The sequence below is a fragment of the Condylura cristata genome, unplaced genomic scaffold (assembly GCF_000260355.1).
Source record: "Condylura cristata isolate star-nosed mole 26May11 unplaced genomic scaffold, ConCri1.0 scaffold00003, whole genome shotgun sequence".
Classification (NCBI taxonomy): Eukaryota; Metazoa; Chordata; class Mammalia; order Eulipotyphla; family Talpidae; genus Condylura; species Condylura cristata.
Window position 1 is genome coordinate 21,955,290 of NW_004567104.1, and position 61,755 is coordinate 22,017,044.

At 40.2% G+C, this 61,755-nt stretch overlaps 3 protein-coding genes across 4 annotated transcripts in view; 1 reads left to right on the plus strand and 2 right to left on the minus strand.

Moving 5' to 3' along the window:
- The window catches only part of CRYGS (crystallin, gamma S), a 39,597-nt gene extending 20,468 nt beyond the window's left edge, over positions 1 to 19,129 (minus strand). The window contains 5 exon segments of the mRNA XM_012730301.1: positions 17,529 to 17,582; positions 17,585 to 17,644; positions 17,882 to 18,030; positions 18,032 to 18,090; positions 19,013 to 19,129. Of these exon segments, the coding sequence (XP_012585755.1) occupies positions 17,529 to 17,582; positions 17,585 to 17,644; positions 17,882 to 18,030; positions 18,032 to 18,090; positions 19,013 to 19,129 (439 nt within the window).
- A 5,582-nt stretch (positions 19,130 to 24,711) lies between these two features.
- Positions 24,712 to 41,738, minus strand: TBCCD1 (TBCC domain containing 1). Of its 2 annotated transcripts, XM_004675071.2 has the most exons (8): positions 41,678 to 41,738; positions 39,058 to 39,436; positions 36,502 to 36,657; positions 33,744 to 34,110; positions 31,767 to 31,953; positions 31,119 to 31,616; positions 27,610 to 27,759; positions 24,712 to 25,138 (listed from the first exon to the last, which is right to left on the minus strand). In XM_004675071.2, the coding sequence occupies exons 2-7, from the start codon at positions 39,391 to 39,393 to the stop codon at positions 27,630 to 27,632; spliced, it is 1,674 nt and encodes a 557-aa protein (XP_004675128.1). In that variant the 5' UTR covers positions 39,394 to 39,436; positions 41,678 to 41,738; the 3' UTR covers positions 24,712 to 25,138; positions 27,610 to 27,629. The 2 variants fall into 2 exon arrangements, with proteins under 2 accessions (XP_004675128.1, XP_012585095.1); XM_012729641.1 differs by lacking the exon at positions 27,610 to 27,759.
- Positions 41,739 to 45,569: 3,831 nt separating this feature from the next.
- Positions 45,570 to 60,491, plus strand: DNAJB11 (DnaJ (Hsp40) homolog, subfamily B, member 11). Its single transcript, XM_004675072.2, has 10 exons — positions 45,570 to 45,859; positions 48,248 to 48,404; positions 51,140 to 51,237; positions 52,753 to 52,885; positions 56,501 to 56,643; positions 57,300 to 57,382; positions 57,982 to 58,039; positions 59,009 to 59,120; positions 59,531 to 59,690; positions 60,398 to 60,491. The coding sequence occupies exons 1-10, from the start codon at positions 45,792 to 45,794 to the stop codon at positions 60,460 to 60,462; spliced, it is 1,077 nt and encodes a 358-aa protein (XP_004675129.1). The 5' UTR covers positions 45,570 to 45,791; the 3' UTR covers positions 60,463 to 60,491.
- Positions 60,492 to 61,755: the final 1,264 nt, after the last annotated feature.

Sequence of the window (61,755 nt, forward strand, 5' to 3'; positions counted from 1 at the left end):
CCCTTCGCCCACTCGCCACTGCAGGCCTCCTTCCGTCCGCCCCTGCACGATGAGCAGTTAATGTACACCAAGCTGCCACCTCCCAGAAGCTCAGAGAACTCCATCTGTTCTCAGGCGCGTTCCAGTGCGAAGGACTACCCACCACCCACCGCCAGTAGCGGACAGGGCCACCCCAAGACAGTCTCTTTTGTGCTGCACAGAGGGGTCTTCACTCTAGCCGAGAGAAGCTTGGCTGCAGGTTGCAAGAGATGAGAACAGCATCCATCTGGGTAAAGGTCTGGGCAAAGGGCACCACACTGTAGGAACTTTTGAGACTGAAGTTTCACCCTTAGACACCTTCTCCTGGAGACATGTGTGTACTGAGGACGCCAGAGGCTGGCCTCGGGTTCAAGAAAATGTCATCCAGCCTTAATGGGGGTTCTTGGCCTTTATCAAACACCCCTTAATCGCTATGGCTCACTGCTTCCTGAACTGGCTGCTGCAGAATCCTTCTCCCAGCCAATGCTCTGAGTAGCCCTGAATCAAGTTGGCACTATTGTTATAACCACATTTGTAAGGAAAGTGGTAAGATAGTGTTTCTGAATACATGCTGCTTGGATTTGAATTCTGGAGCTGTCACATACGGAGTGTGTGACTTTAGATGAATTATTAATTTGTCTGAACATCAGCTTGCTCTTCTGTTATGTGGGGATAATCCCTATTTACCAGGGAGGATGTATAAGGGTTGGGTGGCATCAACCATAAAATGCACCTACAGACTTTGGGTTCAGTAAGTACAAGTTATCAGTTTTAGCTGAATGTGAGCCCAGATACTTCTTCCAGGTGCTCCAAAATGACTTCCTGTAAATGTTGAGTTTATCTGGCTTGACCCTTCACATGGACCTCAGGAGTGCTGGGTTCCAGATACCAGCAAAGTCAGGCTTGAAGAAAGTATTAATTGTTCTAAAGTATTAATACTATTAAGTGGTGTTTGATAAAACCAAGCACCCCCCATCCAGGCTGGATGAAGTTTTCTTGAACCCGACTGGCCTCTGGAGTCCTCGGCACCCACATATCTCCAGGAGATGTCTCAGCAGGGACCTTCGTCCTCAAACACTACTGAACACAACTAAAGTCCTCAGCTCCAGAGTCTTCTCCTTCCAGGTAAATTATCTCATCTCACAACATTAGGACGTATGGGAGAAAACAAATGAAATATTTAGAAGATATTAAATGGTACCCCCTCCAACACATTCCAAAGGAAGTGGGGGTATCTTCAGAGCTTCTTGAAACAGGGGGCCATATATTTCACCTTCATCCATAAAATGCTACTTAGTCCTTGCTCCAATCAAATACTGGAGGGAAGGACTTTTGCCAAGCAGATATAAATCTACAAAGTATAGAAACAAAATGTGAATATCTAGTTGACCACTTTTTCCTAAGAGTGGAATAATTTAGAAGGTGGATGAGCATTTTTTCCTGCTCTGATAATAAGGTAGGGAAAGATAACACAGTAGCTGTTGGAAACATCCCTCGCTTGGCAAACAACATGCGGCTTTGCTCTGCCCAGTTATGGAAATCATCCTGCAATGGCTAAACAGCGTGTGTGTGTGTGTGTGTGCGCGACACATCAGAATACCAGCCACAAGTGTACAAACTGAGGATGACATCCCATGGAAAGGACCTCAGAGTTCATAGCCTCCTGTCACATCCTTCAGGCTACTGGCTTAGTGAACTCAGAGGAAAGGTAAATTCACTGACTGGTCACTAAGTATTGCTGCGTGCACAGTTTGCGGCTTCTTGGCAGTTGGGACCAGGTCTGTGCAAATTCACTCCCCCGGCCCCAGAGCAGCTTTGAGAGGCCACTAAAGACACTCTTCCCATTAAGCTTCCACGCCAGAGCCCATGGGGCTTGGGTCTCTGGGAAAGCAAGGCATCAAACAAACTACATACATCTTCTTTTCTTTTGTTGCACTTCACTTAAGAACGACTTGCTGACTTGCGCTGAGTAGATGTGCTGGAGGAGATGCAGGTCTGTTCCTGTTTGTTGCTCTGCATATGGTCGACCGACCCTTCCTTAGCTCTCTGGAACATTTTTCTACCAGGTGGCCCGTCTGATGGGAGTCCTCCCTCATGGCCAGGCGGGTTTCCCTGCAAGCTCCTTTGGAAGTGGCTGGTCCTCCTTTGCCATGACAGACTATGCTATGTGCCAGGGGACCTCACTGCTTCCTGGGAAGGCTTGCATGGCTTCCAGGAGGTTCCAGGGCTGAGGCAATTCTCTGTGGGGACTCCTAGACTGACTCTTCATTGACCACTGTCTGGCTTTCCATCCTTGTCTCCCTTTTGGCATTCCCTTCATCCTATCTCCTCCTCTACCATGCCATGTTCCTACATGTAGACTGACAAAGAGACAAAAAAGGTCTGAGGGAGAGAGTGGCTTGACAGTCAGACAGACACAGAAAGAAGTAAAGACAAGAGGTGGAGAGGACTCTGCTGTCTGGTTGCCTTTGGTCTCCAGATCCTGATTCCAGGATTTCCAGAATGCAACTATAATCCTGTGATACTCTTTTTACTTAAATTAGCTACTTTGCTTTCTATTTGTTGTCCACCCCACCAAAGAGTTCCAACAAATCTTCCAAGCCACCCAGCCTACCCCTAAAACCTGGTTTCGGTGTGCCCAGCCCCTCTGAAGCCCTCCACAGCAGGGTGAGCCAACTCCTCTCTGTTCACATGGCCTGTTGTATACAGTCATGCACCAATCTATATGTGGAAATATCTAAGCAGGTCATTTACCCATTTTCTTTTCCCATACCCTAGAATACAAACTGAATCTTTCTTTTGACTAGTGAATAGGTATAGGCCACTTTTCCCTCAGCTCTACAGTGGAATGCAAAAAAAAAAAAAAGTCTATATGAATGAAAGTTAATACCTTTCACACCTATCAAAAAATAACCTATCAAAGGTTTTAGAATATTAGGGGGGATCTGGTGCACAAGGGGTTAATGTGAAACACAATGAAGCTATCCACACAGCAGCATGAGTTCGATCCCCAGCCAGGGAGCTGACCCACATGACACAGCAGACCACTCCTGTCTCATGGGCTGCACCCCTCAGTCAATCTGCCTGTTCTGTTCCCCACTCTGTCTCTGGTGAATCCTGTCACTCCTCGTACCTCTGACCTTTACCCCAGTTCTTGTATCCATAAATAAATAAATCTTTGGAATATTGGGGGAATCTGTGTCATTTTCCAAGATCTGGAATCATATGTGGTACAGTATGGTAAGTCTTCAGTTAATGTTGGGTGAATGAATGAATTGAAGAAATAATAAGTTGTCAGCATCACAAAACATAAACAAATTGTATAAAACTTTCTAAGAGAGTTCTGGAATGTAGTATATACTCATGTGAATTCTGTGATGCATGCCTAAAATTTACATGTTATCATGCAAATTTATGTCAATAAAAGATAAAATAGGACAGCTCTGGAAATTTTTATGAAAATTTAAATTTTAAACAAGTCATTTTGTTACAGGGTAGCCCAGAGTGGACTGGGTTGCCTGTCTGTGGGACCTCACCCGCGTGTTCACAATTCAGTTATACTGCAGGTACACACAAAAGGGTCAATAACAGGTTTATTTAGAAACGGGAAAAGGAATAGGAAACAACCCAGGGAAAGAGAGCAGTACACAAAGTAACTGGAATACCTTACTGGCTAGGCTGACTGAACACACCGAGTCACGTGGTCCGGAGAGCCGTTTCTGGAACGAGAGAGCAAGAGATGCAACCGCACCCTATTTATCCCCCAAATGTCCCAGAATTCCTGCTAGCTCCGCCCTTGGGTCCTCACAGTTCTCTCCCTGGAACTGCTGGGAGTTGTAGTTTCCAATCACTGGAGAAGGGGGTAGAGTCCAGATGGTAGAGTTAAGACAGCTGGAGTAGGGGTTGGAGTCAACAAAACTGCAGAGTTCCTTTAGGACATCCTTCCCCTTAACAATTTGTCTCAAGAAATATTAGACTGTGGGGACACAGTCATGAAGAGTGACTGTAGAAGCCCATTAAACAGGATTTTAGATACTACTGCTACCTGGCGGGAGATCTTTTCCATTCCTTTCTCTTAGTAATAGACACCATCTTCCTGGATAAAAGTGTGAGCATGTGACACTGTCATAGATAGCAGGAGTCCTTCCCCAATTTGTGGTACAGTGTTCCCCACTAAATGTAAAGGGTCTGCTTGCTGGGGGAACAGATGGTGGCTGACGCCACTGACCCAAACATGCAGTGAGAGAGACAGATGGAGAGTCGGAGGTAACCTTGTACCTACAGCTGGTGCTTGGTCTTCCTCCTACTTGGGCAGTTGTCTGTGTCCTTCCCAGCTTTGAGATCAAGATATCGTCTCTCTTGTTTGAGCCAGTGTGCGTTGGAATCCGACACTGACAAAATGGAAAGCCTGACTAATGCAACATTCAGCCTCCTGCAGGAACCTGACCCGATTAATAGTTATCCCCCCAAAGACAGCTTTGTCAGCTGGCCCTTCTTTCCTGCCTGTAATTTATCAGGCATCTTTGGTGGGCTTCACCTTACTTCTGGTCCAAATTGATGTCTGTGGCCAGTTAAACCAAACAAAATAGCCTCTGGGCCAAGTTTAAATGTAGCCTTTATCAACCAATCAGAGGTAGGACTAAGTGAGAAAAGTTAAAGTACAGAAAAGCATGCATGATGAACAGTGACTGATACATTGAAGCAGAGGTTGACGGTGGTTCTGAAGGCATAAGTATATGTGTGAACCGGTGAGAATGATGTACCATTTCAATGTCAGATTTCTGAGGGCAGGAATTTGTGACTTGTTATCATTGCCTGTCCTCCACCAACCCAGATCAAGCAGTCAATAAGTATTTATTTATTCAGTAAGCAAATAGAACAGAATGAAAACACAAGAATATGGTTGTCTGCTGTTGATGGTGGTGAGGGGGAGCTGGGTGTCACGCTTAAAGAGGGAGAAGGATCCTGAACACCATTCTGCTTTACCCAAAGTTTTCTTATGTGTTCTACCTTAAAAAGGAAAAAGAATAAGAACAAGAAACAGGGCACCTCGGTCTAAAATGTGGCATGTAATTAAGTGTTGGTTACTTGACTATACTCCCTTACAGAGAACAACTGGCCAATGGCCTATCTGGGGTTAAAGCACAGCAGTGTGAAGCAATGGCAGCTATCAGTAGCCACTGCAGCACAAGTTCGATCACTGGCCAGGGAGCTAACCACTTGGTGCAGCAGACCTCTCCTGTCTTTCCTGCTGCTCCCCTCAGCAATGTATTTTAGTCAGTCTGCCTGTTCTGCTCCCCACTCTATCTCTGGTGAATCCTCTCACTGCCCCCCCACACCATACCTCTGACCTGTACCCCAGATCTTGTGTGCATAAATAAATAAATCTTTAAAAAAAAAAAAAAAAAGAACTGGCTAAATGAGGATTAACAGTCCCTGCCCCTCACTTTCCCACAAATGAAACGAGTCACCCCCTTTCTGTGACACCCCCACAGGCTGATCTGCTCCTATTTTGTGTAAATCAGAGCTAAGATCAGCAGGTAGGAAGCAAGGATTACTACCAGACTTGTCTCTAAAAACATACACTCTTTTCACTAAATCTGCTGCTCACCACATTTTATAATACTTGCGGTTTACAAAGTCACTCATGCAAACATTTAATCCTCACAGGCCTAAAATCTAGGAAATTATGTTAAATTCCCATTTGCTATGGGTTGAATGTTTGTATCCCTTCCTCCTTCAATGGATATGTTGAGGTAAATTCAATCCCCTAAATTAGGGCATTTGGAGGTAAGGCCTTTGCGGGGTGATTTAGTTATAAGGGTAGAGTCTTCAGGTCTGGATTTGAGATTTCCTCTCTATCTGAGGATACAATTGCAAATCACAAAGCAGGCTCTCAGCAGCAACCAGATCTACCAGCTCATTGATCTCAGATCTTCCAGTCTCCAGAACTTTGGTAAATAAACGATTGCTCGTTAAGTTGACTAGTCTGTGGTTACCTTTATGTAGCAGCTCAAGATGATACAGACACCATTTTACAGAAGGGAAAACTGAGGCTTGGAGGTGGGCACATCGAGGCTGCGTGGTGTAAGGGAGGGAACAGGTCTGGAAGCTTTGCCCTCCCCCTCGCCCTTCCCCCCCTTCAACTCTATGACCTTGGGCAAGCTTGTATCCTCTCTAGCCCATGGCTTTTCATTTGCAAGTTAGGGAGGTGTACTAGACGACATCAGGTTCCCAGCAACAGAGATAGTCTGTGATCCTAGGAAACCTCTTGATGTTTCTTGTGATGAGATTAGAATGGTAGTTGCAAAGGAAGAGCCAGCAGAAACTTCCATATGCAATTGCTGGGTATCTGTATTTGCTCTGTGCTGAAGTTCACACTTCTCACTCTCTACAGTTACAATGTCTTAATCATAATGACACTGCTTCTAAAGTGCCATGAACATTCCCAGGGGAGATGGAAATACCAATTTGCTAATAGTACTCCTAGGACTTTGCACCTCACTCTATCAACGCCTCTGATGATTTTTTTCTAGCATATTTACATTTATTAAAATATCAAGCTTTTTTTTTTGTTTGTTTTGTTTAGAAACAGGAGCTTCTAGGGCAGTATTTGTACAGAGAAAGAAAAAAACCTTCTGTCTACCAGAAATATGTCAGAAATATCCCGCATAGGAGCCAGCTGCCCTGAGCTGACTGACACATCTGAGGTCTCCATTCCACTGAAGCGCCCTGGAGAGGGGATCCCTTATGTGAGAGGGCATTGTCAACAGCAGTGCTTGGTCAATGATGAAGTTCAAGTGCAGCTGGAACCAGCATAGGTGGAGGCCCATGGTCTCTGGTCCAAAACTGGAGAGTAAAGCCTGTGGTATCTCCTATATCTAGGTGGTGTGTGGAGGAGAAGGAGAAAGGACTAGCCAGGTTTGAATCTGGGCTCAGTCACTTCTGGCTTTGTGATCATGATCCTTGACTCATCTCTCTGAGTGTTAGTTTCCTCACCTATAGCTTAGTGCTTCTGGTTGATGATTGCTACAAGGATTGCATGGACTTAAAGTGTCACAAAAAGGAAGAGGAAGTTGAAGTGCAGAAAGAGGAAGTATATTGCCAGGATCTTAACCTATGTCATCTAGCCCAGAGCCTGCATGATTAACCATCGAATTAGACTGGCTAAATCAAGAAAGTTCCTGTTCATTGCTACACGGCTTCTTTGAACATCACTTCCTAAGATGCTATGTCCCAGAGATTGTTCACAGACTATCCTTCAGAAAAGCCACCCTGCTCTAAGATCGATCCTTCAGGCTGGGGAGTCCAGAAACCAGCTTCTGTCAGAGCAATGAAGACAGGCCCATGGGAGTGGATAATTCACCGTGAGGAATACCAGAGGAAGCAGAGGTCTTGCGACCTGTGACCGGCAGCAGTCACAGTGCTTAGAAGCCAAATATTACAACCAGAAGTTTGTCTGAAAACAGGAGTGCAGAATGAAGGCTTAGAGCGCCTCAGGCTGCTGCATCCAGACACCTGGTGTGCCTCCCTTGGGATGGGGAAACCTGAAGGTACCGCCAGGGCTTCCTCTTTTGGGGCCAGTGTTTGGAATACTCCCACTCATCCAGAATTTGTCCCTGGGACTCCACTTTTCTTGCATTCTTTGGCTGGCTGAGGCCCTCTTGCTTATTAACATTTCTTCACATAAGTATCTTTATGTGAAGATTTAAGTACATCTTCAAGGATAGGGAGCCACTCTGTCTTCCTGGAATGCCTTTGAGGAGCTTTGCTGTGATTCATGGTAAGTTATGCTTAACTTAGCTTCTCGAGGGAAGTCTTTATTTTTTTTTTTTTTAAGATTTATTTATTTATGCAGACAGAACTGGGGTACAGGCCAGAGGGGCAGGGGTGGTGAGAGGATCCACCAGAGACAGAACAGGCTGACTGACGGAGTAAACTGCTGAGGGGAACAGCAGGCGGATCCGAAGAAGTCTGCCACACCGTGTGGGTCACCTCTGAGACAGGGATCGAACCATGCTGAAGTGGCTTTAGCTTCTTAGTGCTGTAACCCGCTGCGCCACCAGGGAGGGCCCGGAAATCTTTCTTTTAATTCCTAGCTCACCAGGACTGGCAGTGGCACAAAAGCCTTTACAAATAGTTGGTACACCGTAAATGTCCATGTAAAAATGCCTACCTTGGCAATATACAGACTTGACACAATTCTTGACCTCCAAGAGCTCATGGTCTAGAGGGAGAGACTCTGGATCGATGGCCATGATTTGAGATACTAAGGGCTGTGATGGAGCTGAGAGTGGACTGTTACCATGGAAGAGAGACTGTAGTCATATCAGAAGGGGAGGTATCAGCAAAGACCTGCCCCCCTCCAAGGATGAGAAGACTCACAGGCAAAAAATAGGAAGTTGTTACTGGCAGGAAACAGCAAGACACCTTTGAAGAATTTGAAGACACTCTGAGTGCAACAGATTGTAGGAGGGGGTGAGGGAGCTGGGGGGAGTGGAAGGAGATGAGATCTTCCTGCCAGCTAGAGACGCCCCTCTGCAGGCCTCAGCCCCTCTCTTCAGCTGGACCGGAGCACCTCCCCTAGGTGCTGTGGCTCAGTGCACACATTGCACAATGTCCCTGTGGTCCTGGCACCGTGTATGCATCACCAGGGACATATGTCACAGTCCAGGAAGTTTGGCTTTTGTTGCGAACACTAAGAACCTGCAAGATTAGATTAATTAGAAGTGTTTAAATCAAGGAAATGACACAGTCATGCCATATTTTAGAAAGAATGCGCTGAAAGAGCATTGAGGCTAATGGAGATGGATCGATGAGGGGTGAGGGAAGATTGGGGTTGGTGGGCGCATGGGGGAGGTGTGCAGAGGGAAGGCAGGGAGGTGGAGCAGAAGGAAGGCTCGGAGAGATCCCTGGAGAGCAGTCTGGGCAGGGTTTGTCTCCACATGGGTATGGGAGAAGGCAGCATTGTGAGGATGGGGTGATGGCTGGGTGAGGCTCAGGGGTATGTCTCCGGAGACGCAGATTTGGGGAGTCACACATACGGAGAGGAGTTGAATCCATTAGAGTCAAGTAGGCGGAAGACCCAAAACAACCCTATTCATTTAGAGAGAGAAAGAAATGTGCTTGGGAGTTGGGAGGAAGCTGAGCAAATGCTGGCTCTTCAGCCCTTTTCACCAAGTCGGAGAGGAGGTATCTGTACAGACCAGCTTTGTGGGGAGTTGGGGGTGGGGGAAGGGGGCTTGAGGGGAACAAGGAAGAAGCAGCTGCTGAGAGTGGGTGAGGGAGTTGATTAGGGACACAGGGAAGGACTGCCAAGCACGGGCTGTTTTCTCCTGGCCTGACAGCTGCTGTCACTCAGGGGACCAGATGGAATAATGAGGTAAGATTCTCTCGACACAGAAGCTGCACACTGGGGGCAGAGTAAGTACTTTCAGATAGGGAGTTAATCCCTCAGAGCAACTAGAAGCCACAACTATGGATGTAGTTACTTGTTTTGGGGAGTAGGGAAGGAACTCCCAGATGCTCTCCCTAGTCACGGCTGGGAATAGGCCCTTTCTGGTGTTTTCAGGCTGGGAACAAGAATACAAGTGGAGGGCCATCTACAGGTGCCTAAACTTCATGAGCTCTACATTAAGCTGCGCTCACAGGTGGCTGCATTCCCAGCTGGGCTTCCCATGCCCTCCCGGGCATCTCCCTGCTTCACGAGGCTAAAGTTTCCAGTGCCAGGGGATAAATATACTATCCAGGTGGACAGTAAAGGAAAAGATGTGAAAGGTTGTGCTGGGCGTTGAAACCTCTCAAAAGATCAGGACTGAGGAATACCAGAAAAAGCTGAAGAAGATAAAGCACCAATTCCATTTGCTAAAATGACTATCAAGGACTGGAATGAAGTATTCCCAGAAACCATGTTAAGCAAGAAATGCCCTTACTGGCCGCCTAAGCCCACTGAGAATTTATATACTACAATCTGGGAGAAAGCTCTGGTTCTCCTAGCTATGAATATTAAAATTAGTTTTATAGTAAATAAATAAATAAAGTTCTCCCCTGCATCCACCCTTGTCCCCCGGGAACCCTCGCCATGGCTCAGCCAGTACAGATGGGGAATGGCCTGTACTGCCTGCTGGGACCTGACTTCTGGGCCTATGTTGCGGACAGACACACCCAAGGCCCCCAGGAACCTGAGGACCAAGTTCTCCTTTTGCCAACTGAGGATAGGTGGGTAGTTCCAAGCATATCCCAAAGCTACATTGTCTGAATGGAGAAAAAGGAAAGAGCATAGTTAAGTTGTATACTCACTGTGGGTGATTTGAAGCAACTATAAACAAAGCAGAGCTTCTGAAAACAAGCCAGTCTCCAGCAACTCTAAATGGTTAAACAAAATGTGCTCCACCAGACCATAAAAAAAAAAATAATAATAATGTGACAAATATTTGCCCAGCATAGAAGTATCGCAACAGTTCTATGCTCAGTGAAAGGAGCCAGGCCAAAAGGCTACCTACTGCCTGATCCCTCCATGTGACATTCTGGAAAAGGCCAGCTATAGAGCAGGAGGCGGGTCAGTGGTTGTCAGAGCAGGGATTAAGTGAAGGGACAAAGGGTGTTTGATTGAGTGATGAAAATGTCCTCTATTGTGATTGTGTTAGTGGCTACTTAACTATATATGCTTGTGTAAACTCATCAAGCCAGTTTTAAAAGGGCGAATTTTATTATTTGTAAAGTATACCTTAATAAAAGTAAACCCCCATATAAATAAACAACTAAATCGGGGCCTACCTGGTGGCGCAACAGGTTAAAGCACCACACTGTGAAGCTAGCTGCAGCTGCTTCAGTGCAAATTCAATTTCCCGTTAGGGAGCTGACCCACATGGTGCGGCAGGCCTCTCCTGTTTTGCCCGCTGTTCCCCTCAGCAGTGTATTTCAGTAGATCTGCCTATTCTTCTCCCCACTCTGTCTCTGGTTAGTCCTCTCATTCCCTTCACCTCTGGCTTGTACCCCAATTCTGTGTGCATAAATAAATAAATCTTTAAAAAAATAAAATAAACAACTAAATCAATAAAGTTAATCAGTCATAAAGTAGACTTCCTTTTGCTGGTTTCCCCAGAGCATAAACTATAATTTTCTCCCCCTTTTGCACACTAACCCCTCATGCTCTTCAGCATTCAGATTCATATTTTTTGGCCTAGAGAGTCCATTTCAGCACCAGTGACCCTCTCCTGTAATTACCCTTCACTCAAGCATTTCTAGGTTATAACCAAACAGGAGGCCTGCTTCTCCTGCTCACAGAGTGCGCCCTAAGGCTCTCCCCTTTTGCCCTGTGTGCTGCGTCCTAGAGCACTAACCTAGTCAGGGTCACTGCGTTTACTGAGCTGGGGCAAACCACTCAGCATGTACTAGGAATTTGTGGCAGTCAGCACTACAGCCAGGCCCACCATTGTCAGGCCCAGGGTCCAGTGGACAGGCTGCTGTGGCCTGCTCAGTGAGGTGGGGTGTGAAAAATGGGAGAAAATCTCGGCCCACTCTGCTCCCAGAGGGCAAACTGTTGGCAGGATTTCCCCTAGAGTTAGTTCATTCCAGAACCACTCGCCCTGATGCCAAGTCCCTGTAAATGCTGACTCGCAAAGGGCTACATGGGTGCTAGAAAACTGGACTGAAGTGAAAGGAAATGAGGCCGAGACAAGCCCAAAGGGGCAGCATGAACCTGGCAGAGATATCTGAGAGAGATTCGCATCCCCTTCCTATGTAACTGGCCATTTGCCCCCATCCAGAACTCTCTGGCTCTCCTGCTGTGCCCCCCCTCCCCACCATCATCCCCCAGCTGCCTGCCAGGAGATCTCATACGGCCACTCAAAGACACCTAATGCATCGATTATTCAAGCAGGCAGTGGCTGGAATGACCACCAGCCTATGTGGTTCCCAGCCTTTCACCACTGCTATCTCCTCCTATGCTGCTATTGGTAGGGATTCGATATTTTGGAGATTTTAGAATAGCTACCCTATTGAGTACCTACTACTGGGGTCATTGACTGGGCTAAGCGATCCTAAGAGGTGCAGGGTTTCTTTTTGAAGTGATAAAAATATTTGATAATCAGCTGGTGATGGTTGCACATATCTGTGAATAAACCAAGAACCATTGACTTGTGCACTTTAAATAAGAGACTGAGTGGCATGTGGATTGTGAGTCATTTAAAGAGATAGCTCGTGCTATGCCTGGCAAGGCACTATGGTTCTGCTTTCTGAAGGCAGAGAAGCTGAGGTTGCACAGTGCAGTGGAAAGAGCACATGTTTTGGGACCAGGCACCTTGGACATGCTCCCCCACTGAAAATGGGCTTAGAGAACCATTCTATGCCCCAGTGTTACTGTATTTGGGGAAGCCCCAGCTCTTCTACTTCTGAAATGCCCTGGTGGTGAGGCTTGAGGCTCCTGTGCAGAGGTAGAGGCAGGAAGTGTCTGTGGCCAGAAGTCTGCTCGCCTTGAAATCATGGCCATAAGGAATCCTCCCTTCCTGGGGGTACTATGTCTGTTGGCCTAAGGACTGGAAGGAGAGCTTGGGGATTCACTTCCCTAAGTCCCTTGAGAGACCTCAAATAAGAGAGACCAAGCCAAATGAAGGTCAGAAAGCAAGAAGGGTTGGAGTGAACTCTAGGGTCTGCCCCGCGGATCTTGGAATTGAGTGGGATCGAGAGCCAGCATTAGGCATATTTGAGAAAGAAGGGAAGGCCAAGCTTCTATAAAAATGTGGCTCTTTTCAAGGCAGTGGGATGGGTTGGATGATTCTGCTGTGTTTCTTCCAAACTATGAAGCTTCTGCCAAAAATGCAGAAATGCTCTTCTGAAAACAACTGGGGGATAGAAAGAGGTATAAAAAAATTAAACAAGTAAAAATAAAACCAAACATCTTGGTGACAGCAGCACAAATGCTGAGAAATGGCTCTCACATGCTAACCACATGGGGTAAAATACAATTGATCTTCATCATTTGCAGATTCTGCATTTGCAAATCTGTGATTCACTAAAATTTATTTGTAATCCTCAAATCACTGCTTCCTGTGCTTTCTAGGTCATTCTTGCACATGTGAAGGCAGTGAAATGTGACTTCTCCTATACGCCTGTTCCCCGCCACGTCAGATGGAGCTCAGCCTTCCCCTGTGAGCGCTCATGAGGAAACATGCGCCCTCTCTGTAGGCCGCTTGGTGCTATGTCTTTGCATTGCTTTGCTTTGGGCTGCTGATTTCACTATATAAAATGATCCCCAAAGCAGTGCTGAGATGCTGTCTGGTGTTCATAAGTGCCAGGGACTGATGGATCTTACAGACACAGTTGGCCATGAGTTTGATGTTAATGAGTCAACAATATATATTAAATAAGATGGCTTTAAACAGAAACATACATTTGTAAAAAGTTCTTGTTGATCAGCTGACAAGAATGTGGTGATGGGCGGCTCACAGCAGCCAACCCCGACTTGCTCTCGGCGCTCTGGTTTAGCATTTCTGAGTCAGCTTCACACTCATAGACTCTGATTATAGCCAGGAACGAAGCCCAAATGCACCTGTAGTGCTTTTTGTACATGAGCTCATTTAATCCCCACAAAGTGCTAGCTTTTGCCTTGCAAATAAAGAAGTTGAGGTTACGCGTAGTAGCTTGTGACTGAGATTAACATGGAAGTGGCAGGCTTTGAGTCCATTTCTTCCTCAGGCCCCGGAGGGGAAGGACATGCTCTAACCTTTGAACTAAAGTGCCAGTTCTGAGGAGATGTTGCTGAGTCCTTCCACGAATGCTGGAAGCACTTGGAGGGCTGAGCTCAGCCAACAACACAGCAGAGAAAGGAAGGTTAAACACTTGAATGGACTTAACACCCAGGTGTGGTCTGCACTGCTCAGACTCCAGTTGAGACAGGTGGGAAGAGACACTCTATAGTCAACACGGAGGAGAGGCACCAGAATGGAAGATTCTATGCGCCAACCTTATCAAAAGAGGAACAATGGAAGAAATGGGAATGGTTCTGCTTTGAGGACAGCCTGGAGACTAACTCGAGGGCCCCTTATGTCTCTGAAGAGCTATCTGCAGGATAACTGTATGGAATGCAGATCTAGCTTAAATTAAAAGTTACAGGGAGTAAATTCAGACGCAATGTAGGGAACACTTTATAATAGAGTTCCAGAACTCTCCAAAAAACCCAGGTTGGAAAGAGATAGTCCACAGGCCGAATCAAGCTGCAGACACATTTTGTTCACTTGCAATGTCTGTTTAAACCCTGTACTTAAATGCCCACTCTGGGGTGTGCTACTGTGTCCACAGCCTCTCAGCTCCCTTTTACCCCACATTCATGGGTTGCCCTCCAAGTAGAGTTGACAGATTTAGTAACTAAAAATATAGGATACAGTTACATTTCAGACAAATGACAAATGATTTCTTAGCATTCTTAGAAGTAGGACCTGTACAATGCTTGGGATAAATTTATATTCTGTCCCTTATTTATGCTTGGGGCTTTCTAATATTGCTCTATATCTAATCTGGCACCCTACCCTACAGGCTTTATACTTGAGATCCTGATGTTATATTTTGAAGAAGTAGAATCCATAGTTGGGAAAGATTCAGTGGAATGCTCAGAATTTTGGAAACAGGGATAAATGTGTCAAAATGGGACCTTAGCTTAACTCCTTGAAACCCCATGTCAGAGTGATAAGACCATAAAATATTGAGGGAAATACCTTGAAAAAACACTCATGGTGCTATTCTGTTATGCTTGCATAGAAGAATGTTCCACCAGAACTGGGATTGATAGAGTGATAAGGGAATAGTGTTTTTGACCTCTAATATCAATTGCTAGTAAAATTTCGTTAGCCACTATTGATTAAATAACGGATGAGCCTGTGACTGAGGAGAATGGTGGTAATCTCGCTGTGAAATAGGGCATGAACTAGTAGGCATATAACATTCCCAAATGATAATCCTGCTTTATTTCTCAAAAGCCATCTTCTACTTCTCTGAGACTGTGGTTAGTCACCCTGACATTTGTTTCTCTATTCTGTTGCCAGAATTGCTTCTCTGCTTGTTTTGAACAGACTGTGACACTCACCAAGGACTGGAACGCGGCAGCATTTGATGTGAGAAGAGGCCAACTCGAACTCACTGTCGCCACTGCCGGGGTTTCCTCAGCAGAAAAGGTGGAGTAGGGTACCTGAGATCACTTCTAGAAATTGTGCCTCTAAAAATGCGTGTCAGTGGTGTCTTGTGATCAGATAGTTATTTATCATCCTTCTCTGAACTTGTGTGATGTAGAGTGCTCATGTTTGAGCATGTGTGAGCTAGCAAAAGAGGGTCCCACTCCCTCATTTTAGAGGTGAGAGAAGTTTCATCGTATGATAGCAAGGACTAGAATTTCTTGAGATCAGCAAATGGCCTCCCATTCCTTCTCCCAGGTTTATGGTCAACACTCCCCAATTTGCTCAGTTTTCTCAGAGTCCCTCACTTGAAACAGCAAATGGCAAACCTGGGGGAAATTAACAAAATACATAAAACTATTTGAGGTAGAAAATGTATAGAGGACAGTATACGCAGAGCATATCCATAGCAACTCTGGGCTGTCTACTTGGGAAGATTTCCTAGGTATTATGGGCTTTGTCATCTCTTTTATTTTTTAATTGAGTAGCATTGGTTTACAACCTTATAGATGATTTAGAGATCCAGGTTCACACCTCTTTATATGTATGTCACCATACCTTCCCCAAAAGCACCCATTATCCTCACCTGTCTATTGGATGTGCTCCCCACATCGCTCCCCAGTCCCACTCTCCCTCTCCAGAAGCCCCACTTCCACAGATTCACAGATTTTGCCTGTTCCTAGTTTTGTTTCTCCATGCTCTACAGATGAGTAGAGTCATCCAATATTTGTCTTTTTCCTTCTGACTTATTTCACTTAGCATAATCCTCTCCAGTTCCATCCATATTGCAAATAGCAACAGTTCATTTTCTTAAATAGCTGAGTAGTATTCCATTGTGTATATACACCACAAATTCCTAATCTGCTCATCTCTACTTGGGCACTTAGGTTGTCAGCTATTATAAATAGTGCTGCAATAAACATAGGAGTTCACCACCTCTCTCTCTCTCTCTCTTTTTTTTTTTTAAAGATTTATTTATTTATGCTTACAGAACTGGGGTATAGGCTAGAGGTGTGGAGGGTGAGAGGATTCACCAGAGACAGAGTGGGGAGCAGAACAGGCATACTGACTGAAATACACTGCTGAGGGGAGCAGCGGGCAGACCAGGAGAGATCTGCCTCCCCGTGTGGGTCAGCTCCCTAGCCGGGGATCGAACTAGTGCTGCAGTGGCTTAGGAGAGCTTCATAGTATAGTGCTTTAACCCATTGCACCACCAGGGAGAGCCCATCACCATCTCTTTTAAAGAGTGCAGCCAGCATGTCCCCCAGGCTCACTTGGCTGCTCACTCAGTTTTCTAAAGGATGTTGTTTTTCATCATGATCATACAGAAAAAACCTCTGGGGTTACTCAAAGTAAGGAAAATTCCATTTCAACTATGTAATGTAGGGGCAAATTGTTGACTATGTCCTTTTTAAAATAAAAACTGAATTTAAGGGTGGAGAAGTAACTAACACAGGATTCCCTGGATCTTGAACAAGGCACTTTGGGTGGCTTCTGGCTCTACTGTTTTCACTAGTCCTGTTTCCACTCATCTTCGCTTGCCAGGTATTCTGTCTCTTCAATCAGACCTTCAGGATCTATTGGCCTTTCCACCTTGTGAATTTCTCTATGTCTTGCACTTTCATTGTGCACACAGATCCCCCACCAATATGTGTTGAGTGAATTGAGTTGCAGATGAAGGGAAAAGAAATGCTGTGGACACAAAAGTATCCCAGATCAAATCCTCATTCCTCCATTCACCAGCTGGTGAGCTTGGACATGTTTTTTTTTTTTTTTTCCTATGCCCATTTCCTTATTTTAAATGTAGATAAACCACCTTTCCTACCAGCTTGTTATAAACACAAGATGGGATGATGAAGGCTCTCAGTAAATGGCAGCTATTATTATTGTACTGGTTGAATCAATACAAAACTTAAGCAACAAGAACCACTTTATGGCAATGAGATTTTTGAAACATTATGTCTGGCACAAAGAAACATAATGGTAATCTGAGGGAGTGAATAGGTTGGTGTCACTGCCGAGTGTGGTGGGTACTTCTTGACTATACTCTAGAAGTGCTTAAGGAGGGCCCTCCCTGGTGGCACAGCGGGTTAAAGCACTGCACTGAGAAGCTAAAGCCACTTCCACATGAGTTCAATCCCGCCCCCGAGGTGACCCACATGGCACAGCAGACCTCTCCTGACCCGTCCGCTGCTCCCCTCAGCAGTGTACTTCATTGATCTGCCTATTCTGCTCCCTTCTCTGTCTCTGGTGACCCTCTCACCACCCCTGCACCTCTGGTAGTTCTGTATGCATAAATAAATAAATCTTTTAAAAAAATTATCCAGACACCATCCAGCACCTTACAAGAATAGACCAAGGTCGAAGGGCAATCTTCACTGGTTTCATTCATCTGACCCCTTTCTCAAAGATCTGAGTCTTTTACTTCCCTCCACTAGACTGAAAAACACAGGAGGAAATAAACAGCAACCGTAACAGAAAATCAGCAGATCAAGAACTCAGAGGATAGGATGGACCACAAACCACCATCTTGAAAGTCAGATGATCTCAGCTTCATAAAAAGCTGAATTTTAATAGGAAAATTTTAATTCCTTAAAATATTCAAGAAATAAAGCACTTTGGAAAGAGGGAAGAGGATGAGAGTACACCCCCCACCCCCAACCTCCACCCCCCATCTGTAAGTAGCTCTGCAAGGCCAGGAGGTCAGAGGCCTTTCCAGTGTTGGTGCTCAGAGGATTCGCCCTGAGATAGGATGCACAACCCAGCAAAGCTCGGCCTTTCATACATCCCCAAGGAGCCACCGTCCACTCTAATGGAGTTGCAGTGATCCAGGGACATGTGGAAATCTGCAGCCACGGTCACAGTCATAGTGACAGCCTTGGAAACTTTTGTCTTCCTAGAAAGTAATCTAAATTATTGGGCAAAGAAATTGAAGAGTTGGAAGAATTTATTCATAGATAAGATAGAAATTAAGATCATGTTATCTACCTTACTAATCTCCCCTTTCCTCAGTTTTGAAGGGAAGTTATTTACTCCGTCTCACCTCACAACACTCACCTTCCCAGCTTTTGCTGTTAACAGGATGAGTATTTTCTGAAAACTTAAAATGAAGCAGAACAAGAGTACTTAAGCCAGCAGTTTTCAGACTCATTTCCTTGCTCCTACAGCTCACTGTACTTATCACATTATAAATTATCCACTACATGGCCATCTCGCCAAGCAGGCTCCTTACTACTAGACTTCTTCCAGCTACAAGGATGAAGTCTTACTTAAGGCAACCCTGTGCTCAGATTCGAAAAAGCTGCTACCAGTGACTGATGAAGGTAAGTAAAGTCCACCTGAAGAAATTCATGGTAGATGATGTGGAAGATGTATGGAGAAAAATAAAACAGTCCTCAGCTTTAGAAATCTTATTTTATTTATTTATTTTTTTTAAATGTATTTGTTTATGCTTACAGAACTGGGGTATAGGCCAGAGGTGTGGGGGCAGTAAGAGGATTCACCAGAGACAGAGTGGGGAGCAGAACAGGCAGATGGACGAAGTGCACTGCTGAGGGGAGCAGCGGGCGGGTCAGGAGAGGTCTGCTGTGCTATGTGGGTCACCTCCCTGGTGGGGGATCGAACTCGTGCTGAAGGGGCTGTGGCTGGCTTATAGGGCTGAGCTTTAACCTGTTGTGCCACCAGGGAGGACCTAGAAAGCTTACTTTAAATGAAAGCAGAGCATATACACATGAACATATATATTAGGCTCTGGATTGTCTTAGTGTCAACAGAGTGGTGGCAAAGTAGCAAATGACATGGCAAGAAAGCACTTTGCTTCAAATTCTTACCAAGTTTCTACCACCACCTTTGGAGTAAATCTCTGATGGTGCTAGAAAATGTGCAGCCCACATCTGGACTCTAGAACCACATCTCTGCAATCTGTCCTCCTTCTTTAGACAAGCCATGTCTCTGGACTCCAGCATCCCACTGTCAAATGAAAGCACTAGATAAGATTGGAAACCCTGGTTGTAAAATAAACCCAATTTTTCTGTTTGAAATGGGAGACAGGATTCTCAGGAAATAGCATTCAGGAACTCCTAGGGATTCATGAGGCAGTTTCTTAAAACAACCAGACCAAATGGAATGCAGAATTTATCCCTTCCCCAATCCAAGGTAGATTACAATTTAAACTGAAATTACAGGTATCGTGCAGTCCGATAGTTAGTTCTCTGGTGTTATGCTGCCACCTCGTGGTTATTTGTGTTACGGACCTAAAATGCGAAAATCATGTCAGCCATTTCAGTGAAAAGGCTCGGAACCCGCCGATCTCCAAAGGAACTGAGGATCTTCGATCGGAGGATTGAAGGATAAGCCATGATTTTTCAGAGGCAAAGAAAAAGGCCAAAACAGAGGAGTAAAAGAGCATCACTCATTACAGAGACAAGTAGTTCATTAGTCTTGGCGCACATTGACTATGAGGTTAACAATTAAGAAAGCAAGCCTGGAAAATGACTTGCAGCCATGTTAGAATGGCTTTGGTTTCATCTCATTTGGGACTTGAAACGTAGTGGTTTGTGCCTGGATGCAGCTGGCTGCTGTGGGTGAGGTGGGAGATGAGGACAGTCACAGAATGTGCAAGAAATACAGGATTTGGTGACTAAATGGGATGCAGGAAATGAGAGGGGAAAACCAAGAATTTTATGCAAATATGCATAAAACCTGATTCCTTTCTAACTTAAGTGATTCTCCCCACGGTAATACTAATGGGTTCCTCCCATTTTAATCTTGTTCCTTCCCATTTCTCTCAACTTTCGTATTCCCTGTTTGCTAAAAGCTTCCCTCCCGGCCTCAAATGATTTACTTCATCTTCTTTCTTCCCTTCCCCATTTATCTCTTCTGGATGCCTTTTCATTTTTGCACAGCGCAGATGTACTTACTACCTTCTTTTACAGATGAGGCAAACAGAATCACAGCTCCATTAGCCACTAGCTGTGACTGGAATAAGCCATTGTGCTTTTCTACACGCTGTTTCTTCACTCATAACATTGGATAACAACTTCCACTGCAGAGGATTATGCTGAGATTCAGTGGGGTAATATAATGGATTTAGTTTAATAACTGGCTCAAAATTTGTCAATAGACGTTTGCTACAGTTGTCGCAGATAAAGAAGTGAAACAATTTACCTAAGGTCACTAGCTAATTGTGAGTTAGGTGTGGGCAGGCCAGTGGATTTCAGTGCAAAACTCCTGGTTAATAACCTTTGGTTCATCTCATTTTACCATGCCTCCCTTTGCTGTCTTCCCACCTGCATAGCTGACTCTGGTCAACAAGCAGCAAGTACTGAATCAGAAACAGAAATCGAACTGATCTGGACCTGAAGTTTTCCCTAAAACCAGTGGCAAGACCTTTAGGAAAATCAAGGCGACTCTCAGAATGGATAGATTGTCAATGCAATTTACCTGTGGCCAATTATTCACCCAAAAGGGATGTGCTGCAGGAAGTTGTTTTACTTCATTGTTTCTCATATGTATTCTCCTCAGCATGTTTACCCAACACGGGTGTCTGAGCAGTGGAGAAGGGTGTTCTATAAGGCCACCTTGCACCACGCTCCCTGTAGACCAGGCAGCATCCCAAGATTAAAGCAAAGCACTAGTGTTGCCTTGCAACTATTACTGAGCACCACCACAAAACTCTACTGCCAATGGGGAGAACTTCCAAATCTCATTACCCATTTGTAGAAGGACTGTGAAGTCCCCTTTATGGTCAGTTGAGAAGTTTTGGACGCTTGGGAAAAACATTCTGTAGAGAAAACTAAAAATGTGGTAAAAATATTACAAAATTTCCTAGAAATTATTTCAAAATTCTTCTCATTGTCAGATTTTAGAAAAATAGCCTGTTAATGCCATAGAGCAAAAAGAAAACTGTCTACTCCAGAGTGCCAAAAAAAAAAAAAAACAAAAAAAAACCACACACACACACATAACAAACCTCAATAAATGTAAGGCTCTTGCTAAGTCCATTAACGCCTCTATTAAACTACTACCAAGACAGTGGAACAGGGAGAAGCAATGAATAAGAGAATAAGTTATTATCTCCTTTGGCCTAGTCAGCAAACGACACTTAATTAAGTGAACAACCCAACTACAAGTAATAAAAGTACATTACTACTACTCTGGCGGTCTTTGAAAACAGGACACATGCATGCTCCTCAGACCACATTCTTTTGTGGACTTGCATGGTACATGTTCAAAAACCTCAGAGGGTTAGAGATGCCATCTTGTCTGCCACCTTGCCGCCCCCCCCCCAAACCTTCTGAGTGATGAGTATGATTATTAGTTCTATTTGCCAGATTGGAAAAAAGAAAAATTAGGCACTAGCCAATTAGGAGCAAGTTAGCAGGTGCCTCCGGCATTGATGCAGTGGAAGAACTCAAGGCTGCCAGTGCAGCTTCTTGCTAAATGTGGGCAATCTGACTCTAAATAGATTTAAAGAAAACAATCTGTCAAGCCCCGGTTTCAGGAGTGTCTAGGGTGCCCGTGTGGGCTTTGAAACAGGCCAATGTCTCAAAGCGGGAAGGGAGACTGTTATGTTTTAAAACAATGGCGAAAAAAAATAAAGAGGCTGAAGAAACATGATGACCAAATCCAACACGTTTGGGTGTGTCCTACTTTAGGAGAAAGTGAGCCAGGAAGCAAGTTTTGCAGAGCTACTGATATATACAGGTGAATGCTGTTCTCTTAAAATGATACTTGTTAAATGCTTACATCTGCTATAAATTTCAGATGATTTAGCAGAAGGTGAGTGCAAGACAGAGACCAAATATGACGAAATGTTAACAACTGGAGAATTATTCATGTTCCTTAAGGGTGCTGGGTTTGAAAATTTTCAATATAAAACATTAGGGGGAAAAGTCAGGTACCAATGGCTTTGCTTCCACTGTTCATTTGATTCATAACTGTTGGACCAGATATTGATCGCTCAAATCAAATGAGAAAATTTTCCTAATTTAAGCAAAAGTTATTTGGGGAAAAGTAAGAGTAAAGGTAATTGCTTGAATGTAGGGGACATGTGGAATTCAGTTTCACTTTGATTGGTCCATTCACTGCGACTTCTTAGAATATAAATGGTTGAGGCTAAGTATCAAAAAACAGTTTTAAATTGAGTATGAAGTGCTTTCTGCACCACTTAATCCTTTTCACTGCAAGTCACTTTCCTGTGGAAATTAATAGAATATCAGTTGCCAGAAGGCAAAAACCACAGCAGCAGTTATTTACACTTTAGGTACCTGCATAGAATTCAACACAGCATCATACTGGAAGAAAAACCCTCAACAAACTGGTAATTCTAATAGAGTAGAAAAATCTAACAAGCATGTTTTAATCTTCTCTCCTCATTCTAAGCTTCTAACCACTCTCATACTCACCTTCAGACAAATAAGTGAATACTGTTCTCCATGTTTCATTAGGTGAAACAAACTGGGTGGGCCAAAACCAGGTTTAGACATTTTTTGTGCATAGATTGGTTTCCCTAGTGCTGAAACCCAGGAATGGCTACAGAGTTAGGCACAGAGATATTTATACTGAACTAGTCTCAAATCAAACATTTGCTTTTTCATGGAGTAGGTTCCAAAAGTTGAGTCAGTGATTTAGAGGCTGTTGGTTTCTACAAAAAAAAAAAAAAAAAAAAATGGGATTATGAAATAAAAGCTTCAGTTCCCCCTTTAATGCTTACCAAGCCTTGCTATAATAGACTTTGCTGACCAAAATACAGTCAGCTTTCAAAGTTAAAAACAAAAAACCTCCCTTTTACCTGGCCAGTTTGGCTTTTTGACGAGAGGCAACTTGACTTCTTTTTAACAAAGTTTGCAGAGAGGAGTCAAAAGAGCACCCTCTATTTTTTAAAAGTGACATGTTTCAAAGCAAGAGAACTCATAAACAGATCTTGTGTTGGAAAAGAATCCTAATGAAGGACATTGTTGGGAACAATTAGCAAAAATTTTAACATGGACGGGTGCTGGATAATATTATTATACCATCATTATATGTCCTGAGTTTATATGTTTCTACTATAACTGTATAAAAGAACATCTTTTTTTTTTTAAGGAAATACATGTGAAAATTTAGGAGAAAAGATTCAAGAAAACTACAATAAACTGAAATTGTTGAGCAAAAATACTATTACATAGTATTAAGTGGAAATCACTCACAGTTAGTGAATCTAAACAAAGTAGTAATTCTGGTTCTTACAACTGTTTGAAATTTTCCCAAAAAAACACACATGAATTCTGAACCACAAGATCAGAATGTAGCTGTAGAATGTAGCCTGAGACATTCTAAAGAAGCTACTGTGGGAGTCCTAAATTTGCAGAGTTAACTAAGCCCAAATTGCCACCCATGAGGTAGCATTTTTCTGACATGGTATCATATTGGAGTCTCTTTACAGAACAATATTTGGTATTAAAACACCTGTGGCTTGGCCCTCCCTGGTGGCGCAGCGGGTTAAATCACTGCACTAAGAAGCTGAAACCACTTCTGTATGAGTTCAATTCCCGCCTGCCCTGGAGGTGACCACATGGCGCCGCAGACCTCTCCTGACCCGCCCGCTGCTCCTCTCAGCAGTGTACTTCGTCGATCTGCCTGTTCTGCTCCCCGCTCTATCTCTGGTGAAGTCTTTCGCCACCCCCGAGTCTCTGGACTGTACCTCAGTTCTGTATGTACAAATAAATAAATCTTAAAAAAACAAAACAAAACAAAAAAAAGACACCTGTGGCTTTAGGAATGCGATTATAAACTCAAATAAATCACAAACCTATTATATCCATTTTAATTTTTCTGACCATGCATCTTGTCAAAAATCCAGTTTCCTCATCTTTCCACTAATACAGCTATCCAACAAATATTTTTATAGTTAAAATGCTCCCAAGATAGATTATGGTCATTTCAGAGAATGTCAAATGTACCTTGCTATTAAGACTCTAAGAAATAAAAGTAGTATGTTAATGCTTAGTTTTCTGAATTTTGCCAGATTTCAAAAAGTATGATTAATACCCTTAATTTTGTCAACCAATTGCAATTTCCAATTTACTCTTGACTTAATTACTCCAGAGTTCCTTCATTTTCTACTTTCTTGAATTTCGTCTTGAAACAAAAACTTCAATTAAAATTTACACACATTCTGAGGGATTTCACTTTAGGTGGAATCTTTTTTTGATATAATTACTAACTAAATAGTGAGCATATGAAAGAACATTTATCAATAATCAGACTCATTTTTAATAATTTGATAATTATTTTCCTTTATCTTGAATAACATAGCTTTCCCAATGAAATATAAACTTTATATTGATAGAATTTCAGACTGACACTGGAAGACTTTTAAAAGTAAACCTTTATTTTTATTAAAAGGAAAAAATTACATTTGAAAAATTTATTTATTGAAAATATGAAACAAAATAAAAGTTAAATATCTTATACAATTTCATTGTTTCAGACTTTAAGGTCTAAAATATCTTTGTATAAAAGTATTTCTTCTATATTTATATGCCAATGAATTATACTTTTCTTTCAACTATTTTTAAGGGAGTAGCTTTTTCCTTTTAAATACTTATAAGAACTATAAAACTCTTATTTAAACTCTAGAAAGCATGAAACCTTCTTAAATGAATTAAAACATGAACTTTACTTGTAAATCTACATTCACTTTAATATTAACATATATACAGAGACTGCCTTCATCAAGTTTCTCTATTTAGCATCACAAAGATGAGTCTTCTGATAGCCTATAAATAACATGTTTACATGACAAATGTTTAGCTAAAAGTAAACCTAAATAGTAATAAATTAGTATGGAGTTAAAGTCAAAAAAAGGTCTCAAAATAAAAAGGACAAATCCCAAAGTCTCTTAAGTAGCAACATCTTCCAAATTTAGTTTTAGGTGTGTGCTATCTTCCTTTCATCGTCTGGTTTCCAGGACCCTAAGCCAACAAAAGAAAAGTATTAATAATTTTCTACTGCCTTTATACAAATAGTATGAAAAATTTGTTCATTTATAAAATCACATGAATCAAATCAGATAGTTAAAAATGGTAAATACATAGTCTAAATTAAATTATCTTCCCTTTTTTCAGGGTCACAATTTATAATTTAAAAAAAAAAAGGAAGCACATACATGGATGCAAAAACATTGAAGAACATGAAGATTAGTGTAAACTAAAATATTACCCTCTTATTTTATGTCTTATGTATAATCATCATCTGATTTCCAATTCTTAATTTTAGCATTTATTAATGATATACTACAAAAAGCAAAACACAATTTAAACATGTAAGCAACATAAAACGTAAATAATAAATAATAATTTTTCCAAATTTTGGAAAAAAGTTCAGCAGTTTTTCAAAAAGTTAACTTATTACTTTGCAATCCTACTCCTAGGTATATGCTCAAGGAAATAAAAAACATGTCTACACAGAAACTTGTATAAAAAGATACATAGCAGCATTATTCATAATAGCTTAAAAGTGGAATCAACTCAAATGTTCATTAAGTGTAAAGAGATGTGTGGTATAACCACACAATGAAATATTATCCAGACATAAAAAAGAATGACATACTAATACTTGCTACATGGATGAACATAATGCTAAGTGAAAGAAACAGGCACAAAAGTCATATGTTACAGGATTCCATTTATATGAAAGTCCAAAATTTTTGATTTAGTAAATCAAGTTAGTAAATTAATATTTGTCAGGCACTGGGATAAGATATTGAAGGCTGGAGGAGCGAGAAATGACTAGGAATGTGTATGGGGGTTATTTTAGGGTGGTAAAAATGTTCTGAAGGCTCCACAAACTTTCAAATATAATAGAAGCAGCTGAATGCTTCACCTTCAAAAGATGAATTCTGATTTAGTCTAAGGATGCAAAGATGCTTTAGTATATGCAAATGGATCTGTATCTTTTATCAGATCAACAAAAGGAAAGATAAACACAGTATGTTCTCATCAACAGAGATGGAGAAAATCTTTGCCCAGGGTCAACATACATTTATGATTTAAAAAATGTAAGGAATACAACTCAACATAATTAAGGCCGTATATGACAAACCCACAGCTAAAATCACACCCAATGGTGAAAAACTGAATGCTTTTCCTCTAAGAGCTGGTCTGAAGCAGGATGTCCACATTCATCAGCGCTACTCAATATAATATTAGAAATCCTAATTAGCAATTAGGTAATAGGAAGGCAAAATGAAATCCAAATTGGGAAAGGATAAATAAAACTATCATACTCTGCAGACGATGTAATAATACACAGAGAAAACCCTAAAGACCATTAAAAAAATCAGAAACAATTAGTAAAGTGTCAGGTTACAAAAATCAATATATAAAAATAGGTTGCATTTTTAAATGCAACAGTTAACTAGAAGAGAAAGAAGACAATCCCATTTAAAATCACACCAAAAAGAACTAAATGTCTAGGAATAACCTTAACAAAAGAGGATTAAAGACCTGTACAATAAAAACTGTAAGATGTTGTTAAAAGAAATAAAAGACATAGAAAAATAGGTATCTCTTGCTCACAGATTGGAAGAATTAACAAATGGCCATCTTACCCAAAGCAATATGCAGATTCAATACAAAGAAACGAACAAATATTACTGAAATTTGTATGGAACCACAATAGTCTAGATAGCCAAACCAATGCTGACAAAAAAGAATGGTGGTATCACACTCCCAGACTGCAAAGCGACTGTAATCAAAACAAAGTAGTATTGGGATAAAACTAGACAGAGACCAATGGGCTAGAATTGAGAGCCCACAAATCAACCCCCGCGAAGAAGGATACTCAATCTATGACAAAGGAGAGAAGAGTAAAGTATCTTTGTGCTTATATGTACTTTCTTATGAACTACCTACCATGGTCTTTGCCTGTCCTCCCATTTTTGGTTTTAAAAAATACTTTGAAATAGCAAAATAAACTTTCCTTTAAATATACTATATATTTGGATTAACTAATTTCTAGCTTATCTGTCTGTATCCATAGTCTCTTCTATTGAATCTGTGATCTTTTAGAGTTCATTATTCAATTCTTTATTTGAATGAATTCTTGTAATTTATTAATGTCTGTAGGTGCAATTAATAGGTTTTGTGTGTGGTGAGGGAAACAGGCAAGGTGTATTAGAAAGGAGGGATAAAACTTAAAGCTATATATTGGGAAAGTAGTATATCTGCACAGTGCAACTTATGTCAGGCAAGAAGCAAAAAAGATACAACTTGGTCATTATACTTGCCCATAATTCTATGGGCTCCACCTGAATATTTTGGTGGGGCTTCTTACCACTGTGGGCATGTAAAGGAGCAGTGAAAAATTCAGCAATGGTCAGTAACAACATTCTGTAGGTTTTTGTATGTCTGTAAGCATTTCCCCAAATAATTTAAATGCCGACCAGTGATTTGATATAGGAGCTTATCCTGCTGCTTGCTTGGAGCCCACTGCAGGGGGCACCAGGCTGTCCAGCTGTTGGCGATGTCCTGTATTAATCAGCCACTCATAAAACTTGTTCTCCACAAGTATCTGGAACTGCTTCCTTTGATCCCTAAAATTGCAATTGAGAGCAAAAAGAATGTAAGAACACTAAATTTATACTAATTTTACTCCAAATGATTATAAACCACCTGAATGGGATAAATGCTAAGTTATTTCCAGACATCCACTTCTCTCAAAGTAATTGCTCTGTTCAGGTCTTTCCATTGAACCACCACTAAAAAAACAAAAAAAAGGACAAAAAAGACTGGTCAGATAGAATGCATTTTTTGTAAAGACTTATCTAGAACTACATCTTGTTCTATTGTGGTTATTAACTCAACAGATATTTACTGAGGACCAAATGATGCAGCATGCTGAATGACAAATGTTTAAAGAAAGGAAGGGAGACCAACCCTCTGTCTGGCAGGCTTGTGACTCCAGAGGGCACAACTCACATGCGATCTATGTCACCTATGCTCCCTGGGAAGGATGTGAGTAATAAATAAAACAGATATATGTCATGAACTTAAGTAGTCATAAATGTGTTGGCTAAAAATACGAGAGGAAGTGGAGAATGTTGACAATGCTACTGAAGAAAATGGACAGAGAAAACCCCTCTGGGATGACGCCTGAGCAGAAGTCTGAATGAAGTGACGAGCACTGCAGGCTGAGGAAACAAAGTGCAAAAGCTCTAAAGTAAGAGGATATTTCACACGTTCAGCATTAGAAAGGGTAGCTTCTGATTATCAGGAATTAGCTTAGTAGTAGTATCAGCAGGGCTAGGGCGTGGTCTAGCCACAATTTCTACTGAACATAATTCCACAGAACACCCTGAGACAAGGTCAGCATGGGATGGTGATAGCTCAAGGTGAGATAATCATATCTCATTCCAGACATAAGCCAAAAATACTTTGGGTTCAAACCAAAGCTAAATTGAGTGTTTCTGGTGTTATTCTAAATCGGAATGCTTGAATACACTATAATTGAAGGTCAACATTTATTTAATACTTACTACATCCTAAACGTTGCATATATGTAGAAGATTTTTACATACATAAAAAGTCTAGGCATCTAAATAACAGAAGCACTCAAACAACAGAAATGCTTTAAAGGATGCTTTCTAGTTCTACCCACCCCCTTGGCAACATAATTATCTATGGATGGAAAATGTCAAGATTTAAACACAGTCTGAATCAAAGCCACATGATTTAAACAGAAACTGTCCTGGTGAAAAATCACTCCTTATCCAAACAATAATCATGGCCTATCTCTCCCGTGGCTTTTAAAGGTCAGAATAGAAATGAGTGAATTTGTTTTCTGACTTATATAATATATTCTATTAAGAGTTTCTATTCAAATTATGGTTGTCTGAGATGCGTTAGTTTTATTTATTTACTTTATATATTTTTTTACAGTAATCATCCATTTTCATAACATCATTGAAATTATATTATACATAATATCATTTATAAAAAACAAAGACACTAAGAATCCAGGTTCTGGCCTGGAATCCAGGATCTGTGTGACTTTAGATAAAATATTAGTCTCTCTGTTCAAGTTCCTTATCATCATTTTTCTCACATAACTGTGCACTGATTCCGGCCCTCCCTGGTGGCGCAGCGGGTTAAAGCACAGCACTGAGAATCTAAAGCCGCTTCGGCATGAGTTCGATTCCCACCTGCACCAGAGGTGACCACATGGTGCGGCAGACCTCTCCTGACCCGCCCGCTGCTCCCCTCAGCAGTGTACTTCGACATTTGGCCTGTTCTGCTCCCCACTCTGTCTCAGGGCCTCTCACTGCCCCTGAGCCTCTGGCCTGTACCCCAGTTCTGTATGCACAAAAAAATAAATCTTTAAAAAAACAAACAAAAAAAAAAACTGTGCACTGATTCCTGCCTCCTGCTAAACTATTTTTGGACTCTATCCTCTTTCTCATCACTGTAATCCAGTTTCCTAGACGATCACCCTGATTTTCCTCTTTCAAATCTCTAACCAGATCTGCATTATGTGTAATCCCTTTGCATTACATCTTTAAAGTATGCTATAGCATCTAATAAAGGGTTTATATTCCATAAATATTATATAAATGTTTCTGAATAAATATAGCTTTCTGTTATTCAGTCAATTGTTCAAAACCCTTTAATAGCTCCTAACACTTAATTTCACTTAAATCTAACTTTCACTGCTGGAATTCAAGAGTCTATAATCTGGTTCAGTCTACCCATCCACGCCTAAATACATTATTCCAGATCCAGAATCCTGTTTCAGCAAATGACTTCCAGGATAGCTACTTCTGCTTCTGCTTCCACATCTGCTCCTCCAGTGCTGTGGAAAGTATTCTGCTCAATTCTCACTTCTATCCAAACTCAGTTCATGTATCAAAGTCCAATACAAATTGTACTTCCTCCATAGAGTGTCTCTAACTATTCACAGTGATGTTTTCTGAATCTTTATGCCACAGAGTATGTTCCTAGTTTCTAGACTTCAGGGCCAACACCCTTGAAATAAAATTTTGTAGTAGACATAATAAACCACAATGATCTACAATAAAAGCATGTTATTTAAAATATTTTAGAGCTCCAAAAGTAGGAAGGAAATACTATTAGTAAAGATAGTATTTAAACTGACTACATTTAGCCTTATTTTAAAATATTGTACTTATTTGTCATATTTTACCATGGATTAGGGAAAACGTTGATAAAAAGTGTCACTAGGAATTCACTTCTGGACTGGCTATCTATGGGGTGGTGGAAACAGGAAGTCTGCATTTTTAACAAGCTCCTTAGATGATTCTGCTGCACAACCAAATTTGAGAGCTACCAGTATAATGTAGCGAAATAAAAATTAAATCTATTTATTAGTACCGGACTAAATGGCATATTCTATGTTTCACTTAAAAATGTAATTTATATTGTCAACTAAACTTAAGCTTCTTAGACGAATCAAGTCTAACACTTGATTATTTCCTTACTTTATCATGCAGTTAAGCACCTGAGGGGCCCTCCCTGGTAGCCCAAAGGGTTAAAGAGCAATACTACGAAGCCAGTGCTAATAGCAGCTGCTTCACCACAAGCTGGATCCCTGGCCAGGAAGGTGACCAACATGGCACAACAGACCTCTCCTGTCGTGCCCACTGCTCTCCTCAGCAGTGTATTTTGTCAATCTGCCTGTCCTGCTCCCCCACTCTGTCTGTGGTGAATCCTCTCACTGCCCTTGAACCTCTGACCTGTACCCCAGTTCTGTATGCATAAATAATAAATCTTTTTAAATAAATAGTACCTGGAATACTGACCTGAAACCCAAGCCTTAACAAAAGAAATAGCTTTATCTTTTTATTACTTTAGCATGTCCATAAACACATGCAGATTAATTTGCTTTCCCAAGGAGTTTTACATCAAAGACAAATTATTACTTCTACAAATTACTCACTTTGTCAAACGAGCCTCCTTCACAGTTTTCTGCCAGATCTGTATCTTCTGTTCTCTTTGACCCAGTGCTTTCTGATATGCAGATGGAAGACCCCCAGGTATCTCTGTTGTGTCCCCTTCCATTTCAAAGGGAATAATGAATACATAGAATTCACAAGGTGGTAAGAGCCGGAAGACATCTGTGTCTCTGTTCTCTCTACATACAATCATTGGATTGTCCCAATAGTTAGGCACTGTAGCAATACCAGTCCTGGCCATATGTTCCTCCAACATTGGGTAATGAGTATGAAAAGGGGCAAAAGTTACTGTCTCATTCCCAGAAAGAATAAGTGGGCGTGTAGGTGTCAGAATATGAAAGATACAACCCGTTGTTGAAGAAATGGACAAACGATGGCAAACAGCAATGACTTTAACATTGTCACAGCTGTGGAGGTGAAGAGCAGTCTGTACAGGGCCCAGGACAAAGGTGCTATTTCTACACTTCTCAATTGTCACAGACCTGAAATATGAAAAAGTAAGATGAATTCTTCTGAATAAGATGAAAAATATTTTTATTGAAATAGTATTCTGTCATGCAAAAAAAAAATATTTATCAATCCTATTCCAAAAAAATATAAAAATGTCAGAACAGTATGAAGACTGTACTTACCGTAAGGGAGAGAGCAGATATATAAAAGACTCGTTGCAACGATGAATCTTCACATGTGCCCCCACCAGAGTGTCTGAGCTCTTGGCTAATGTCTGTTTGTAAACCTGGCTCATCACCAACATGCGGTGCATCCTAGGGGCCACGTGAATATTACAAGCAATTTTAGCTCTTTTGGTCGTTCCTTCAACTACAAAAACAAATGAAATATTTTCAAATCAAAGAAAAAAATCACATGAAGTTAAACATGTCTACATGTCTACGTAAGTTAGATAACTGTAAGGTTTTAAAAAATGCTAGGTCTAGGTGTGGGGTAATGTGTTTGCTATACATACTTTTTTGCATGGTTGCAATATTTTATGATTTTTGTTATAAAATGTTTAAGCCTATACTCCATTCAATATTGCCTAGACAACTAATATTTTTAAAATCATTTCTGCTCTTCAAGTAACATGCCCAAGGTCATATAGCTAGTATGTGGCAGAGCTTCTTCTAAGATGCCAATGAGTTAATTTATCATTTCAATCCTTAAATAATCTCTTTAAATTGTCACAATACTAATCTGAACTTCTGCTAAATCACTACCACATCATTCCAGAAATTCTATTTGGTTCAAATCTTTATTCCCAAGATCATTACTAACTCCCCAGTAGAGAGCTCACCTACCTGTCATATATAGCACCTACTGCTGATACTCAAAAAATAACCTACACAGGTTGCTCTCTTAATGCAGTCCCACCAGTAGGTGACTGGCTTCTCAGACTGCAGAAGTGTGAACCACCAGGGCATTCTTGTAAATAATACTGGTCAAACTGTTCAAATGTGGGGGAGTCACAAGAATATGTTGTTATTTTTCTTTTAAAACAGTCTCTATTATCTCCTTTTATTATGTAAGTAATGTATGGTTACTGTAGAGAAACTTTAATTACTAGTAATAAAAGAAAAATTATTTATAATCCTCCCATATACTACTGTTAACATTTTAGTACAATCCTGAGAGGTTAGATATCCTCTTTTTTCCTATAAGGGCCTACTTTAACAACATTTACAACCTTACCTAAAGCTACATAAGTTTTGTTTTTTTTTTTTAATCAGCATTAAGAATTATGTATTCTCCTCCATATTTGTGGGAGCCCTAAAATCCCTAACCGCCTATTAGGGCAACAGGTTGGGGAGACAGAAAACTCTTGGATAACAATCTTTTTGTCTCAAGGTTCCATAGATACTGCTCAATTATTTTTTTAGCATGATAAAAATTGATACAAAATTGACTCTCTTTATATCAGCAAGCACAGGATCTATTTCTTCATTACTTTGAAATTCAGAGATTATACAAATATGTCCTAGTGCTTTGGGGTTTTTTTCCCCCATTAATTTTTTTCTGACATTTGCTCAATCTAGCCACCTATTGAGATATGTACTCAGTCTCTCTTCTCCCTCAAATGTATTAACCTGGGCTCCAAGAAGGTCATATAGCACCTGTCCTACCCCTTCAGTTATTGCTGGGCTATCAGGAAAAGATACTGATGCAACCAAAAATACTCTTCTACTATAAATCTAAATTTCTAATTTAGACATACCTAATTTCCTTATGTCTCTGTAATTTAAGCAACCTCATCTCTACCCCAACTTTCTGTGGTTCAAACTATAGAATGGCCACACTCTGCTATTGCCTAAAAAATAAGAAAGTCTCACACAAATAAGCAGATGAAAGTAAGATGGAGAAAGAGTGGGAAAAGAGAGGACTATCTGAAGTTGGAGTTTCTGTTAATTGCAACCAAAGCAACATGGACTGATGAGTCAACTCTGAGACTGTTGCTGTCTTGAAAGAAAGTCATATGCAAAGGGAAATGTTGCCTTTTTACTCTAGTAATTTTTTTAAGTCTTTTACAGAAGATAAGTGATTAATAATATGCTGGAAAAAACTAGGTTCTTTAACTTATCATTCAGTTTAATGTAGATTAAAATGTTAAAAAATACCTTGGTGAGCCCAAGCCAACTTCTTTCCAGATTTGAGGCAAGCAGACATGCCAAATGGATTCCCAGTCAAGCAGGCTCTCAACCAGGCTTCCAGCTTGTAGAAAGAAAAGGTCCTAGAGATCTTTGAGAAGCCACTTTGTGCATGCAGTGGTTGCCAAAGTGCAAGTTCATGAAGTGGATATATCTTCCTGGCTGTCTTCACTGAACCTTCAATAAGGAAGCTTAGTGCCACAACAGCTTCTCGAGAGACTAGACTAGTATGGGTTGAATGAGATGATGCAGTGAGTTGTTCTGGATCCAAAAGCAGTTCTAGAAGATCGGACAGATGATCACAGACAAAAGCTTGGTGACAGTAATCATTCCAGTTCTAAAAATATCAAAAGAAAGCACTCTTAGAAGAATAGAGAGATTCTCCAAGGCCTGATATTTTTACATTTTCATTATTTTATAGCTATACTTTGCCTCATTCCCCCCCAAATCATTTGAGATGGCTATATAAATCTCATAATTTTTTTTTGTGATTCTAACAGATATAAACATTTTCTTTCTCCAGCGTAGATAACTAAAAAGTAATAAAGTAATAGCTAACCCTTAGTGTGTGCCAAGCACTAACTGGTATAAAAACTTCAGCGTTTAATTCAACAATAATTTTAAAATAGAGATGTTATTATCATGCCCACTGTACATATGAGAAAATGGAGATATGGAAAGTACATAAACTTGCCCAAATTCACAGACGTAAATATTCTAAAAATTTCAGATCAAACATAAAATAATCATCTGAGACATTCTATGAAGCATCAATTTCCTATATTTACCATCATGAATTACTGAAGGAATTTTAAATTTCACTACACAAAATACAGCATCCTACAGTGACTAAAAGGAAGAGAAATGGTAACTTTGGGAATAGGCCTCAATTGGCGAATGTCCCAAGGTTTTGCTCATTCTTTTGACAGATATTTGCTGAATCTCTTATGAGCAATGTTTAAGTGATGAATTATGTAAATCAAACAAGACAGTTCCTGTCCTCAAGGAACTCAGAGTAAGTCAGCATGAGTAAGGGTAGCTGGTAGTAATTCACTGGTACAAGGAATAAAAGTGAGTCCTAGTAATTACTGCAGAGGGACACAAATGTCTCCAAAGCTAAAGTGCAGGTAGGACTCACCAGAGCTGGAGTGGAAAGCTAGCTGGAACCTGGTTCTCCCTTAGGGGCCAGAATCTCTCTGCACATCTATTCTATTCTCTTCTTTTTCTCTGATTACCTCAGATTTTAATCCCTCATAATTCCAGGTCATTCATGAGCAAGATGGCTATTTCTGACCCCAATGCCAAATGAGCTGGCAGCTCAAGTACCCAACACAGCCTTTAGTCCACAACTGTTTAGTCCACAAGGGTTTTTGATTGGGCTAGGTTATAATCACAAATCAGACCAATGCCAAATATATCCTATAGTCAAACTGCAATTCTAGTCAAAAAGCAATTGATGGAAGAAGTTATACTATAGCATAAAAGAGAATTACAATTTACTGATGCTCAGAATGCAACATGTCTCCAGCTATTATTTTACTGAATTCTCACAGCTTTTCAGAAGTAGGTATTATTATACCCAACTACAGAAGAAAAGTTAAGCCCTAGAGAAGTTAACTGACTTGCCAAAAAAATCATGTGCGACTAAGTGGCAGAGTCAGATGTGAATGCTGGCTACCTTGGCTCAAACATTCTCTCTCAATGTTGCCCACTCAGAAGGAAGTGCATGTGGAAAGAATAGGCAATAATTGGCATCTTTAAAATGTCTGGACTTGGTCATTCCAAATTTAAGGTAAACATAGGAATCTATGTGCAAAGAGATAAATCTAGGATGAAGACAAACTTAGGAATGACGGAGATATAAGTCATGGGAAAAGACTAAATTATGCTGAATGAAGAGCTGTAGTGAGAAGACAAAATTGCCATCGGCAAAATCCTGAGGGAACAGGATCATATAAAAGTCAGGGAAGAGAGGTTCATGAATAGAGAAGGAGAAAAAAGAATCAGAAGCAGAACCAGGCTGGAACAGTGTCATGGAATGTAAGAGCAAACAATTTATTAGAAAAACGGATTATAAAAGCACCAAATGTCAAAGAGATTTATTTTTAGCCTTAGAACATTTTTAAGAGTCTGATAAACTAAAACTGAAACCTATATTTTAGTTAAAGTTTTTCAAAATGTTTTTACACGAACATGTAAAAATATTTTGGTTTTATAAAAATATTAAAAAGAATAAGACATTTTCTGAAACTCACAATATAAGGAAGTTAAATTTAACTTCTAGGTTGTGTCACATCTTTTATAACTACTGAAGTATTTTGAATTTAAGTATTAAGCAAATAGCAATCACATAGAAATAGAATTTTTCATTAACAGGTTTTGCAAATACTGTACCTTCTCACTTATCCTAACTTAGTCAAATAAATAGATCATAATTCATTAACATATACAAAAGTGGGAATGCTAATAAGAGAAGACTGCATGATTTGCCGCAAAACCACATAAGTAATTTTTGTGTCAATGAAGAAACTGAAATCATGTCTTTAATTTGATTAAGATGGCATATATTGATTACATTTTATAATTAAGGGGAAAAAGTAAAAGAACAAAACAAACAGCAAATCACTAGCTTATTGAAGTAATTGCAACATAATTTTTAATGAAGACAAACCATCTCCCTCACATATTGTTCCTTTCAGGAAATTTAGATATTAAAATTTAATAGTACCTTATTGTGACAACTGGATTTTTCAGTCAGGTCAGGTGACTGCGATCTGCTTCGGGGACTAGGCCATTCTTCTCCAATCAATGATGTCCTCAGAGAGACCTTGTTTAACTGTTGTATATATAAGAAGAGCAGAAACTGTAGAGTGTCCACTGAAAGCTGTCCAAAAAGAAAATACATGATGAACATGTGTCCCAAAAACACATCAGTCACGAGTCTACAATTACATAAATTCACAACAGACTGCCGATCTTAAGAATACAGTTTGATAGTGTATGTCCTCTGATACTCAGCTAGAGGAGTTCCCAAAACTAATTTAACCACAATCCTTTACTTGCTCAAAAAGATATCTTTGCCATCTATATTCAGACATCCTCTCCCAAAACTGATGAAGACTGAAAGACATACTTCTAAAAAGTATACTATTTCAGAAATTTAAAATTTCAGTTTAAAAAAACCTTAGTAATTTAATAAGTAAATAGATGAAGAAGAGAAAGAAAATCTAATCAAGACACTGCATCAAAACTCAAATATGTATGAAGAAAGTTTAAGATAACCAGGACAATGACTGAAGTGGTGAGCAAGCTTTTGGTGTACACCCATTTGGGGGGGGGGCAGGCCTTACATTTTCAGCAAATTCTTAAAGACATGTTTGACTTAAAAACAAAAGTACTGGCATGAGAGATGTGAGTCACTTCGTATTTACAGAGGATGTGACTTGACACTCAGGATTTGATGCTCATGATTATCTTCATATACCCATTCTCATATACATATAGGAGGAGCAAAAAAGTTGAAATAAGACATTTGGGGCTACCCTGGCTAAAAAGTTGATATAGCTAAAGAACTTAAAAATACAGTTCTCGGGATCACCTACACCTATTCCTTCAACTCAGTGTGGAGCCCCATGAATCTATAGATTGAAAAAAACTTTTTGAGAAAAATTGTAGATTCCCATGCACTTGTAAGAACAGCGGTCACATGTATTATTTATCCAGTTTCAAATCATACAAACTTCCTAAGTGTGATAATGATAATAGAACCAAGATATGCAACATTTCCATCAACACAAGGATCTCTCATGTTGTCCTTTTATAACCACACCCACCTCCCACCCACTCTCACACCCTTTCATAACTCTTGACAATTATTTATCTGTTCTCTTAATTATTTTAAGAATGTTATATAATTGGATTCATACAGTATGTAATCTTTTGGGATTTGCTTCTTTCAGCATAATACCCTAATTTTATACATGCTTCCATTTAACAATTTGCTATATTTTTATTATTTTATCACATGCTTGCCTCTCCATGAAATAGAGGTTCTTGTCTTTTTCATTTTTTCTTTAAAGGTTTATTTATTTATTCATACAGAGTAGGGATACAGGCCAGAGGTGCAGGGACGGTGAGAGGTTTCACCAGAGACAGAGTGGGGAGCAGAACAGACAGATCAATGAAGTACACTGCTGAGGGGAGCAGCGGGTGGGTCAGGAGAGGTCTGCCATGCCATGTGGGTCACCTCCAGGGTCCGGGATCAAACTCACAGTGAAGTGGCTGCAGCTAGCTTGCTGTACTGTGTCCTAACCTGCTGCGCCACCAGGGAGGTCTTTTTCATTTTTATATTTCTAGCAAGTAGGATAGAATCTAGCACACAGCACTCAGAAAATCTGGAGTTTCCTGCAGGTTTTATTCATCTCTGTGTTCATGGCAGCCACTACATAATGGGCATAGAATAAATGGTTAATTAATAAATAACTGTAATACCCTTGATCTCTGAGTCGTAACTTGGACAACAATAGTTTACTTAAAATTTCATCCAACTTGATGGTCTGTGTTGGCTGTAGCATGAATGAGAAAAGAACTATTACTGTGTTAAGCCACTGAAAGGCTGGGACTGATTGTTACTACTCTGACTTATACACTTTCTCTGGGAAATCCTTCCCATGCAGCAGAATTAATCATTCTCCATTCTATTTTCATATTTTATTGTTACTTTTGTTTCTGTACATGTTGCAGTATTAAGTTGCACTTGTTTGTACACCAGCTTCCTCTTAGTCTCTGATCTCTGTGAGGACAGAAATGCTGTCCTAATCATTGAAAGTGTGAGGACAAAAACGCTGTCCTAATCATTGAAACCTAGCACAAAGCACATATTCACCTGCAAAGAGTCAGGTACTCTATAACAAATTTGATTTATAAGCATCCAATTGGCTGAAAACCTCTCAAGTCAGTAGAAATGTCTTCCTCTTCCTACTAATGTTACTCAAACATGCTTTGGGAATAGGTGGATAAGGATTGCTAAATAAGACCTCATTTATTAAATATATTAAATACTGCCAAACTGGAACCAGTACTACTCAAATAGTGTTTTGGAATCCTCAGGACCATTAACCTGAAACTGCACTGTACAGCTAGTACAATTAAAAAAAAAAAAAAGGCCCTTTCACAGCCCCTGCACCTCTGGCTTGTACCCCAGTTCTGTATGCAGAAATAAATAAATCTTAAAAAAAAATTATTTCCCAAATTACACAACACATATAAATATATAAAGCCATACCTGGTTTCTTTGCTTTTCAACTTCATCCTCAGACACACAGTTGGACAGAATCTCAGACCACTCCAGGCGCTCCTGTGATGTCTTCACTTCCAGACTATCAAATATTTCAAAGTAAAGCCATGCCAGATCCTTGGGCAACTGCAGCTTCCCACATGCGATGTGCCTCCATACCGACCAGTACAGACGTGGGTAAGCTTTCTCTGTGACCCGGGTTCGTACATAGGTAGATATCTTCCTGAGATAGTGAAGACTGAATTTGGATGGCGGGGGCACCTGCAAGGCGCCCACTATAAAGGGTTCTGCTTTCACCCAGAGGAGAACTCCGGGCTGGTCCATATTATCTCTATGGATATCTGCGTGAAAAGCCTTCTTTGCATACCTAGAAAACAAGTTTCTTCACATATGTATTTGAAACCAAAGTCATCTATACATTTTCTTGTAAGGTGAACCCTCTCCTACTCTTGCAATTTAAAATGCAGATATAGCTTATCAACTTAGAGCAGAATAGATTTTTGGTGACATCTCACTACAGAGATGTTTGTAATGAGAGGCCTGTCTTGTATTTAAGCAAGAAAATTTTTGTGGAAAAAAAATACATTACCTACTTAAATGGTTTAAAGGGGTTGTTTTAGGAAAAGTATGAAAATAAATGCATGAGGAATCCCTACTCAGGACAGCAAGATGAAGTGGGAATCATATCATAACAGAAAATCTTGCTATACATACCTTGATGGATAGCATTAGTAAAAATAAAGGATAAAGGGAATAAAATTTTACAGAGTTAAATCACTTATATAAGGAGTATGGCTGGTTAGTACGGAGGTTAGCTGACCACATAAACTCAACAGAAAGGGCCAACACAAGAGGCTGACAAGACTGCTTATAGAAACACAGGCTGCAGAAATAGATCTGCGGAACTTAAAGCATTTTCATTCTCTGTAACAGTGACCCTGCTATGGCATAGTAGAGTATTTTTTAATTCTGGTGCAGTATTTTTAAATACTGTTTCTTATAACAATACATAGTTTGTATGGAATATTTTTATTTGTAAAATATCTGAAAATAGAAGATAAGAAACTATTTAGTTGCACCATCAGAGAAACAGGTTAATACTGTATTTCCCTCTTGTTTTCTTTCTACAGATTGTAGTTTCTGTTTTCACAATTTTGATATCAAATACACAATTTTATATTATTTTAAAAGCTTCATAGCATTCTAATAAATGTATCCTAGTTTATTCAACTATTCCATTTTTAGACATTATTTTAAAAATTTTCACAAAAATAAAATAGGCAAAGTATTGATCATTATTTTAGTTGGGTGATGTGCACATGGTGGGTTTATCTGCCTTTTCTACTTCTGTACGTTACAATTGTCCATTAAAAAAGTTTTAATGTTTTCACTGTTGTACATAATGCTATAATTCCCATCTGTCTGCACATTTCCTGCATAATTATTCCCCAGAGAAGATTTTCAGGTGTAAATTTGTAAAATGAAGTAACTGATAACTTCTGAAGCTCTTGATCTATTTTCCATGAATTTCCAAGATGTTATTAACCAAAACCATCACTTGACCAAGGTACCCTCTCTTCTTGGAACCCTTCTCAGTATTAACATCACTTAAAAAACCTTTTGACTGATGAGAAATGTTTGGTTGCCATTATTACATGTTGCATTTGATAACAAACTAATGCTTGGGGGGCGGGAGGGTATTATCTGTTCAAAAAATAACTGACATCAGCAGAGTGTTTACTAATGCCAAGTAGCATGTGAAATACTTCTGGTGGCCTTGATCTCCATTGCCCTCACACTCCCTGGAGATACATACGGTTATCCCCATTTTCAGAAGAGAAAACGGAAGCTAAGAGAAGTTAAAAGCCTTAACTCAAGTCACATACTTGAATTAGAATTCAAATCTAAATTGAGAACGGTTTTATTTAGCAAACCGGTTCAGGAGCATCTCTGGAAAATGGGAATGGATCCTGAAAAGGGCTGCCATAATGAGCTGCCTTTGGCATGAGGCACATCGGGGTCAGTTGATGGGACACAGAATGAACAAACCCACAGTGGTGTGAGGGAGGGGAACCGGCAACTGTCTCGGAACAAGGGAGTGGCTGGCTAGGCGTCCAGCTGAGTACGAGCCAGACTAAGGAAGTCGCGCGAGGAGGATGTCAGCTCTCCAGAGGTAACAGGCTGCCCCGTGAGGTACATTGCTCCTGACCCTAACGGTGCAGTCAGAAGCCAAATCCTGGGGATGAACCCTCCATTCTAAGTCAAACTCAGAAGGGCTAAATTTGTAAACAACCTGAAGCTCTTTCCCGCTTCAAATTCTACCCCGCGGGTCTTAGTTTTCGGTCTTAGTTTTCGGGAGGGGAAATCGGCCGGAGAACCCTGGCGGTTCTCTGGCGCCTTCCCCGCCGCCTGGGACACGGTGAGGGCTGGGACGCTGCCTCGGGTAGGACAGGGGGCGGGCGGCCCGAGCACCGCGGCCAGACTTCGGGAACCGGGAGCCTCAGGCCGATGCTGGACCTGACACGGGGTGAGCATGAAGACCGCCTACCCTGCCCGAGCCTAAGGCGCAACAACCAGCCCTTCCAGGAGCCGGCCCGCGAGTGGTTACCTGCATCGGCAGGCGCAGCTCCACCGCACTCTCCGCGCCGCCGCTCCCAGCGCCCGCTCGCCAGCCGGCGGCCGCACCTACCGCGCAAGCGCGCGGTCTCGCACCACCGAGAGCTGGAGGGCGAAGTTGCTAGAGCGACGGGTGCGTCTCCGTCAACGCAGAGGCCAAGTACCTTATTTCTCGGTTCTGGGGCCAGGAGCTCGATTCCGCTGCTTTGTGGTGCCGAGACTTTTAACGCGGGGCATCAGGAAGTTATCTGTTGCTCCACAGAGCTGTGGTCAGCCAATAGCTAACTGTAAGGTCGCCACGCTTTGATCAGTAATAATGAGTTTCCTGGTATAAAGTGCTTACTGTGGGTTGACAATATGCAAAGCATCTCCATGTGTATTAATCTCAGTCTTCCCAAGTCCCTTAAGTTAAGTACAGTGGTCTTACAGATGGGAAAACTGGTGTTTAAAGAGGTAAAAAGTAACACTCTCCTAAGCACACACAGCAAAATAGACAAGCTATAATAAACTCAGACCATCTAAAGCAAAAGCCTTTCCCCCCAAAGCTAGCTCCTTAATTCTATTAACTTTTCCACTGTGTTGTTGTGTTAAATAACAACAACAAAAATAGACAACTAAGTTAACATTAAAAATCTAATTGGCTTTATCAAATGATTCATGAGCAGAGCAGCATCCAACCTAACAAAATGAAAGAATCGGGAAAGGCATTCAAAAGGAAAAGTTTTTATGAGCTCAAAAAGGGCAATATAAAAAAAGGAAATTATTTCACTTTTAAGTAACCGACCTATGGGGAATGGATAAAGGTTCTTATGACAGATAACCTCATTTTCCTTTGGAAAATGAAAAAGATAAACTAATTGGTACAGACCAGAATATTCCGTGTTAACCAGTTATGATCACATTCCTGGAAATATTAAAACTGCAGGGGTGGGGTTCAGAGTTGGGGGAGGAAGGGGTGTTAAAACAGCAGTGAGGTTTGGTATTAAATTTTGTTGGACTAAGTAGAAGGTCCTCCATTTGGGGCCCGTTATTTTCTTTTTAACAACCTTCACGAGACATTTGGATTCCACCAGAGGAAAACATCACTTTTTCCTCTAAGTCTCCATTTCATGATTTGATAATTTCTTGTTATCTTAATTCATTTATGGTTTCTCTAGGTATGGGATATACAATAAAAAATAAAACCATAATATACAGCTGGATTCCCTCTTCAGATCTCTCTCTTCTATAGGCATCTTCCTGAAAATGACAAACTTGTTTTCCTTTTAACTCTGTATTAATCAAGAGGTAAAGAGCAGGAGACTTGGATTTAAACACTTGAGTTAGGATCCATGCTGCACCACTAAGTTAGTTTAGTGACCTTGAGCAGATTCTATCACCTCTCTGTGCTTTTGTTTTCTGCAACACAACTACCATTGTGTGTCTGGCACTGTGTTAGGCACTAGAATCACAGTACTGAACAAAACAGGTAAGGTTTTTGCTTTCTTGGAGAGAATATTTTAACAGAGGGAATAGATAATACACGTTAAAGAGATAAAATAGGATAATTTCAGATAGTAATAAATGTGAAATTTAAGGGGAGAGTGTCTGTGTCAATTTGAGCTGTGCTCTGAAAAACCCAGCGTCAGAAATGACAGTCGAGGCAACTTTTGGACTGGCTGGATTGGTTCTAAGTATGATCAGAACAGTCCAGTCTTGCGTTTTCATGAAACACATTCTAGTGTGTTTTTGAATGTGAAGGATAGGGATGGGAACAAAATAAAATAGAGTAGTGTGAGAATAATGGACTTACAATGGGCTAACTTTAATTGGTTGATCAGGGAAGTCTTCTCTGAGGTTATGAATAAATAAGTTCCCCCAAAAGAATAAGGTAATTTGAATCTGAAGAACAAAGCAGGTGTATCCATGAATTGCAATTAAAGTTTTTTCAAGGCAATTTATATTACAGGTATCATCAATACTAGAGCCAGTGGCCAGGACTAGGGACACGTTACACACCACATCCTCTGATAGAGTTCTTATATCCTGCTTAGTATGTGTGAACTTTCCTATTGTGAGCCTAATGGTACCAGGAGTGGGGGTGGGGGCAGATAAAGAGGGAGAACAGTTCACATGAGTTTTTGTTCTATTAAGATGGATAGACAGAAATATAAAAGAAAGAATGAGGGAAATTGGCTCTTTTCCCAGAATAGGGCAATGGTATGAATACAAGATGGAGTTACTGTAGTTTTCCTATAGAGATGGTAACATTTAAGTTGATACCTCATTTTGAAAAGGAGTTATCCATATTAGAATCTTAAGAAAGAATGTTTCAGGCAGAGACCTGCTAGAAAAAATACCTTAGACTGAAATAAGCTTGCTGTAATAAAAAAAAAGAAAGAGAGATAAGAAACCAGTTTTTTTTTTTTTAAAGATTTATTTATTTGTGCATACAGAACTGGGGTACAGGCCAGAGGCTCAGGGGCGGTGAGAGGCTTCACCAGAGACAGAGTGGGAACAGAACAGGCAGATCGACGAAATACACTGCTGAGGGGAGCAGCGGGAGGGTCAGGAGAGGTCTGCCACACCATGTGGTCACCTCTGGTGCAGGTGTGAATCGAACTCATGCCGAAGCGGCTTTAGATTCTCAGTGCTGTGCTTTAACCCGCTGCGCCACCAGGGAGGGCCAAGAAACCAGTTTTGATGGAATGTGGTAAGAAGTATAAAAGGCAAAGTCACAGATTATATAAGTTTTTTAAAAAATCTTTTCTCCAGCTTTATCGAGGCATATAAGGTCTTACATATAAGCATAAGTAGTTCGGATTTTATTCTGAGCACAAGAGCCATTGGAAACTTTAAAGAGAAATGGCATGATCTGACATGTTGCTATAAAAAAGTGATGGAGTTTGGGGAGACAGGAATAAACAAAGAAATATTAGGATGTTAAGAATGGAGATCAGGAGACCAACCAGAAAGGCCTTTGGTTTAGGTGAAAGATGATGTCTCTTGTCTCAGAAAGGTGTGGAGGTGTATTGAACAAATCCAGGAGATAGGCAAAAGGTAAAAATTTAGATAGGGGATACAGGAACAGATAATCAAGTTACCTCGAGTTTTGTCATGAACAACTGGTTCATTTACTAAGATGAGCAAAAGAGGGACGAGTATAAGAATTCTCATAACTGATGCTTACCCTGTGCGAGATATTGTGGTAGGTGGTGGATAAATTTTCTCCCATAAAAATTTCACAACACTACCAGTTACTATTTTGCCTGAGGTTTCTAAATAAAGGAACTTGAGCTCAGACAGAAGGGACAGAACGGAAAAGTTTGGTGTTCTTGCTGCTTCTTGGTAGGTGAATCCGAACCTAAGTCTGTATGTTTCCTAAGCTGCTTTGTGAAAGTAGGACAATTTCCTTTTCTTTTCTTTTTTTTTTTTTTTTCAGAAGGTAAAATACGATCTAAGTGAGTCTTCCGTCATAGGATTGACTTGAATAGTGCCGCCCATTTCGCCCACAGCCCATCCAGTGAGTAGCTCCATATGAATGAAATTCCGAGATTGGCAGCTAAGATAAAACATCCTTTTTGCAATTGGTTAGCGTTAGAGGAAGAACTTCCTGATTGGTAAAAAGTCTCAGGCAGGCGGGAGGAAGTTTGTATATTTCGGGTACCTTCACTGGCACCATGGCCCCCATCAACCTTTACGTAATTTTCTACGACCTGCGGGTGCCTGGGCAAAGCAGATTCCTGGGGCGGCGCGACTATATGACGTTCCCTCTTCTAATTGGCCGAGAACTGCGGCTGCAATTCCGAAGTTTAACTGGCCGCGGACACAGTGTCGGAGGTGAAGTGTACTGCACTGATTGGCTGAGATATGCCGGCCGCGTGTGATGTCCTGAATGGCGATTGGCTCTCGTCCGCTAGGGGCTTCTCTCCCCGGGTCTCGGGACTCCCGGGAAGTGGTCTGTCTGGCTGAGGAGGGGGCTAGCTAGCTGTCTCTGCGGACCTAGTGGAGGCCCCGGCGTGAGGCGGCCTCTTAGAGTCCGGTGGGCTGGCGAGCCGACGCTGCGGAAAAGAAGGTTGTGAAGAGTGCGTGGGGCAAGGGCCGGCACAGAGGCCGGCACTGGAACCATGGCCCCACAGAACCTGGGCACCTTCTGCCTGTTGCTGCTGTACCTCATCGGGGCCGTGATCGGCGGGTAAGGAGCGGGCACCGGGCTTGTGAGTCTTGGCTAGGGAGGAGGGGCGACGTGGTGGGGGCATTGCCACATTAAAGAAGTGGAGAGGAGAATTGCTGTGATGAGGCGGTGGGGGAGAGGGGTGGGTAGTGTGGAATGGGCGGGAGAGCTGTGGGTGGTATGGATAAGAGGGGTTTAAATCCAGAGGCCCCGTAGAGCTAGATTTGCCCATAGAGTAGAAGTTGGGTGCAGTGCCAAAATCAACGAGAAACGATGCTGGAAATATTGAGCCTGCCAGGAGACATTGAGGGGCTAGTGTTAAAGTGGGTGAGGAAGTGAGGAAAATAGGTAAGGACATGCTAGGACGGAAGAAAATTGAATTGAGGCACTAAAACAGATCCCTTGGAGAACCTTTGTACTTCCCAGCTTTTTGAGATAGTGAGTCTATGCTGTCACCCATGCTTTAACTGTCTGTATGGGACGTTCTTTAGACACGATAGTGAGCCTGAAGAGCATTTCAGTAGTAGATACAAGACAGATTTTAGCCCACCCACACCCATCCATTTATGAATTATGTGACCTTGATGCAGTCATCTAAAGTCTCATGTGTCACTTGAGGATAATAATGTGCCACTTAAAAGGGAATAGGACCCTCATGAAGTCTTGAGGTCCTTCCAACTTTTAAGAATCATGATTCTGTATGCCTGGTGAGCACAGAATGAGATAAATCAAGTTCATGTATTAGAATGAGAAGAGTGTGATCTTAACTTATATAGGTCATGCTAAATGGAGAAAATACTACCTAGCAGTTTAAGTGCTTGCTGTCTCTTAAATTTTTTTCTTTTCATACATGCTTAAATTTTGTGTTTTTTTTTCCTTGTGAGATATCTTACATTATTAATCTTTTCTCTTGTCCTAAGTAATGCTTTGATGTTTTTCTAGTACCTTTTACATTTAAAGCAAAAAGTGCCCAAAGGTGTTTTGTTAATTGTTTCAGTTAACTTTTTCCTTGTAAAGGAGTCTTTTGGAAATTATAATGTTGATGCTGAGCTATGTGAACCATTTCCCCCCTGTATTTTCCTGAGTTGTCACTTAACCACTTTTTTAAAATTAAACATACATTAAGTAAGCCTCATTCTTTATACAGTTAGCATTTCTGTTGTTAATTTTTGTGAACTTTTTAACTTATTTAGTTTAATCTTCAGGGAATCCTTTGTGGTGATAATTTTTGAAACTTACAAATGAAATGATTAAATGATTTTCCTAAAGTTGACTTAGAACTTATAAAAATCTATTTTTTAATGTTCTATCTTATGTTACCTGGGTTTTAGTAACACAATGCCTTTTTTCCCAACTACATTTTAAAATTGCCATCACTCTACGTGAGTATCTCCATTGTGATCAACTTTTCTTTCCCCTTTATTGAAAAAAAATTTTTGAGATGTAACTTCTGGTTGCTTAAGTAACTCTGGCAAAAGTATTTGATATCTGTGAGGATGCTTATTCATTTCATGCAATGAATATTTATTGTTATTCTATGGGCTGGATACAATCCCCTGTCTTGGAATTAATATTACACTCTTACTCTGTCTTTCCATTGGCCGTTCATGCAAAGAATCACTTGACCATTAATTTGGCAAGGAAATCAGTGGATCTCTCTCCCATCTCATGCCATTTACATATTTGCAACTTCTGGGAGATACAGGCCCCTGCATGCGGGCTTCATATTTGACTTAAAGGAACTAGTATCACTATTAACAGTGACCACAGATTGGTATTTTCTTTCTTTTAGCAAAAAACACTACAGTTCATATATCCAATTTAGTGTTATTCTTCAGTGCCCTTATTTGGACTTTAGCTTAACCTTTGTTGACCTCTGAAGTTAACTTGGTCACTTCAATTTTGGCATTCCAGCAATGTTACTGTTAGACACTGCTACTGTTAGACAGTGCTACTGTTAGACATTTATATGACAGTCTTTTGGAAAAACCACCTTTGGAAGTTATCGTTTGACCTTTGAAAATAGTCAAAAGTCATTGGAAGTCAGTAATGGGGGAAAAGGGAATGAGTTGATATGACTATATGGTTATTGGTTGAAAATAATGCATGGCATTAAAATATAAGAAAATGGGTTTTTCCGCTGAAGATAGTTGTTTTAAGTTTATCACGAATACTTTAAGTAATTTTAGCATTTCTCAAAACATACATTGCTTTTTATTGTTATTATTTCAATATAAGACTATCAATTCTTATTAGTCATTCTTTTTTGTATCTATATGTCACATATATACCTTAGTACCTTCGTTTCCTACCTGTTAACTCAGATACAAATTAGATGTAAAGAAAAAAATTCCACTTTCCAAAAATGTCTAACTCTTTAGTGAAGTGTCCTCTCTTTTCCCTCCCTAGGCGAGATTTCTATAAGATCTTGGGGGTACCTCGCAGTGCCTCTATAAAGGATATTAAAAAGGCCTACAGGAAACTAGCCCTGCAGCTTCATCCTGATCGGAACCCTGATGATCCACAAGCTCAGGAGAAATTCCAGGATCTGGGTGCTGCTTATGAGGTGAGTCAGAAAAAAGGGAAAAGCAAAACCTTTTTTTATGTACATAAAAATAGAAGGCCTCCTTTCTTTCAGATCACTTCTTCAGTAGACAATAGGTAAAAATAAAAGTAGTACTTTTTGCTATATTGTCCTTAACCTTATATTCTTGTTAATAAATGCCATTTTCTGCCTTTTTCATACTAACATTATTAAGGAGAATTATATTAAAGAACAATGAATATAAGAAAGTAGGATTGATAGATTAACAAATAGGTTTATGATCAGTCAGTCAGTTTTGGAGCTGGAACCAGAACTCACAAAATCTCAGTGAGGATTGCAAATCCACATGCCTACAGGATGCCATGCCAGACTGTTACAGGATAAAGTATGACACTGCCTACTCTCCCCCTGTGTTGGGCATTGCCAGGGATTGATAAAGGGTGGGAAAAACTGAAACCTTGCCCTGTCTGTAGTCCAGCCCCAGCTGGGTTTTGCCATTTATGAATTCAGACACTGTTGCCAAGTCATTTCATTCTTTTAAAGCAGTTGCAAATCCCAATTTCCTTGTAAATGCTCCTGATTGTAAATTTTTGGGAACTAATTTATTAAGAAATTTCTTTTTCACACAGATCAAATAAAACAGTTATAGTTTGTATTTGCAGATTCTTATATACAGATCAAAATACTTTCAGTTTATCATTTCATTTTTTACTAGGGCACTATAAAATAGAGTGGGGCATATTCTCATTCCTATTATTGATAATAGGGATTCTATATTTTGCACTGTATTTCCCATGAATAGTCCTATTGCTTGCTAGGAATTTGATGCTCAAAAAATATTTTCAAGGGAAGCTGGTGCTGAAAATTTACTGTGCTTTTTAAAGATTCCATGATGTTCTTGGACTATTACCTAAGTAATCTGTACTTAGATCATTCATGACCCAAATAGACCATATGGAGATCAAGAGTACATGTAGATCCCTCTGATGTCCTAAAGTAAACTGGCTTCAAAATAGTCTTTGTTTGGGGCTTTGAAATGGTGTTTCTTAGAGACATAGTGTTCACTTCTTTGCCAAGATAAAACAAGAGAAGTTGTCTTGAAAGTGAAATTACTGGAAAGTCCAGATCATAAAATAATGAATTTTAAGTTAATTCTTCTCATTTCTGCTTCTATAGAGTAGCTGTTTTTAAAATATACTTTCCAGAGTTTTCCTTTCTCTCAGCTGACCTGTCATAGTAGCTTTTGTTGAGTACTCTGACCTTTTTGCCTTGGCTTGTTAAGAATGCTTACTCTCTGTATACTTAGTTTCTGTTTATCCTAAATATGTATCTTAAATGTTAATAAATTTTTACTGCGGTTCTTTGTGTTGATTCAGTCCAGGAGCCAAAAAATGTGTCTTGTTTGAATATGCTAATCAGATCTTTTCCTTTTATTGAATCAACAAGTTCTGTCTCTTTCCATTCTCTCTTTTTCTTTGTGAACACAAGTATGTGTTTGAAATAACTTTCTTATGTAGTACACTGTCTAAATAAGAGTTTTAAAATATCAGAGAATGGATATAAAGCTACTTAATTTTAAGTTACATGTGTTATGTACTTCCTATTGCTCTAAATTAAAGGGTACCAATTTTTTCTATGTTGCAAGCAAATTTTGAAGAGTATGAGGCTCATTTTATTTTTATGTTTTTTGGTATTATTTAATGAGTGGACCTAATGAGAAAGCATATAGCTGTGAATATGCATGTTATTTACCAAAGCCACTAAAACCTTAGCAAGACATTTCTGTTGTGAAATTGACTTTGAGTAACACCCATAGAGCAGTGTCCATTTTTTACTCTCTGTAGTTCAAACTTAAGATACAAACTTAATCATGCCAGATGACATGTATATTCTTCCACAAATGGATTTTTACATACCCCAAAGATTGCAAAGGGGAATAGGAGATTTCTGGTGGGCCCATCATTTAGTTCCCTGAATTGCCAGTCTCCAAATGTGCACATGGTGAAGCAAGAGAGGATGTGTAGGGCTGAGCAAGTTTCAAGGCTGTCTTAATTTTTTTTAAGATTTATTTATTCATACAGAACTGGGCACAGGGATGGTGAGAGGATTCACCAAAAACAGAGTGGGGAGCAGAACAGGCAGATTGACAAAAGTACACTGCTGAGGGGAGCAGAGAGCAAGGCAGGAGAGATCTGCTGTGCCATGTGGGTCACCTCTGGGGCCGGGGATCGTACTTGCACTGAAGTGGCTGCAGTTCGCTTGCAATACAGCTCTTTAACCCGCTGTGCCACCAGGGAAGGCCCAGGCTGTCCTCATTTACTGCTTGTGTCACTGATGACAGTCTATCATAGTCCTATCTTAGTTTGTAGTGTAGAGATACAGCATAATGGTTAATAGCATGAGCACTGGAATCCATTTACATGGGAAGTAAGCCTGAGGAATTTGTCTCCCCTCTTTCGGTTATAGCCCGTACCTACAGAGCCATATCACTAATCTCAGATATGGTTTTTATCTGACTTGGTGTATTTTGATTACATTAAAAAGACATTTGAGCAATGTGGGAATTATAAAGTGAGCAATGCCTGATAGAGCTTAGTCTGTTGAAGAAAGTAACTATAAATCTGCCTTAATGCCATGTTTAATGAAAAGTGAATTCCACTAAAATCCTAGACACAGTATCATAGTTTAAACACACACGTACCTTAATTGAATGTTACTAACTCGCTGTCTTTCCTGCTACTGGCTTTTGTGCTCAGGTTCTATCAGATAGTGAGAAACGGAAACAATATGACACTTACGGTGAAGAGGGATTAAAAGATGGCCATCAGAGCTCCCATGGAGACATTTTTTCACAGTAAGTAATTTATTCATATGTAAGTCATTAGTGTCTGAGAGTGAATTAGTGATTATTAAAGAATTTTCCTAATCCCCTGCTCAGAAGCTTTTGATTTACTGATTCTTGAGCAAAAAGTCAGTCATCATCCTCCCTATGGGAAGGTAGCATCTACTGTTTCCACACAGCTCCAGAAAAGACAGGTAGCACAGAAAGGGTTGCCCAGATAACCAACTCTACTAGTCAGATCAATCCTGACAGTTTAGTGGGGGCGTGATCTAATTTCTTGGAAAATACTCATCCTTGTTTCCTTTATGCCTTAGAACTTGCAGACCAGTTAATGAGCAGTTATTTTTATAAACAGAGAAATTCCTATTCCCCTCCCCAGAGCTGCCTTTCTTATATTCTATTAATAAGAGAGGACTATTATGATAACTAGCATTAGGAGAAGGAATTTGTCTCCTTCTGGGAGTGCTGGTCAACTGAAATAATAAACACTTCCTTTCTAATCTTTGAGTCCCCACTTTGTTGAGCCCTGAATTTCCATATACTGTGATGATACCATATACCAGGGCTTCTTAGTGTCGCGTTTCAAGTCCAGTTATAAGCAAAAACATATTTAACTGTTCCTTTCTGTGGGTACAAGGCTCATTGCTTTCTTCATCTAGTCTAGTTTGGGGTATTATATGGTTACGATATCCTGAGGATTGATTTGACTATTTTGCCACTAAGGAGGTGTCTTCGTCCCCTTGACAGTTAGAGGTGATTGCTAGAATGAGAAACACTCATTATTCACCCCTTCTCCCAGCCAAATCCTCCCTCCCTGTTTTAAGATTCAAGGAGTCCATTCATCATAGTTGGTTGACAAGGGGAGTTGCATAGTTGTCATCATCACTATGCTAATATGTGTACTTCTTAGTAACTAAAAATTAAGAATTACATGCCTCATGGTTAAGGATCACTTGTAAATCTCGAAGTGATGCTTCTGTTACTTACAGAAATTAATTTTGGACTGTAGAGACTAGAACTTCCTTTTCCTTAAGATCTGGAATTGATCCAGATCCTATGATCTGGATTTTTTTTTAGCTACTTATGTACATACCCAAATTTTTGTACATATAAGTTACTTCTTCAATGTGCAAAGTTACTGTTAAGTTCAGCATACGTGTGTGTGTGTGTGTGTGTACACACACATATATACACATACCACATACTATACCCTTTCTAAATAAGTCCATCACCTGCATATTCTGCAATATTGAAACAGATTATTAATTTCATTGGTTGATCCCAACTTTGAATTTATTGGTATATGTGTGATATGTTTTATATCCGGGTCATACAGGATTGAAAAATAAAATTCGATTTTGTGGTAGGGGACAATATAGTTGATATTGTGTAGTTAAAAATTGTGTATAGTGTATTACTCCAGTCGATTGAAAATATCTTTTGTTTTACACAATATGTGGTCATGTAAAGAAAACTAAATAAAGACATAAAGTCTCACTTTTCTTGATTTTTCACCCTTATCTGCAGTTTCTTTGGAGATTTTGGTTTCATGTTTGGAGGGACTCCTCGTCAGCAAGACCGAAATATTCCAAGAGGAAGTGACATTATTGTAGATCTAGAAGTCACTTTGGAAGAAGTCTATGCGGGAAATTTTGTGGAAGTAAGTCCAAACAACACAACTCTTTGTATTCCATCCAGGACTTGTTCTTTTGACTTAAAATCAAAAGCCTCTAGGTACTTTCTCTGTATTTTAGGTGAGGGAGACAAAATGTACAGAATTGAATTAATGATATTCCTTGGTTCATGATGCTCTTACTGTTTCATGAACTCATCTGGCAGCCCAAGACTTAGAGCAACCTACCTATTCCTTCCCTACTCCGTCCTCCTGCTTTCCTTCGAGGTGACCACTCTCGTAAGCTTTGTCTTCTTTGTTCCTTTGCCATTCTTGTTTGTTTGTTGTATTTTAATATGTTATTTATTGTCATTATTTTTGTAATTACGGTACCACATCATAGGTCATTTTCTGGGGCTGGTTTTTTTCATTTGAGAGGTTATGTCACAGATTCACCCTTTGGGCTTATAGCTATAATTCTGCTGAATAGAAATTTCATTGTGACTACAGTATATGGATAAAGAGGAAGGCTATTTCCAATTTTTTAAATTCTAGTGTGTTTGTATGAACATTCTTCTACATATATCCAGATAAGTATGCACAAGACTTTCCCTTCGTGGGTGTATATAGGAGTGGAAATTCCTAGGAAATATGAACAATTTTTAGTTGTATGTGATAATACCATATTGTTTTCTCAGTTGATTGCCTCCAACACTTCTGCCAGCAGTTTATAGTAAGAGATCATTCAGATCTGCCATTTCTTAATACTTTGCCTATTATCCTTGTCAATTTCTGCCTATCAAATTTGTCTTTTCTTTTATGGTTTTGTCTATGTGTGTATGTGTTAAGAAATTTTTCTCTGAGCTAAAATAAGAAAATACTTGGCTTTTATTTTCTACTAAAATTTTGGGATCTTTTAATTTGAAATTACTTATCTTTTTTAATTCTAGAAAATTTGTTTCCGTTACTTTTTCAAACACTTATCTCTTAGTTGGTACTTCTACTGCTATCTGCTCTTACCTTTCTTTTTTATACATGTAGAAGAATATATATATATATATATATATACATATGTATGTATGTGTGTGTATTAAACTCTACTTCTTTATCTTTCTCTGCTTCCTTGTAGAATGTCTCACTTTAGTTGTCTAGCTCTATTCTTCCATCGTCAGCTATATCCATTCTGTTAATATCCCAACAGCTGTGCTTTTATTTCAACTCCTTTTTTAAAAAAAAAAAAAAAAGATTTATTTGTATATACAGAACGGGGTACAGGCCAGAGGTGCAGGGGCAGTGAGAGGAGTCACCAGAGACGGAGTGGTGTGCAGAACAGGCCGACTGACAAAGTACACTGCTGAGGGGGGCAGCGGGTGGGTCAGGAGAGGTCTGCCACACCATGTGGGTCACCTCTGGGCCAGGTGGGGATCGAACTCTTAGTGCTGTGCTTTAACCCGCTGTGCCACCAAGGAGGGCCCTCAACTTCTATTTTTATACATAATATTCCTCTTGATTCTTATAGTATTTCTTTTTCTATTTTATTTTTCTAGTATCTAGCCTTGTCTCCTCAAGTGTTACCATACTTGTTTGAAATCCTTGGTCTGTCTTCTCCAGTACAATTGCCGCATATACAGTTTTTTATCTTGGGGTGAGGTTGAAGATGTTGGTTGCAGTAGTTGGATTCCTCCTGGTCTCTAGCTATTTTTTTCCTTTGAGCTCACTCTCATTGCCCCCATGAGTTTTGTCAGCTATTACTCTGCTAGAGCATATTAAGGTGAGCCTTTACCTGATGGATTTACCTGTTTTATGTTTGTTTACTTGAAGCATTTTGTGTTTGTTTGGTGTCTGGGTCCTGTCTAAGAGAGGGGTTAGAACAAAACTTAAACTGCTGTTTTCTAACATCTCACTGCCCCCGCAAACTACTGTTGCACTAGTAATAGTCATCACCCTGTACACATTGCAGATCAAAACAGCCTTTGTGTCTGGAGTTTTCCCTGGGATTTTGTGTTACATTTATTATCTCATGGAATCTATGTTTTCTTAGAGGTTTTCTAGGATTTTGGAGGAGAAAGCTTGTCACCTATGTATATTGTTGTCTTGGGATGGGAGAAGGGGGGTGGGATTGTTTTTCTAAGAGAAGCATCAGTATGGTTTTGCTCTGAATAGTTGAAAGAGAACTGGACAGTTACATAAGATGCAACTGGCTTGTAACACTGTTGCTCAGATTGAAGAATCATAGAAAAAGGTGTTAAAAATATTTGGACTCTCTCCTCCTTCCAAAATAGGGTAGTATTGTGACAGGAGAGAAAAGGTGAGTCTAGTTAACTCTTATGTTCCCTTTTAGAATGCTATGTAGTCTCCACTAATATACAGCACACATCACACTTGCAATTAGTTATTCCTTTTTTTTTAAAAAAGATTTATTTGTGCATACAGAACTGGGGGGAGAGGCTCATGGGCGGTGAGAGGGCTTCACCAGAGAGAGTGGAGAACAGAACAGGTAGATCGACGAAGTACACTGCTGAGGGGAGCAGCAGGCGGGTCAGGAGAGATCTGCCACACCATGTGGTCTCCTCTGGGGCAGGTGGGAATCAAACTCATGCAGAAATGGTTTCAGCTTAGTGCAGTGCTTTAACCTGCTGCGCCACCAGGGAGGGCCAGTTACTCCTTTTTAATCTAATTATTGTAAAGGGCATAAGAGGCCTCATAGAAAATTCTTCTCTAAGAAAAACTGCCTTGAAAGAACATATTTGTTAGAAGTATGAATTTCTGGGCTAGACTGCTTTAGAATGCTGGCTGTACTCTCTAGTAGTTGTGTGGCCTTGTAGGAGAGATAATCATAGCACCTACTTTATAAATTTGTGAGGTTTATAAGAGTCAAATGCGTAAAAGTGATTGGAGCTCTGCTTAGTGCATAGTAAGTACCAGAAAGTGCTCTAGTTACTGTTACTGTTCTTTTTTCTGCTGACCCTGATTTTCATATGTTGGTATGCTGTAAGGGAGTTTTGTTCAAACACTTAAATGATTAAGTGTTTGATTTATTAAACAGGCAGAAACAGCAAACGCATGTCTTCATGTATATTAGTGTCCACATATTTAGATGGGTCAGAATGTTTGATTGCAGACACCTGCAAAGAGATGGTCTTTGTATCTCTTTTGCATGTTGAATATCTGAATTCAGGTAGCTCTAGAAAACTGTCCTAGATTGAGTTGCCTAAAACAAGGTGTTTTCATTAGGTTCATCACAGCTAATCCTATAATGATAGTCCCATATCAGGTTCTGAAGGTTGTGGTTCTTCAGGGGTTATGCTTTACACATCTTAAGTTTCTTAAAAGATTGTAATTCTGTGAACCATTTTGGTATCATAGCATTTAGTTTATGACTTAGAAATGGTGATCATATACACAGTATTTTCAGTTCTCTTACTCCCCTCTTCTCCAGCTTTAGAGTTTAAGTCATTTAAATATCTCTGGCTTCATTTCTGTTTTGGGGGGCTGATATCTACTAGCTTCTCAAAAAGTATTGTCAGTTTCTCTTTCCTTGAGGGAGGGCTTGCCAGAGAAGGGGAAGTTTCAGTCCTGGCACTTGTGCAGAGCTCTGAAGGTTGAAGAAAACAAAGCCTGACTTACTGGACAGACAAGCTGATGTTGTGTTTTCACTTATAGGTAGTTAGAAACAAACCTGTGGCAAGGCAGGCTCCTGGCAAACGAAAATGTAACTGTCGGCAAGAGATGCGGACCACCCAGCTGGGCCCAGGGCGCTTCCAGATGACCCAGGAGGTGGTCTGTGATGAGTGCCCTAATGTCAAGTGAGTGAAAGCATCTCTTTTGTTCTACAGAAGATACATCATCTCATTTGTCTAATAAAATTCTAGTGGTCCATATCTAGATTTTTCTCCCCTCTTCTCTTATTTTACCAGATGGTAGGGCAAAGAAACAGACATTTTCATTTTTCTTAGAAAGTACTTCTGAATATTTCCTTTTGTGTTTCTGAACTTAATAAGCAGTGCCCTTTATTTCTGAATTTACTTAGCAAATATTGTTGTTGGAATATTAGCACAATCTTACATGTTCAGATAATATTGCAGGTTAGAGAAATATTAAAATACTAATGCTGATTATTATAAACACAACTTTTACATTGGAACTTAAATTACATATAGCAAAACTAGAGCCGTTCTTTGTAGAATTTTGGGGATGAGAGGGAATCAGATAGGATAAACTCTCATGCAAGATTCCTAAAACATGACCTTGCCCTTTCTGGGACAAATGTCTATGAATAGTTTTCTCTGTTAATGATCATTCAGTTCAAGCTTGGTTGTTGGCTTGTAGACAATGTGAATTAGATGTCAGATAGCTTTGTCAACTAGAGCTGTGAAAAATCTCTGTGAGCATAACAAAACTATCTGTATCTGGAGTTGGTTTATATTTTCATGTGTTACTTTTTAAATTCTCTTTGTCTCAGACTAGTGAATGAAGAACGAACACTAGAGGTAGAAATAGAACCTGGCGTGAGAGATGGCATGGAATACCCCTTTATTGGAGAAGGTAAAATAGTAATATTGATGTATTAGCAAAGCTTTCTGCTCTCTACTTGTTTGTGTATACCTGCTCCCGTCCCTCCCTCATTCCACATCTTAGTGGCTGCGTAGTGCATGGGTCCCAACACTTTGGTCAGTTTTGGGTACAGAAAGCTTTTGTAACCATCACATTTGGTATTATTAAACATTGGTAATACTGTCATGCAGCTAAATAAAAAATTAGGTTGTTGAGATCTAATGAATTAATTTTAACCCAGGAATGAAAGAAGGTATATAACTCTACTGGCATTAATAAGATACTCTCACTTTTGGAGTTAAATTTAAAACTCTCAAAGAAATAAGCCTTTAAGACTACAGGTTCAGGAAATCAGTGAATCATTCTTTGTTTAAGAAACAGATCAAGTTATTTAGGGCTGTGCCTGAACCACAGGTGATCTTGATTAAGAATCTGAAACCTGCTATAGCCAGGTATAGACAGTACCTCATAGATAGACTTGACAAACTCAACACCTAAGATAGTGGTTTAAAAAAATTTTCTATCTGCCAGATAGATGTGTGATGTTTGACTTGTGTGACTTACACCATTCTGTAACCTGTTCTGACTAGGGGAACCTCACGTGGATGGGGAACCAGGAGACTTGCGGTTCCGAATCAAAGTTGTCAAGTAAGTATTCTAATTTCAGGGGCCTCTCGGTAGCCCTTACTTGTCAGATGTGAATCAGAGTATGGAAATTGGAGTAATCACTAGAGCACTTTCAGACTTTTCCCTCTGTCCCATGCCCTTAACACCCTAAGTGATTGTTTGTAGCTCTGGATCAATAGTGAAAATATTGGGCTGGAGTATACGATTGAACCTAATTATTTTCTCAGAGCATACAAATCTAAAAGATGTTGGAAGGAAAGAATTGATAAGACATGTAAGGAGTTCCATTAAAGAGAGGCAAGTGAGAACAGGGTCTTGAGAGCTGAGATGTTAACTGAGGAAATTTGGTTAAGAATGGGAAACCTGCCTAGAAGTGACCTCTACTACACAAGGCGCTGTTGCTCTGCAGAGAGAGCTGTCTTGGCGTCTCTTCAGCATGAAGTGCTGCTTAGATAAGAATTTTGCCTGGAACTCAGACTTTCTTGTTTATTATTTTGCTCTTGTTACAATTTTGGGAAGCGGTGATAGCTCTGCTTCTAAGGAGCCACTGAAACAACGTTCCTGCTTAAATGTGGAGAAATGGGTTCCGATTGGCTCATGGGTTGTTCCTTCAGTGGGCTTGGTGCCTTCTCAAGTCCTTGTCTTTGCTTAAATTCTCTTTCAGCCCAACCCATGCTCCTCTGTGACCACTATGTTTGCACCTCTAGTACTGGGGTGCCTAAAAAGCCCAGGTCAGGAGACCTCTCCAAAGCCACTCTTCCCCTGGCCCTTTCTCTCTTTCCTATAATCTAACGTGTTTGGGTTTCTCCTGTTGTAAACTCCTTAAGAATTAGGCTCAATAAATCTTACATAACCTTAGAGTCTTGATTAAAATTACACCAATGAGTATCTTTTGTTTGAAAGAATGATTTTCATTCTTTTTTAAGATTTTCCTAAAATCTTCTCCCCCAAAGATGGAAATTGATGAATTGTACATTGTTCTGCTTTCAGGCACCCGATATTTGAAAGGAGAGGAGATGATTTGTACACAAATGTGACAATCTCACTGGTTGAGTCTCTGGTGGGCTTTGATATGGATATCGCTCACTTGGATGGTCACAAGGTAAGCAAACTGACTTTCCTGTTTCCTCACCTTTGAAGACCTTCATGTCAGCTGTTTTGAGATCATTTCAGCCCCTTGGATAACTTAGAACTGTGAGGACTCATGTCTCAATCTTTAGTCTGACTCCTTTCTCTTGAGGTTCATTGCATAGCTTGTGGCACTCTGATTTTTACGGTGCCCATTGGCCAAAGCTTAGCTTTTTTCCACTTGTTTCTGTATTTGATTCTTTTTTCTCTTGAAAACCTTTTCTTTCTTTGGCTCACATTATGCTAGTGATGTTTCCCTTGCCTTTCCACCCCTGCTTTTGTGCTGAGCTATGGCATAAACCTCGGCACCAGTGCCTGCTGGACACTGTGTGACATACGTTGGGATACCATTCCTGCTCCAGTCCGTTCCCTTCTGCTTCCCAGGTCCATATTTCCCGGGATAAGATCACCAGACCAGGAGCCAAGCTATGGAAGAAAGGGGAAGGGCTCCCCAACTTTGACAATAACAACATCAAGGGCTCATTGATAATCACTTTTGATGTGGATTTTCCAAAAGAACAACTAACAGAGGAAGCAAGAGAAGGTGAGGGGTACACGAGTGGGTGCGTCTGTGTCTATGCACATGAGACGGGCTGGTTCTAGAGGCCAGGCAACAGGAACAAAGCTCTCGAGTGACTCCGGATATCAACCGCTAACACAGGACTAGGAACGAACTTGCCTTTCTCCCTGTATATGAGTAGCATTAAAACCCCTGTCGCTGTGTAACAAAAGGTGGTGGAAGCCAGGCTTTGAAACTTAGGGAGTACAGGTGTGTGTAAGTGTGTGAGTATGGAACAGAATCAGTTAAATTAGTTGGATCAATTAAATTAGTTGGGTCAGACTGTGAAAGATGAGAGATGCATTAGAAGGATGAGAGGCTTTGGAGTGCTATCTGTGATCTGGTTGAGAAGAGAGCCTAATTGGTTGGCTCTTAACAAAAAGGAGAACAGTGGTAGAGATTAGAACTAAAAAAGAAGGAATGGAAGAAAACTTTCGATTGTTTCTTGTCATTTCTAATTGGGTAGAACTTTGTGGGATGTGAATACATGTGTACAAGAGAGGGAGAGAGAGAGAGGAGGATACACACACGTGTGTGGGGTTGTCACATACCGTGAAGTTGGGCATTGGTGGTTATTTAATTTAGATCCACAGTTGGCATAAAGACTTTTGTGAACCTCCCTGTAAAACATGTTTTTTAATTCTTGGGAAGTCACATTTTTGTTAATGGAGTCATTTGTTCATTCTCTTCAGGTGTCAAACAGCTTCTGAAACAAGGGTCAGTGCAGAAGATATACAATGGACTGCAAGGATACTAAGAGTGAATAAAATTGGACTTTGTTTAAAATAAGTGAATCAGTGATATTTATTATCTGCAGGTTTTTTTTTGTGTGTTTTGTTTTTATTTTCAATAAGCAAGTTTGACTTAATTTTTTTCTTCTGATGATCGTCATGAAATGAGTAAGAGGGGTTAAGAATTTGTCCACTTGCATTCAGAAAAGAATGACCAGCAAAAGGTTTACTAATACCTCTCCCCCTGGGGATTTAATGCCTGGTGCTGCTGCCCGAATTTGCAGAATTTAAGAAGCAAGAGGACTCCAGAAACAAAGGAAACAACAAAGAGGGGCTCAAGTTCATTGTTAGCGATTTCATTCAAAATGCCAACTGGAGAAGTCTGTCTTCAAATATATTTTGTGGTTATTTTTTTCTTGACTCCTGTTTCTTGTTGGTTGCCCCCTCCATGTCAGTTTCGGTCATCTTCTCTTGATCTCCTTAGTCTCCCGCCTTGGTGCTGGAGAGCTAATTGGGTTGTCATCCCATCAAGCAAAATGGGGCCCAAAACTGCAAGAGAGTGATTCAACTCCAGCCCCCACTCCCAGTTAGACACATAAAGCATTTTCTAGAAAGGAGCTTGAAGAGAGTGAGCAGGTAAAGGGGAGGGAACAGATGCATTCAAGTTATACAACAATTGACCGAATTGTCATTGAGAAAGTATTTTTCCTCTCATTAAATTTGGGAATAATTAAAGCTGATATGACTGTTTAGGAAGCACTTTTTATACATTCAATCTCATTTGACCTCATAATTAAAAGGTCTTTGGTTTGTGTTGGGAGCTAGAATTACCATTGGTTCTAGAAAATGAATTTAAAGCAGAGGTAGAAAATTACATTTGCTTCTCCCAGTACTCTCTTAATTCAGGTGCTACATGATGTGAGTATTTTTAACTTTTGGACTGCCTTCACTTCTCTACATTATACAGTGACATCGCATTGCTTTTCATGGACTTTCAGACTTCAGTGAGGTAAATGTTCATTGCTTTTGAACATTTTAGTTGCGGCTTGTGTGTGACTGGCTGCCTTCCAGCCATTAGTATAATTCCAGCTGCATCGCACTACTGGTTATCCAGCAGCTACTGCTACCATTTCCTTTTGCTCCTGGCTTATAAAAATGAGTGTAAAAATGGAAATTTCACCAATTTAGAACAGATGAGAATAAGGTAAAAAAGCAGCATACCTTTTTTTTTTTTTTTTAAGATTTATTTATTTATTCATATAGAACTGGAATACAGGCCAGAGATGTGGAGGGTGAGAGGATTCACCAGAGACAGAGTG

Excerpts from the sequence above, each read along its gene's own strand:
- TBCCD1 (XM_004675071.2), bottom strand. The coding sequence starts at position 39,393 with ATGGACCAGCCCGGAGTTCTCCTCTGGGTGAAAGCAGAACCCTTTATA. Across the intron at positions 34,111-36,501 it reads AATCCAGTTGTCACAATAAG|AACTGGAATGATTACTGTCA; the intron begins GTACTATTAAAT and ends TGATATTTTTAG. Across the intron at positions 31,954-33,743 it reads GTTGGCTTGGGCTCACCAAG|TTGAAGGAACGACCAAAAGA; the intron begins GTATTTTTTAAC and ends TTGTTTTTGTAG.
- DNAJB11 (XM_004675072.2), top strand. The coding sequence starts at position 45,792 with ATGGCCCCACAGAACCTGGGCACCTTCTGCCTGTTGCTGCTGTACCTC. Across the intron at positions 56,644-57,299 it reads GATGAGTGCCCTAATGTCAA|ACTAGTGAATGAAGAACGAA; the intron begins GTGAGTGAAAGC and ends TCTTTGTCTCAG. Across the intron at positions 59,691-60,397 it reads AACAGAGGAAGCAAGAGAAG|GTGTCAAACAGCTTCTGAAA; the intron begins GTGAGGGGTACA and ends CATTCTCTTCAG.